The sequence below is a fragment of the Monodelphis domestica genome, chromosome 2 (genome assembly GCF_027887165.1).
Source record: "Monodelphis domestica isolate mMonDom1 chromosome 2, mMonDom1.pri, whole genome shotgun sequence".
NCBI lineage: Eukaryota > Metazoa > Chordata > Mammalia > Didelphimorphia > Didelphidae > Monodelphis > Monodelphis domestica.
Genome location: NC_077228.1, coordinates 531,162,456 through 531,232,334, shown reverse-complemented (window position 1 = coordinate 531,232,334; position 69,879 = coordinate 531,162,456). Strand labels below are relative to the sequence as shown.

The 69,879-nt window shown below is 53.6% G+C and overlaps 1 protein-coding gene and 1 long non-coding RNA gene across 2 annotated transcripts; one reads left to right on the top strand and one right to left on the bottom strand.

Annotated features, from left to right (window-relative positions):
- Window positions 1-14,064: 14,064 nt before the first annotated feature.
- LOC103102167 (uncharacterized) lies at window positions 14,065-25,257 on the bottom strand. The gene is made up of 4 exons (XR_001627402.2): window positions 23,078-25,257; window positions 22,028-22,146; window positions 21,562-21,743; window positions 14,065-14,363 (listed from the first exon to the last, which is right to left on the bottom strand). It is a non-coding gene; the product is annotated as an uncharacterized LOC103102167 (long non-coding RNA).
- On the top strand, window positions 14,888-17,068 carry TEX44 (testis expressed 44). The gene has a single exon (XM_007486079.3). It carries the CDS (start codon window positions 15,833-15,835, stop codon window positions 16,925-16,927), a length of 1,095 nt encoding a protein of 364 aa, XP_007486141.2. The 5' UTR covers window positions 14,888-15,832; the 3' UTR covers window positions 16,928-17,068.
- Window positions 25,258-69,879: the final 44,622 nt, after the last annotated feature.

The following is a 69,879-nucleotide window of genomic DNA, read 5'->3' as shown; positions in this document are numbered from 1 at the left end:
GCCGGAGCCCCTGTGCCCCATGCAGGCCTGTGGCTTGGGCTTCCCATACCTCTTAGGAGTGACTGCTCCACAGACACTCAGACATCTAAGCAGAGCTGAAAGAACTGCTCCAGGTGTAATACCTGCCAACATCACCAGAGGGCACTTTGAGCTTTCTGTTGATGCAGCTCCCTTGGCACACAGTGAAGGGGGGTGTCTCATGGCTCCTAGCCTTACCTTTAGGGACTTCGCACACCCTATTCTAGACAAGGCTGAAGGTATAAACGCTCCCTACAACAATCCATAACTTATTTAGCTTGGGTTTGCCCCCTTTTCAAAGAGATCTTAAGCTCCTTCCCAGTCACACAAACATGATTGCATTATTGAATGTCATGACTATATTATTGAATGAAACCAAAAGAGAAAGTTCCTGGACTAAAATTCTGGCTGATAGTAAGATCAGAAACGTCAACTTCCTTCTCCTAATCTCTGCCCTGGGGATGCCCAGCGCCCCAGAAATGACCCTCTGGGAGGATTGCTTGGAATGCTCTCCCTCCTTCCATGTAGAAATCGAGGCTCCAAACAGGAAGGAAGAGACCAGTCTCACTTCCTCTGCGGCCCCTGCTTGTGAGGGACCCGTTATAGCTGCTCTCAGCACCAGCCCCCCTGGGCAGCTGCTCTGGGGAGGCCTGGGGGCCTGGTTGCCCATTTCCCCCCATAGGTGTCTGGGTTTGTCCAGCATTCCGCCATTTAGGCTGCCAGGATTCTACTGGTAAATCGTCTTCTCGGCTCCAGTGTAGGCACCAGAGGAGTGAGTGTGTGTGTGTGTGTGTGTGTCTGCCTGTCTGTCTGTCTGCCTGTCTCTGTGTGTGATTCATGGGAAAGACAGACACAGAGAAAGACAGAGAAAACATCTAAGTCCTTGGGGTGACGCCATTACCCAAGTCAAGGCTGGGAGTGACTCTCATCACCTCCATGACAAACTACAAATTCCTCTGGCTTGGCATTCAGCCTCTCAGGACGGCAGAGCAGTCCAGCGGGCCCAGCTTCCCAGGCCAAGTCTTCAGCAGCTGCCTCGCACCCACGCAGCCCTCCAAGGTTATTGGAGCTGGCCGGCCGGCCGGCTCCTTTTCCTTATCACCTGCCCCAGGAAGGGTGATTCTCCCGAGATTCTGCCTCCCTCTAACCAGGGAGTCCATGAACTTGGAAAGCCAATTTTTTGATAACTTTATTTCAACATAATCCCTTTCCTTTGTCATCCTGGGCATTGAAGAGGGGTGTCTCAGCTTGGCCAGCCCACTGCTAGAGGGATGCATCGCCAGCTAGCACTGGAGTCAAAGTTTGAAGCCAGGTTTCTTCAATTCTCTCTCCCTCCCTCCCTCTCTCTTGCCCTTTCTCCCCCCTCTCTCTGTCTCCCTCTTTTTCTCCCTCTCTTCCCTGTCTCTCTCCCTCTTTTTCTCTCACCCTTTCTCTCTTTTCCCTCCCTCTCCCCTCCTTCCCTCCCTCTTTTTCTCTCACCCTTTCTCTTCCTTCCCTCTTTTTCCCCTCCTCTCTTCCCTCCCTCTCTCCCCTCCTCCTCTCTTCCCTCCCTCTCCCCCCTCTTTCTCTCTCCCTCTTTTTCTCTCACCCTCTCCCTCCCTCTCTTGCCCTCTTTCTTTCTCCCCCCTCTCTCTGTCTCTCTCCCTCTTTTTCTCCCTCTCTTCCCTCCTCCTTCCCTATCGCCCTCTTTTTCTCTCACCCTTTCTCTCTTTTCCCTCCCTCTCCCCTCCTTCCCTCCCTCTTTTTCTCTCACCCTTTCTCTTCCTTCCCTCTCTTTTTCCCCTCCTTCTCTCTTCCCTCCCTCTCCCCCCTCCTTCCCTTTCTTCCCTCCCTCTCCCCCTCCCCTCCTCCCCTCTCTTTCTTTCTCCCTCTTTTTCTCTCTCTTCTCTCTTTCTATCTCTCTCTCTCTCCCTTCCCCTCCTTTCTCCACCCTGTCTCTCCTCCTGCCCTCCTTTGCCATACCCTTGGGAATGTGATCTCTCCACCCATGCTTCCTGGTTTCCTGTACCCAACCTCAGGAGAATTGTCACAACAAGCAGGCTTCTCAGGTGCCCGCATGGCCCCAGGGACCGTCCTGTTCTGGTTGGCCCCCGACTCGGGGCACTTGCCAGAGCTAGAGCTCCGTGTGGCGGCTCTTGAGGCAAAGGTCTGAGCTGGCAATGCCAGCAGGACCAGTTCGACGGGCCGCCTGGCCCCCTGGGCTTTCTCCACCTCTGCTAAGGTTGGCTCCAGTTCCAGCCAAGATGAGATTAGGCAGCCCAGCGCCTCTCTCCCAGCCAAGAGCCTGGGTTCTAGGACGTCTGGCTGGGATTTCCAGGTTAGGGGGCTGGGGCTGGAAAGTCTCGGAGCCCTCTGGTCCAGCCTCCTTTACGGAAGAGAGCAGGGACCTTCCTTGAGATCACACAGCTAGCAAATAGGAGAGATAGAATTTGAACCCAGGCCCCCTGATTCCAAATAAAGAGCCCCAATGAATGTGTGCCCACAGCAGGCCCTGCTGTGGAAGCCAGGCCAGGGCCCAAAACAAAGACTGCTCCTCTGCTCAGTGTCCCCGCTCTGGCTTCCATGCCTTTGAGTGGGCTGGAATTCTCCTTCCAGGATCCAGGGTTCCGTGGAAGGCTCTATTCGAGGGTTATCTCCTACAGGCACCCTTTACCAAGAAGACAACAAGGAAATGGGACAGAGTGCTGGATGGTAGGTCCAGAAAAGCTGAGTTCAAATCCAGTCTCCTCTAGCTGTGTGACCCTGGGCAAGCCACTCAGCCCTGTCTGCCTCAGTTTCTTTATCTGTAAAATGAACTCAGGAGGAAATAGCAAACCTCTCCAGTTTCTTTGTCAAGAAAACCCCCAAAGGGGTCGTGAAGAGTCAGACACGACTGAAGACAGGTGACCGACGAGGACATCGGGGGAGATTTTGAGGAGGGAGACCCCGGGCTGCAGCTAGAGCAGAGCAGGAGCCTTCAAAGGTCACTCCATCCAACGCCTCTGAGATCACCCTAACAGGAACCCTTCATTGACACCTCATGCGTCCGTCGCCCCCATTTCTCAGGGTATCCCACCCTTCTCCCTCCTAATAACAAAGGATAAAAAGGGGAGGGGGAATCAGCGCAACAGAACTCCCCAGGATATCCCCAAAGCCCACCCTTCCTCAGACGGAGGTGTTCTACCCTACGAAGGAGAGGCTCAGCCTTTTAATTTTACAGATAAGGAAGATCGGAGCTGAGGACCAGGCAGTGACTGGTCCAAGGTCACTGAGGTTTAGAGAGAGAGCTGAGATAGACCTTGGATCTACTGGCTCCCAGGGCCCCAGTGGCCCTCTGCCTCCATTCTGTTTTCAAGTGGCATTTCCCACCCTTGCCCTCCTCTTTGCATCCTCAGCACCCAGCACTTGATCAGGGCTGCATCAGACGCCAGAAGGAGACTCGCAAGGGTCTCCCAAGGCTCCCGTCCTTCCTGGTTTCATCCACATTGAGCTCAGCGACTCTCACGACTTCTTTGGGCCTCACCAGGGAAGATGCTCAGATGTGGGTCTCCAGCCCTGCCTCCTTCTTGGCTCCGGTCCGACGCCCGTACTGCTGATGGCCGGGCAGCGTCCCCCCGTCGCCCCAAAGTCCACAGGTTTGGAACCGAACTTCTCCGGTCACGGTCCACGAACTCCCCCTTACCTTCGTGTCCCCTCCATCCTCTACACGCGGACAAGGCAGCAGATGACCTCCCACTGCCTACAAAGTCATGTCAACGTGAATGGGGGGCAGTTAGGGGGCTCCGTGGATAGAGAGCAGCCTAGAGACCGGATGTCCTGGGTTCAAATGTGGCCTCGGACCCTTCCCAGCTGGGTGACCCTGGACAAGTCACTTCACCCCCATTGCCTAGCCTTTACGGCTCTTCTGCCTTGGACCCATACACAGTGTTGATTCTAAGTCAGAAGGTAACGGCTAAAAAAAAAAAAGCAAAGGAGAAGAACTTGGCCCAGAAAAGCCCCCATAGCCTTCTCTGCAGAGGGGGTGGGGGGAGCCCAGGGGGGCAGACGAGGTACACGTGTGCTGTCAGACTCCCCTATGTTGGTCAGCTGGGGACCATTTTCTTCCTTGTTTCATTCTCTGATGCGGGAAGGCTGGAGGGATGCCTCCAGACAAACAAGTGCTGGCCAAAGTCCGGGGCCCTTGGATGCTGGCAGAGTATGCTCCACATTGTCTCCGGGAGGGAAAGCAAAAGATTGCCCTGAAAGGAGACCCGAAAGAGAGGAAAACGGGCTTCGGAGGATGCCTTAGAAGCACAGAACCTAACAGGACCTGCCATCGGGAGGCCACGGAGTGTCTGCTGTGGGATTTGAACTCAGACCTGAGCGACTCGGTTGGCCTTTTATCCTCTTTAACGCCAGAGCGGTTCCCTGGAGCTCTTGTAGCGAAGGCTGGATAACTCTCCATGCTGAGAGGGAATTTCTGGGAGAAGCAGCAGCAGGGACGGTGGAGATAGAGCTTTATACCTGGAGTCAGGCGTTCAAATCCTGCCTGGCGAGCTGTGTGACCTCGGGCACGTCGAGGTGCCTCGTTGGGTCTCAGTTTTCTCATCTGTAAAATGGCTTCATTTCCCCATCCGTCCTGCTCATCCCCGAGGGCAGACCTCGAGGCAAGGGACGCAGGCTGCTGAAAAGCCACCTGGGACTCGACATGGAGGACGTATGAAGCCCCTGCGTTTGCCGGCCGGGACGCGGTGCCAGCATAGACACAAAACCCGCCATTCCACTCGGAGGCAGACAGGATTTATGTACGTACAACGGAAGTGGCACAACACGGGCGCCAGAGAAACCCGAGATCATTGGAAGAGGAAAGGCGCAGGCGCAAGTTGAGGCTGGAAGGAGATGAGCCGCTCGAGCGCCCCCTGCAGGAGGTGGGGCTCTGCCTCCGCTCGAGCGCCCCCTGCAGGAGGTGGGGCTCTGTCTCCCTGGAGGTCTCGGGCAGAGGCTGGACGGCCACCATTGGGTGGGCTGTCGGCAGAGGCTCGTTTCCCATCAGGCTTGGGTTGGGTGAACCCCAGGCTGCTGCCATTTTGAAATTCCAGGGTTTGGTGAAGGGTGGGACTCTCCAGTCGTCTCAGGCCCTTCCCATCCTGGTTGCCTTCAGCTCAAGCCCGGCTCGGGGCCTCCCTGAATGGTGGCTCCCAGAATCCTGCGAGCTCGGAGTCCCTCACCAAGGAGCCCTCCCCGGGGCGTGGCGGGGCTCAGGCAGCCCCTGCCAACCCGTCACTCAGGCTACAAGCGTTGGAAGGGCCTACTGTGTGCCTAGCTCCGTGCTACGGGCTGGGGATACAGGGACGAACATTCAGCAGGCCTGGCCCCGGACGGCCCTTCAGCCCCTCCTGGGTGCCAGCTGCTGGGGAGAGAATGATGGGAAGGAAACGGGTCCTGCCTGCAGGGAGCTTCTGCCAAGCAGAGGGAGATCGGAGGGCTACAGAGAAGGCCCAGGAGGTGCTCTGGCATCTCGAGAGGCTTCGGGGGGAAGGAAAATGGGGGCTCCGGCTGGGCTTCGGGGGAAGTTAGGGAGCAGAGGTGAGACGAGGGCCCCAGGCATGACAAGGAGCCAGGACAAAGGTCCAGAGGTGGGAATTTGAGGCTCCAACCGCAAGAAAGCCAGATGGGTATGATGCTAGGGTGGGTATGACGAGGCTGGGCAGGGAAACTGGGCCAAATGATGAAGAGCGCTAAAGGCTGGAAAGGCCTGGGGACAGGCCGGTCACCAGGGACCAGACCGATCCAATTAGAGCGAGGTTCCGACCTGGATGTGTCTAAGGATCCACCCCCACCGGCACTACTACTACCACGAGCACCCATGTAGGGCTTTAAAGTTTACAAAGCACTTTAGCAAGGAGGTCCCAAAGTGGGGGTCTGAGTGTTAAATGGGGCTGTGAGGCAGAGGCTCTTCGGACCCCTTTTACGGATGAGGAAACTGAGGCTGAGGGAAACGAAGGGATTGGCCCAGGGTCACGGCAAATCAACCCTCTGGGGCGGCATCTGAACCTCGCCCACCGTGCCGCCCATCTTGCCAGCATAAACCCTATCCAGCCGCCATACACCTTAGTCAAAGTACCCACCGATGATCCCATGAAAACAGTAACAGGGGCAACCCCAGCCTGGAAGGAGCCGAGCCTGGGCCGGCCCTGCTGCCTCCCCTCCATCTGGGCCGGAAGCTCTCCTGCCAGGCCAGCCAAGGAGGGGCACCGAGCGCTTCTCCGCCTACAAAGGGCCGGAGGAGGGCCCGTTTCCTCCCTGAACCCTCCCGAAGGAAGAAATGGCAGCCCTGAGTTTTGTAGACCCCAAAGTGCGACAACAAAGACAACAACGGCTCGGTCATACCGACGGGCCACGCCTGGCACTGCCATTAGACAAGTTGGCACACAGTAGGTTGGTTTCAGGGAGCTGGTTTTCTTGCCCAGGTACACAGCTGGAGGTGGGAAGCTCCGAGGCCCAAAAAATGCCTACTATGTGTCAAGGAGCCCCCCAGGGGCAGGGCACTTTGGGCTCCAACAGCAGGTGGGTACCAAGCGCACCATATGCCAGCCGTGCTAGGCCCTGGGGCTCCAGAGGCCGAAAGGATTCGGTGGCTGCCGCTCCTCCTCCGGACACAGTCACTCTTGAAGAGTTGAGGGTTTGTTTCTGCGGAGCCTTTCCCGGGCGGGCACGCTTGGGTTGTCCCACCGCCCTTATTTCCCACAATCCACTGCTTACAAAATGTAAGCGCTGCGGAAACCCGAGCCTGTAGGCAGCATTCGGCCTCCGCAGGCCCCCACCTCGCACCAGAGAAGAGGCCCGGCCTCTCCCCACATCTGCTCCCACCTTCCCCTGTGGCAGCGGTCCGGTGCCTTTCCTCGGCCTCAGGCCAGTCCTGCACAGTTTCTCGGAATTTCTCTGATCTCTCATTTCCCAGCCAGACTCCATTCCCAGTCCCGGCAGCCCATTGGCCTCCCCGACCGGCGGCGCCAGGACGCTGCCGCTCTGAGGCTGTCTGGCCATGCCTCCCGGGGCACGCAGCCGTGGAGTAGCTGGCCCGGGTTCCTCTGCCTCAGTAGCTCTCGCTGTCCAGTCTCTTGGAGGTCATGTTAGAAGTCCTGGGTTCAAATGTGGCCTCCCGTCCTTCCTAGCGGCGTGACCCTGGGCAAGTCATTTAGCCCTCACTGCCTAGCCCTGGCCACTCTTCGGCCTCGAAGTCCACCCCCGAATCTCGGATCGGGGCCGGTTTTGCTTAACAGAAACCCGAAGTGGGTGTGTTGGGGGAGGGGAACGGCCGTTAGCCCTTCCACTCGGAGGGGGAGGGACACGCCCCCCTCGCGGCCGGCTGGCCAATGATTTGGCCCTCCCTTCGCCCCAGAGGAGTCTGGGTGGCTTCTTTTTCTCGGCGGGGTGTCTACACCACCTTCTCGTGAACTGGGCTAAGGGCGCCTTCGTGAGGTTCTAGACCGTTCCCCGGGCGGCTGCCCTCCCCTTCTCTGGCCAGCCCGCCACGTGTCGGAACCGCGCTGGGGGAAGTGGAGGGCTCACTGGGAAGGCCGCAGCCCCCAGAGGTGCAGGGAGCCCCGGCGCCTGCCCCGAGGGGTGGCCCCAGCGCTTCTAGCTTGGAGCCCTGACAGCGCCGGCCGGCCGGCCTCCCCGGGGTTTCTACGGGAGCCTTGGCGAGAGGCATGGGGGGAGGGGGCGGCATCCGGAAGATCCGGACCGGGAAGGGGGGAGTAAGCGGGGGCCCCGGGGACCGGCAGGGGTGCTGGGTCTGCGGGATCCAGAGACTAGGGGGGAGGGGAGGGAGGAGGAGGGGGGGGGAGCCGAGGACTGGCCGGGCCCTGTGTGACCGGTTGCCAGGAGATGCAGACAAAGCCAGCTGCGCCTCCCAGGCGGATGGAAAAGCTGAGCGGGAAGTGGCAGGAGTGGAAACCGCCTAGGAGACCGAAACACAGGAAGCCGGTCGCCATGGGGACGCGGCTGTTTCCGGAAGAGGAGCAGCCCGGCCCCAGGGGCTGAAGTCCCCAGCCTCGAGGCCACACCCTGCGGGAAGGTCTGGGCCAGCCCCGCCCCCGCCCCTCTCTAGTAAACACTCCTCTCCCCATTCGGGCCTAAGCGGGTGTCCCAGCCCCCTCCCCCTCCCCGAGTGCCGCTGCCTGGCCCCCCAGGTCCAGCTCCTGCCCGCGGAGTGCCCCTGGGCCCCGAAGGGGAAGGGGGGAGCCCTGGAGATGCTTCCTTCATCGTGGAGTGAGTGACGTGAGCCCCTGGCGCCGCCCAGGCTTCCCACTAGGCCTGGCTGTTTCTTCCCCGTTGCCTCAGGCCAACGCTGTCCCCCGGCCTGCCTCCAACCAGCCTCTGAGGGTCGGGCCCCTTGGCCGGGTGGACAGGGAGAGCACAAACCTGACCTTCCTCCTCAGAAGTCATATATTTAGTGGTTCCGGTGTACCTGGCATCCCTCCCTTTGGATGGCAAACTCCTGGTGGCCAGGCCTTTCGGACTGACCTCAGTGACCCATCTGTGGGCCAGGAAGAGCATAATAGGTGATTGATCGTCAGTACTAATTAATTGAATAAATGGATCCTTGGATGGATCCATAAGACAAATGGACCAATGGATGGAACTGGAATTCAGGTCCTCTTGAGTTTCCTTTATATCACACTCATTGTCTAGGTGGCTCAGTGGAGTCCAGAAGCCCAGAGTTCAACTCCAGCCTCAAGCAGTCTACCTAGATGACCTTAGGCAAGTCATTTAACCTTTGTTTGCTTTTAGTTTTCTCATCTGCAAAATGGGAATAATAATAGCACCTGCCTCCCAAGGAGAATCAGGTGGGATGAGTAAAATGCTTTGGAAGCCTCAAAGCAAACATCACTTAATGTTATTGGGGCAGCTAGGTAGCACAGAGAAGGAGCCACTGGAGTCAGGAAGACCTGAGTTCTAATAGAGCCTCAGACGCTATTAGCTGTGTGACCTTGGGCAAATCACTTTACCCTGTTTGCCTCAGTTTCCTTTCCTGTAAAGTGAGCTGGAAAAGGAAATGGCCAAGCTCTCCAGTGTCCCTGCCAAGAAAACCCCCAATGGGGTTGCAAGGAGTCAGGCATGACTGAAAGGACTGAATACCAACATATTAGCATTAGTGTTAGCATGTTTACCTAAGCTGGCTCTGGAGCCCCACAGAGTCACTCCTAGGCCAGGAGGGGCTGATGGCCCTTGGACTCCTCTGGAGAACAGCCAGCTTGGTCAGCACTGCCCTGGCAAACAGCTCCTGGATGGGGAGACCTAGGCTTTTCCCCCAGAAGGATGGAGAAGATGCCCCTCCTTCCCTTTTTCTTATGCCTAAGGGGGGGGTACTCTGGATGGCTCGCGGGGTGGGGGTGGGAGCAGGACTATCAGGAAACGAAGATGGCCTGAAGACCGAGACACTCATCAAGGGCAAATCCCGAATCAGGACGGGAGTTTAAGGGCAGAAGCTCCTCTTGTGTGCTTTCCTGGGGGGGACAGACTAGGTCCTGCAAAGTTGGCTTGAGGGTACATTCTGGGTTTGCAGCCCCTCCCACGATAGCCAGCTCCATCCAAGCCTGGGTGGCCCATCTGTTGGGGCCCCGCCCCCTTTCCCTGGTGGTCATTGCCTCCAGCAGAGCCTCTTCCCAGGTGGTTTCCCAGGAGGCTTTTCTCCACCCCCAAACAGACAGACAAAGAGCTCTGGGAGCTAATCATCTGGGTTCCAAATCTGACCGGAAGCCCAAGGGAAGTGCACAGACTCACCCAGGAGGAATCCAGGGAGAAAGGCTTGGGATCCCCCAACCCCCTCCCCTTAGGGTTTCCTGACTTTGGCCCCGGTGAATCTGCCACCTCAGGCTTCTGTAGCAAAAGGGCAGCCTCTCACAGATCACCCCAGGCAGAGACTGAGCATTCTGGGCTAATGACAATAGCCAGCCTTTAGACATGGGCAGCACACTGGGCTTGGCATCCAGCCGGACAGGTCCAAACCCCTCACTTGACAGGTAGGAAACTGAGGCACAGAAAAGCGGAAGTGAGCTATCCAGATCACAGGGTAGAAAGTGCCTTCTTGGTCTTGCACCCACTTTTCCTGGGTCAATCAACTCCTCCATAGTCATTAGGCACATACTGCTGTCGGTGGGGTGCCAGGCTCTGCCCACAAGGAGCCTCCTTCCCACTAGCCTGTCTACACACGAGCCCATGCCCCCAAATGCCTGACAAATATTTTGAGGACAGGATGGGGAGGGGCCGAGATGAGGAAAGACCTTGTAGGGTGATGGCACATGGAACTAGGAAAGAAACTGGAGACTGTAAGAGGCAAAGGGGAGAAGAGAGAGCACTCCAGGCACCGGCACAGCCAGTGCAAATGCATGGTCAGGATTTTATATTTATTTTGCCCTGGAGGTAATAACTGGGGAGCCAAAGAAATGGACTTGGTGCCTGAGGAACTGGGTTCAAAACCCTTCTCTACCATTCAACTGAGTTCTTAGCCTCAGTTTCCTACTCTGTAAAATGGGAACGACCTCCAAGTCCCAAGTCTGTGGTCCTAGGACTCTAAGCACAGATGTTATGAAAACTTAAGGATGCTTTGGAGACTTTGTAAATATCCCCAGCCAATGAGTGAATCCGTCAACAGACATTTATTAAGCACCTGCTATGGCTAGGCAGCTAGGCTGAGCAGAGGATAGGAAGTCTGATCTGGAGGCAGGAAGGCTCATCTTCATGAGTTCCAATGTGGCCTCAGACACTTCGTAGCTGTGTGACCCTAGGCAAGTCACTTCACCCTGTTGGCCTTGGTTTCCTCATCTGTGAAATGAATTGGAGAAGAAAATGACAAACCGCCCCAGTATCTTTGCCAAAAGAACCCCAAATAGAGTCATGGAGAGTCAAGTGTGACTGAACCAACTGGACAATCCGGTTCTCCAAATGTCCTTTAACCGCCGAAGGCCCCACCATCTTCCCAGGCTCATAAACCCAAAGTCAGTTTGGTTTTCTTGAGCCAGGGTCCCATCTCTCACCATATCTTGGCATCTCTCTCCCGTTCAGTTACCCCTGGAGCTAGCTAGCGCCCTTGTCTGGAAGGTGGGCACAGTCCCCTGAATGGGCTCCCCATCAATGGGAGACTGACTGGCACCATCATGAGAACCTTTGAATATCCTTTGGTTTCTCTCTCTTTCTCTTTTTAAAAACCCTTAAGTTCTGTCTCAAGGCAAAAGAGCCATAGGGGCCAGGCAATGGGAGTTAAGTGACTTACCCAGGGTCACCCAGCTAGAAAGTATCTGAGTTCAGATTTGAACCCAGGTCCTCTCAACTCCAGGTCTGGTACTCTATCCACCTAGCTGTCCCTGGTTTCTTTCTTGCACACAGTCCTGGGGCCCCAGCAGCAGAGATGATGGTCAAAGGAATCCCCACTCCAGATAGTTCTTTGAGAGCCTGGGTCTAAATATGCATTGTGGTATAATGGAAAGATTTCTAGTTCCTGAGTCAGAGGACCTGAGTTCAAATCCTAGAGCTACCACAAAATACTCGTGTGACCTTAGACCAGTCACTTCCCATTCCTATGCCTAAGTTTCTCCCTCAGTGAAATGAGGCTAGTTTCCATGGCTTCTAAGGACCCTTCTTGCTCTAGAGTACAAGGGTCCTGCTGACATTGAGGCTCCTGGCACCAACTGATTGGCATAATCATGACTGTGTAAAGCCTCTGCCTGTGCTTCCTGAGGGCTGGACATGGCATAGGAAGGCAGCTTCTCTCTGGCCATCAGAGGTAGCCCTCTTACTGGGAACCAGGACACCTGGGTTTTAGTCCTGACCACTTGTCTGACCTCCTTGGCTAAGTTCCTTCTCACTGGTATATAGCCCGTGGTTTCGAACCTATTTTTAACCTCTTCTTCTGCTTTCTATTCTTTCCTCTAGTCAGAGGAGAAAATTAAAGGATTATTCTGAATTATAACTAATATATTATTATGTATTCTATATACTATATGGTAACTACGTATACTATAAGGAAATGATGAACTTGAATGAATAGTTAGATGCTGCCACTGAAAGTAGCTTAGCTTAGTAGGTCTGCATGGCAAACAGCCACGACTAAACTTTTACTAAAAATCGGGAATTACAGCCCTCAAGGAATCAATAGTAGCAGGATCTCCAGGGTTCTTCCCTACAATCCCCCCTTGGGCTGAAGAAAGAGAAATGGCCCCATTCTTCCCAATCGCATGTAGACTTGAGGGTTCCTAATGGCTCTGTGGACTCCATGGTTTTAGGAACTAATGGGCGCAAAAGAGTTCCTTGGGAGTGGAACCCCAGGAGGGAGACTATGAAGTCTTTACCTTGTCATATTCCGACCTTCCAGAATGATCCAGAGCAAGTAGAGGAGGGTGACTCCACCTGGAAAATCAGTATCCAACTGCTGATCAAGCCGGCATGGCAGGAGGCTTTTAAAAATGGTGGAAACTCTTTACATGTAATTGAGGAAAAATAAAAATTAGCCCCCCAAATTATAGTTTTTGTGCATGTATAGGCATGTGCATATGTACATGTGGGTATATACTAGTACAGTACATACATGTGTGTGTATACGTGTGTATGATGTAAGTGACAAACTAGAGCACCATGATGACAGTCTGGGGCAAGAGCTTCCCAAATGGAAGGTTTCAAATGAAAGGGCAGAATGGAAGGCTCTCGTGCTTCTTCCACGTAGTAGGTGGAGTGGGCAGGCCATTGGGAGTTCTTCCTGTTGGCTTCTGATGGCTGAGGCATATTCCTAGATATTTCTGGGGGGATGAGGAGAGCCCAACAATTATTCCAGCCTGATGAGCACAATAACTCATGGATAAACCCATTGCCTGAGAAGAAATGAAAAGAGATTCTAGACCCCGTGGAATTTCCTGGACAGAATCCTAGTCATCATCTGGGTCACCATTTGGAGTCTTCGGAGAAGTATGTGGACAAGTGGTGTCATAGTCATTCTCTGGTGGCTATTGTATTAGTTAGAATGTTGTACCCAGGACTACGTTTCCCAAAATCCCCTTTTGCTGGAGTTACAACAAACCTAAATACAATAATGTGGAATTTTGGGAAATGTAGTCCTGAGTACAACATTCTAACTAATACACTGTCTAAATACCATCTTGGTCAAGTGGGAATGGTATTTGAGCAAAACTTAGTATGGGTTTGAATGGAGAGGGGTCCAAAAAGAGATGACAATCACAATGATAAAGACCCATCTTACTGTAGTAGAAAAGAAGTGGCTTCCCAGCAATCCAGGAAGTGAATCAAGAGATCCAGGATGATAGGGTTGTTCTACAGAAGAAAGCTTTATTATTTATTCCCTATGGCTGATGCATTGGGGAAATAGGAAACCAAGTCCTTTGTGGAATTCTGCTGATATGCAGGATGGATAAAAGGGTAAAAATTCTCATGCTAGGGAATTCTTTAAGCCTGTATTGTGATTGTAGCACTTTTTGGGGACAAGTAAGTCCTTCTAGATCAACTTCTCAGGAACCAAGAGCATGTGGGAACTTAATACTCACTTAAGAATGTCAGATTAGGAACACATAACTCAAAGAATTTTACCTGTTACAGGATAAAGGCCAAGTTGGAAAATGAGTCTTTCTATTAATATTGTCAAGGGAAAGCTAGGTAACAGAACAGTAGATGGAGCACAAAGCTTGGCATCAGACACTTCCTGGCACTTTGACCCCAATTGCCTAGCCCTTGACCTTCTCTCTTAGAGGTGTTACTAAGACAGAAAATAAGGGTTTTTCAAAGACAGATGCTTCAAATAGACAAATCATTTCACCCTCTTCACAATAATCAATGCAACTTGACATGTGAAATGCTTAATCCAATTTTGAAAACTGGGTGTCACATCTCCCACTAATTTCCCCCTTTATAAGGCTATTCTGTACTAGAAATAAGAACTGCCCTGAATTGAAGATGATTCCACGCCCCATTCAGACATCCCCAGAAGGGCTTAAATCTCTTATTAAAATGAAAAAATGAGGCATCACTGTACACTTGCTCTTACCAATGAAGTGTGCTATGCAAAGAGAGGAGAGACACTTCTTTATTAATATTAATTCTTTATTACGTTTACTCTTCATTAGTTCTGTTTGATTTCATGCAGGATCCAGAGGCAGCCAGTTGAATGACAGGAGGTCTCAGTCAGCTTCAGAATTAACAGGTAGGAAAGTGTCTTGTATGGGCAACTGGGTCATGGAGGTCCTACCTTAATCCTCCTAAGGTCGCTCCCTGATTATTGTCCAGGGAGAGATAGATATCTACTGGTAGGAGTTTCCTGATGCTTCAATGATGGCCTGGTGGCCTTATGAGAGGTGAGACACTAATGCCTGAAATGGAAACTGATGAAAAGAAGTAATATTTGCATTAACATAATATTCCACATTAATACATATATGCTCATTTATTAGCTTAATAAATGCTTTCTTCTTTCCACTCTATGATAGCTTTGAAATCTGCTCCCCTCGTTCTCCTTACGTGTCCATCACCCTAGTTCAGACCTTCATGACTTCGCATCCAGACTCTTGCAATGACCATTAAATTGACCTTTGTGGCCTCAAGGGTCACCTCCTTTCTTCCCATCTTTCACTGGACCCCCAAAATGGTTTTCCTTAATCATAATCCTTCCTCAATAAGCTCCACTTGTTCCCTAATTCCTCTAAGATAAAATACAAACCCTCTTTACCCTTCAAAGCCCTGCATCAACTGACCTTCAACCTTCCTTTCTGAGCTCATCATCCATTGTGACCTTTCTCACCATTTGTGGTCCAGCCAAATAGGCCTTTCTGCTACCCCCCACTCCAGCACTCATTCCTTCTTTGGCCTTGGCACTGGTTGCCCCCCTTCCCCATTCCTGGAACACACACTTCCTGCCCCCCTTTGGGACCCCCCACCCCTTGGAATACCCCACCCCCTTCCTTGGAATGCGCACCTTCCTCCCCTCCATCTCTTAGAATGTCTCACTTCCTTCACATCAATTCTGGGCCTCCCTGAAGCCCTTGCTTCAACGTGAAGCTTCTTTGCTGAGCCCTGAATGGCCTCCCATTTCTTCGGTATTTCTGCCTCTAGATACAGTACTTTTATTTGTCCATTGCCTCCCCCAATAGACTGGCAGCGTTTTGAAGGCAGGCATTCTTTTCTTAGGGTTTCCCTGGTGCCTGGTGCAGGGTAGGCCCTGAGTGGATGTTGGTTGGTTGGTTGATGGATCGAAGGCCCTCCTGGATGAGAGCTGGCTGGCAGGAGACCCTCTCCAACCCAAGGGCTCCAGGTAAAGCCCTCCCTCGCCTAGCCCAAGAGGTCCTGCAGGGCTCAGGAATACTGGTCACCATCCTTGTGGCCCTCCCTCCCAGAGGCCCATGGAGCAGCCCTGGCTTTCCAGAGACCCAGGAAGGGCAGCTGTGACTTTCTGCTGGTGAGGGCAGGGATTGACCCGGGACCTTTTCGGACAGACAGAGAATGAAACCTTGACTTCGGCTAACAAGTTTCTGGGAAGGTGCCCAGCCTGGATGGGAGCTGAAAGGCCCCCATCCCAGTTGTCAGCTCTGCCCCACCAGCCTCCCCCTTTTCTTGCTCTGGATCCCAATTTCAAGCAGCTAGCTTGCCTCAGGAGCCTGGGGATTCTCCCTGGGAAGGAAGCTCTCCAGACTCATCCCATGGACCAGGCTCCTGCTCCTAGTGCCTGTGACATCATCGGCTCTCTCCAGGCCCCTGTGACCTCACTGTCTGCAAGGCCCAGCCCAGTTGGGTTCCTGGGCCCCCACCAAGTCCATGGCCACTTGCCTCAGACCATCTACAAGAGGCAGAGGGGTAGATGTCCTCCCCCTTATCGTTAAATCCGGAAGCTGTGTCCAGCGCTGAAGATGGAAACTCGGAGACCGCCATAAGCAGTGATAATGACATAAACCAACCCAAAGACAGCGTCCTCTCCACAAGCAGTTCCGAAGGGTCCCAGGGAGCTTTGCTTTTCCCCAGAAAGTCCTATCCTGATTCCAAGGACTCTCTCAGTGAAGGCGGCTCTTCCGGGTCCCAGAATGACCCGCAGGATACGTCCGACATCCAGGTGCAGGACACAACATCGGAGAACCAGTTCCAGAGTTCGTCTTCGGAGACCCAGCTTGAGAGTCCATCATCGGAAGACCACTTCCACAGCCAAGCATCGGAGAACCAGGTCCAGAGTCCGTCTTCGGGGGGCCCTCTGCAGAGCAAGCTCTCGGAGAGCGAGCTCCAGAGTCCGCTGTCTGAGAACCAGTTTCACACCACATCCTCGGAGAACGAGCTGGAGGACGCGCCATCGGAGGCTGAGGCAGAGAGCCCAAGGCTAGCCCAGAGTTACACGGAGGAGCCCTCCCACGTCTCGCTGGAGGAGACCGTTACTTCTTCCTATAACATCCAAGTGTCGTTCACGGAGGAGAGGACCGAAGAGCTCCTTGCCCCTCGGCCCGGCCCCACTTTGCGCAACAGGAACAGCCAATTGGCTGTGCGATACCCCTCTGTCCCCCACTCCAGCTCTTGCCTAGTCAGTGAGGAGAATGTCAGCTACATGCGGTCCATCACCAGTCTCGTGGGGGGTGGCGAAGGGCCCATCCGTTCTCTGTCCGACATCTTGGTTTGGACGGAGACAGCCATAGGCACAGCCACCGGGTTTCTGGACTCCAGCCGGACATCTGTGTCTGATGTGCTTCATGGTACGGGGACTGCCCTCCGGTCAATGACCAGCCTGCTGGGTGGGGCACGCACCATCCTGACCACTGGGCTCTTGACCAGAACTAGTTCCGTGCTTCGGACGATGACCCATCTGATAGGAACCATTGAGAGAAGAACTGTGGAGGGCCTCCGCTCTGCCTTCCGCTTTATGACTAGCCATAGCTCCACAAGAAGGAACAACTCCAGGCCATGCCCTGAATAAGATCTACCAGGAGCAGTGGGGCCAAGGGGGCTGGCACCATGGCCCCCGCCAGCCCCCCGTCCACCCACTCCCCCCTCCAGATCCAGTACCTCTTTTTCTTAGACCAGGCAAATAAATCAGCAACGCCCGTTTATTTTTTAAGCCCCTGCCTTGTCCCTTGTCCCAGCGGTGGGGCTGAGGGGGCGGGAGCAGAGGTTATGGTTGCCTGGGGGAATGGGGATGGAGCAAGTGGCCCTACTCACATGGGAGGAAGGCCTGGCCAGCTGAGGGAAGTGAGTGAGGCACGAGACCACTCACTGGCAAAGCCTTGGACCAAGGCAAGAGCAAGACATCTCTAGGCCCTTTTTCTAGCTTGAACAGAGTAATTAGATGAAAAAAAAGAGACAGAGAGGGAGAGGGAGAGAGAGGGGGGAGAGAGAGGGAAAGGGGAGGGAGAGAGAGGGAGGGGGATGGAGAGAGGGGGGAGAAAGAGAGAAAGGTGGGGAGAGAGGGAAAGGGGGAAGGAGAGAGAGGGAAAGGGGAGGGAGAGAGAGGGAGAAAGAAAGGGGGAGAGAGAGGGAGGAGGATGGAGAGAGGGGGGAGAAAGAGAGAAAGGTGGGGAGAGAGGGAAAGGGGGAAGGAGAGAGAGGGAAAGGGGAGGGAGAGAGAGGGAGAAAGAAAGGGGGAGAGGGGGGGATGGAGAGAGAGGGGCGAGAAAGAGAGAAAGGTGGGGAGAGAGGGAAAGGGGGAAGGAGAGAGAGGGGGAGGGAGAGAAAGAGAGGGAGAAAGAAAGGGGGAGAGAGAGGGAGGAGGATGGAGAGAGGGGGGAGAAAGAGAGAAAGGTGGGGAGAGAGGGAAAGGGGGAAGGAGAGAGAGGGAAAGGGGAGGGAGAGAGAGGGAGAAAGAAAAGGGGAGAGGGGGGATGGAGAGAGAGGGGTGAGAAAGAGAGAAAGGTGGGGAGAGAGGGAAAGGGGGAAGGAGAGAGAGGGGGAGGGAGAGAAAGAGAGGGAGAAAGAAAGGGGGAGAGAGGGGGAGAGAGGGGGAGAGAGAGGGAGAAGGGGAGAAAGAAAGGGTGAGAGAGAGGAGGGGAAGAGAAAGAGAGAGAGAGAGAGAGAGAGTGGGGAGGGGGGAGAGACAGACAGACACAGAGGGTAGGGGTAAGCAGAAGGAAGCAGGAACAGTGGGGTTGAGAGAGGGCAGAGCCAGGTAAGGGCCGTCTAGAAATCTATTACTTTCAAGAAGCAGTCTACAGGAGACAAGATGGTGCCTGGCTGCTCTCAGGAAGCTTGGAGTAGGGCTGGCCAACCGGGATGGAGATAGATAGGCTGGGGACTCCGATCAACACCAACTGTGGGGCAAGCCTGGCGCGAGGGGCCGTCTCCTCTCCTCAAGAGCTCGGGCTCCAGCAGGCCTAGTAGATATGGGTGAACGGGGCCTGCCACCAATAGAGGGGAGGAGGAGGAGGAAGAGGAGGTGCCCTCCTGTGAAATGAGCTGACCCCTGGCCTAGCGGCAAGCCTCTCTCCCTCCTTTGCAGCCATCCGGGAGCCCCTTCCCTGTTCTGGGATCTCCTTGGCCCGATAGCAGCCAGCACTCCCTGGGCTTTAAAGATTCCTCTTCCCTGTAGCTGGGCATCCCCCAACTCCGTCCTCAGAGATGCCTCCCTTCTAGTACTGCCGGATCAGGCCGGGCCCCCATCTCAGCTTGCTCAGCCTGGCCTCCCACTCACCCAAATGTGAAATGAAGTCTCGGACAGCCTTGAACTGGATGCTTTGGGGGGATCAATTGAACAACATTTATTAAGCACCTACTATGTATGGGCCAGGCACTGGGCCAAGGGCTGGGGCTGCAAAAAGAGGCAAAAGGCATTCCCTGCCCTCCAGGAGCTCCCGGAGACAAATACATACCAAGCAATCTATAGCCAGGATTGTTGGTTAGTCATTTCCCAGGCTTGCCCAACTCTGTCTGAGCTCATTTGGGATTTGTGGGCAAAGAGAACTGCAGGGAAGTTGGCCATTTCCTTCTCCAGCTCATTTGACAGATGAGGAAGTGGAGGCAAGCTGGGCAAAGTGACTCGCTCAAGGTCGCCCAGCTAGGAAGCATTGCCAGACAGATGAGTCTCCCTGACTGTAGACCCAGCACTTTATCCATTGTGCCACCACGCTGCCCCATAGACAGCACAAATAGGCCATAATTAACAGAAGGAAGGCACTGGGGGAAGACTTCTGGCAAAGGCTGGGACTTCAAGGAAGCCACGAGGGACAATGCCTGGAGCTGAGAGCTGGAGGGTCTTTGTTATCCAAAGGCCAGAAGGCCTGGTGACCCCGGACCAAAGAGAATATGTTGGGGAAGAGGCATAAGAAGCGTGGCTGGGTTAGGAAGGCCTCGGCATGCCAGACTGAAGGTTCTGTATCCAATAGAGGTGAGAAGGAGCCACCAGGGTGGTTGACTCTAGGAGTGGCAGGTTTGGACCTGGGCTTTAGGGAAGAGGACCCTTTGGTGGCTAAAGGGAATTCTGACCACCTGGAGCGGGGAGAAGCTTCTCAAAGCAGGAAGACCCCCCAGTATCTGGCAGTCATCAAGGTGTGAGGTGATGAGGGTTGGTGCTAGAGTTGGCGCAGTCCAGTCATCCAAGGAGAGGAGAGGCCATCTGAGAGATGCCACAGAGGTGAAATCTCTAAGAGACGTCCTAAAGATGAATGGATGGCCATGGCGCCATCTTGGAGGTGGTGGTGGTGAGAGACAGTGAGACTGAGAAGACTCTGAGGAATTGGAAAGATGGGGGACCCTCTACATTGACAGAGGGGGGAAGAGGTGGGAAGAAGGGGGGGAAGCTTCAGAGGGAACGAGAATGAGTTTGGCTTGGGAGCTTTGTCCATCAAAGAAGCTCCAATTCTTTCAGAGCAGTATTTGCAAAGAGAGAGCCTGGCCTCCCATGATCTCCAATGGCCACTGCCTTTTCTAGAAGTCTATGAGTGGCAGCTAGGGGGCACAGTGGAAAGAGCACTTGGCCGGGAATCAGGAAGGCTCATCGTCCCGAGTTCAAATTCAGTGTCAGACAATTATTAGTTGGATGACCCTGGGCAAGTCACATAACTCTGTTGACCTCAGCTTCCTCGTCTGTCAAATGAGCAGGAGAAGTAAATGGCAAATCACCCAGGATCTCTGCCAAGAAAACCCCAGGTGGGCTCATGAAAAGTAGGACACAACTCAATGCTCTCATGAGTCAATCAAGTGTCCTTAGAACTGAACAGGGAGATGGCCTAATGCTACAGCACCGTGTGGGTCTCAGAGGAAGAAACTCATGTTTCAGCCACTTAATGATGAGCATTGGCCTCTTTAGCCACAAAACAGATGTACCACTACCTCACGTGGCTGTTGTAAGAGAGAAGAGGGAAAGGGTGGCAGCTACCTGGCTTAGTGGATGGAGAGCCAGGTCTAGAAATGGGAGGTCCTGGGTTCAAATCTGATCTCAGATACTTGCCTAGCCCTTACTACTCTTCTACCTTGAAACCAATACATAGTATTGATTCTAAGGTGGAAGGTAAGGGGTTTTTTTTTAAAGGAAGGAAGGAAGGAAGGAAGGAAGGAAGGAAGGAAGGAAGGAAGGAAGGAAGGAAGGAAGGAAGGAAGGAAGGAAGGAAGGAAGGAAGGAAGGAACAAAGGAAGGGAGGGAGGGAGGGAGGAAGGAAGGAAGGAACAAAGGAAGGAAGGAAGGAACAAAGGAAGGAACAAAGGAAGGGAGGGAGGAAGGAAGGAAGGAAGGAAGGAAGGAAGGAAGGAAGGAAGGAAGGAAGGAAGGGAGGGAGGGAGGGAGGGAGGGAGGAAGGAACAAAGGAAGGAAGGAAAGAAGGAAGGAAGGAAGGAACAAAGGAAGGAACAAAGGAAGGGAGGGAGGAAGGAAGGAAGGAAGGAAGGAAGGAAGGAAGGAAGGAAGGAAGGGAGGGAGGGAGGGAGGAAGGAAGGAAGGAAGGGAGGGAGGGAGGAAGGAAGGAACAAAGGAAGGAACAAATGAAGGAAAGAGAAAAGAAGGAAGGAAGGAGGGAGGGGGGAGGAAGAAAGTCAAGGCTTTGGGAAGCCTCACAAGCACTATGGAAGCATGAGTGATGACTGTTATTACCTCTTGGCACATCAGTTCTACTGTCCTCACCAAAGCCAAATTGGGCTGGTTGGGTGGATTGTTACCAAGGCCACGGGGCTTCATCTGGCTTGTCAGGACCTGCCAGGTCCTCTAGGCTGACTTGATCTTCCCCGTTTCCCTTTCCTCCCCACACATACACAGCAGATGCCCCTTCCTGCCCTCTTCTGGCATCTTGCTTCCTTCTCCTGCCCCTTAGCCTCCTCTCAAACTGCCTTCTCCGTCCTACCACTCTTCCATGCAGAAAGTCCAGAGTCCTGGGGCCAATCCACTGCCATGCCTGCCCCATTCTCACCCTGGGGCAGAAGATTCCCCCAATGGACTGCAAATAACTGTCCCAGCTTCACAGGCTTTGCCCACTGAGTTGGCCGTCCTAGGGCCTCCTCTCATCCCTAGGTCCTATTCCTGTCCAGCTCCTCCCGACTGTCCCTGTGTCTTGGCCAGTGGCCAGTAGCACCTTTCCAAGTCCAGCCCCCACCTTTCTGGACATGTTAGCAGCCCCCAGTGCACACGCCTACCATGGAGGAATGGCTTTGTTCTAGGGAGCTCATCCTTTCTCGCAACGTCAGCCTGGCCTCCTTCTGTCCTTGGAGGTCCTCCGTGGCCCTGTTGCAGGGACATCAGACAACAGGAAGGGTCTCAGCCTCAGGACCTTCTGCTCTCCTTGTGAGCCAATTCATCGGGCGCTGAATCTCGGCCCCTGGGAGACACAGACCCAGATGGCTGGGACTCTCTTTCCAGCAGGCTCTCTGGACATAGAGCAGCCCTTGGATGGGGACAGTAGAATTTCCAGAGAGGTAAAATGTGCCATTCTAACAGCCACCTGGTGCAGGCGAGACAGCGGAGCCTGGTAGGGCTCCCTGGCCATCGCCTGGCCCTGGAGGTTGGATTTCTGCTCCTGATGGGGACCCCCTGGGCCAGGGACGGCCTCCCTCAGTTTCTTAATTGCCTTATCTGTGAAGTGAAGATGGCGGAGTTGCCTACCTCCAGGGGCGGTGATGGCGGGCTCGCTTGGCCAGCCGGCTGGATTTGGACTCAGAAGATTCGGCTTCATCGGGTGACCTGGGTACGTCCTTCCTTCCTGCGGATCTCGCCTTCTTCCTCTGTAGAGCAATATCAAAGGATTATTAGCTGTGAACACAGTGAAGCAGGTGCAGAACTGTCCTTCCCTGATGGGTTTCCTGGGTAATCCCAGAGATTCTCGTTTCGGGTACGGAAGAACACGGGCCTCTGGGAAGAGCTCTGGAGGTTTCACTGTGGCCGAGGACCAGGACACAAGCAGGGTCCAGAACCTCGGGCTCAGAGGAGCCGCAGGGGCTCAGCCAGAAACAGGCCTGAAAACACCAGAAAGATGGGGTGCCTACCAGGGGCAGTGATGCACTGTCTCTGCCACACTGTGGTGTGTCCTTCAGAAACAGTGACAGAAGGCGGGAGGTTGGTACTTTGGCTGGTAGAGAAGACCCGAGTTCAAATTCAACCTTAGACACTCACTAGGTGTGTGACCCTGGGCAAGTCACTTAACCCTCATTGCCTAGCCCTTTCCTTGGAACCTGTATTTAGCATCAATTCTAAGGCAGAAGGAAAGGGTTCAGAAACAAACAACTGTGCCAGTCACCCCAGGGACAAGCTCCCTGCCAATGGGACAGCTGAAAGAGGACTGAGGAGGTTCACTCCTTTTTGCACCGGCCCATCAGACATGACTTGCCCAGGGTCCTACGGCAAGGACCGGAGCTGGACTGGGCACTCTGGGCATCTCTTGGTCCTCGCACTGGGCTCTGCCGCTAAGAACGGCTCAGGCTGCTCTCTGGGATCAGGCATCACGGCTGGCTGGTTTGAGAGGGGACGGGACCCCGGAGAGCCCTGCGGAGGCTGGCAAGGCATCCGGGCACCTGCCAGAGGGAGGCGTTCGTGCCCCGAAGATCCGCCTGGAAGGGTCCAATCTCGAGGACCTGCTGTACCAGGAAGAGGCTGGCGCCAAGGCCCCACTTGTTTCCTTGGGTTTGCAGGGTGGTAGAGAAAGAAGCTGCCACTCACCTGGCACCCGGGACAACGGGCTTGCCGCCTTGGCTCGGTCACTAGCTGCCTACGGGACCCCCGACTTAATCTTGAGTCCTCCAGAATAATCCCTTTCCAGGTCTAAAAGTTGGTTAGTGGTCAGACAGTAGCTCGCTGAGCTTGGAGTCAGGGTTCAAATCCATCCTCAGATCTACTACCCTAGCTGTGTGACCCTGGGTGAGTCACTGAACCTCTGCCTGCCTCAGTTTGCTCCTCTGTAAAATGGGGATGATAATAATAGCTCATCCCTCTTGGGGTTATGGAAAGGATCAAGTCATAAACCTATAGAGAACTTTGCACATTTAAAAATGCTAAATAAATGCTGTTGTTATCCTTAATGGAAGTCAGTAGTGGGGCAGCTGGGTGGCTCAGTGGACAGAGAGCCAGGCACAGAGACAGGAGGTCCTGGGTTCCAATCTGGCCTCAGACACTTCCCAGCTGGGTGACCCTGGTCAAGTCACTGCACCCCCATTGCCTGGTCCTGACTGCCCTTCTGCCTTAGAGCCAATACACAGGGCTGATTCTAAGACAGAAGGGAAGAGCTAAAAAGAGAAAGCAGTCTGGAGGGGGAAAAGGCTTCGCGCCACCAGACTAGATGAACAGCACACTTTGGGGTTTCCTCGAATTTTATTATTTCTAGTCCATCCGGGATCAATTGTTCATATGAGCAGAAGTCTGGCATGAAAGCTCGAGGTGACCCTGAGACTCAGCAGGAGTGGGTGCAAGTCCTCCCTTTGCCACATACCGGCTGTGTGACCCTGGGTTAGTCACTTCACTTCTCTCTGGGGAAAGTTCTCTCTAAGAGCAGCTGCAGACCAATGCAGGAGGAGGGAGTTTTCTGCCTGGGAGGTCCTTACACAGAGGGAGCTGCAGGTGGGAGAAGTTAACATGGAACTGGCAAAGGGTTTCCCAAAATAAAAATACAACAGAACATAGAGAATGGTCATTTGTGGTTTTCTAAGTCAATGAGGTGCACCATGGACGGAGTGCTAGGGCCTAGAGTCGGGAAGTCCTGAATTCAAATCTGACCTCAGACACTAGCTGAGTGACCCTGGACAAGTCACTTCCCCTGATGGCCTCAGTTTCCTCCTCTGTCAAATGAGCTAGAAAAGGAAATGGCAAACCATTCCAGACACTAGCTGGGTGACCCTGGACAAGTCACTTCCCCCTGTTTGCCTCAGTTTCCTCATCTATCAGAAGAGCTAGAGAAGGAAATGGCAGACCACGCAGAAGCTCTGCCAAGAAAACCCCAAATGGGGCCACAAAGAGCAGCCGCATGCAGCCTGTGGGACTTCTCTACAGGTTAGGGACTCCCTCTCTATTTGCCCTTGCTCCCACCGCCCCATGCAAGCTCGGGTGGGCTCCCCAGGCTGCTCTATGTGTGTAGGGGTCTATAGAGGAATTGTCTGTACAGCAAACAGATTTGTTTTTAGGAACGCAAATTCTTTTTCTCTAAAATATCTGGATGTCAACAGACCGATGACAGAGGCTGTTTCCTGCCTCTATATGCCCTCCTTGCGATCCCAGGACTTCAGGCTGGAAGGATCCTGAGAGATCCTAGAAGGATCTGGGTTTGAATCCTGCCTCACCTCAGAGCAATAATTAACCTTCCTGGACCAGAGAGTCCTCACGTGTAAACTGAGGGAAAGGAACTAGAAAATCTCTCCTTTTCTTCATGGGAATTTGAACTCAGATCCTGGGATGACAGACCCTGTTCCATATCCTCTTCTAAACAGGTTGGGGTTCAATTGACTTCCCCTTAGAGATGGTTCTATTGGGTCAGGGAAGGGACCTTCATTGTCCCTGGGGATAGGACTCTGCACTGCAGAGCTCTAGCTAGGAATTCTGGGGCCGGGGCACAGGCAGTTGTAGAGGGTGGGCAGAACTGGTTCTGAGAGCAAGCTGTCCTCTTAGAAGGAGTAGCTGCTTGGGGCAGCTGGACGACTTAGTGGCTAGAGAGCCAGACTTAGAGAGGGGAGGTCCTGGGTTCAAGCTGGGTGACCCTGGGCAAGTCACTTGACCCCCATTGCCTAGCCCTCACCTCTCTTGGTTCTGAGACAGAAGGGAGAGAAAGCAAGCAAGGAGGACCTCTGCTGCCTGGGTCCCTCTGGAGCCCCCTGGAGAAAGCAGCCTCAGGTATCCCAGAGTTCTTTACAGGAGCAGAGGTCAGCAGCCCCCCTCCCCAGGAGCAGCCCCCTCCCTCCCTCCCTCCCTCCCTCCTTCCCTCCATCCCCCCTCCTCAGGGCAGCCTCCCAGCCCCTACCTTCTCTCCCCTTCTCCTTCCCCCCAAGCAGCTGCTACAGGCTGGGCAGATCACCCTGGAGCCAGGACTCAAGGTCAGTGATGGAGGGGCTGGGGGGTGAGCTGGGGGGCCTCAAGGCCCTCCCCCCATCCGCAGCCCCCTTCCACACAGCCCAGGGAAGTGAAGGGGGATGTACAGGCTGAGGGGCTCCTGCCTGGCACTGGAGGGGAGCCCCTGGGGGGGACCAGCCAGCTCGGATGCCAGATGAAGGGATCAGAGACCTGGGGCCCCGCTCGTGCCGCCCAGGCCCTTCCTACCTACAGGGGAGAAGGGCCACAAACTCTGAGCTGGAAGGAGACTTCAGGGACCCCCTCAATCCAACCTGCTGGTTTACAGATGAGGAAACTGAGGCCCAGAGGGTCAGTGTCTGAGGTGGGATTTGAACCCAGTCTTCCTGATTTCACCCTGGCCGGGACACCTGGCTGCCTCTCGTTCAAAACCACCCACTGGACAGAGGAGGAAACTGAGGCGAATGAAGGGGATCACAAGCTCTTGTCAGGGGCAGGGTGGGATCTGAACACAGACCCTCTGACTCCAGAAGCAGCCAGCTCTCTCTCCACTGAACAAGTTGCCTCTGTCTGGTCTCCAGGCGATGCCTGGGCGACAGAGGGCAAGGGAGATGGAAGCTGTGCCCAGAGCCACGCCCGCCGCTGCCCCCCTGGGCCCTCCCTCCCAGGGCTGGCAGGAGCACTGGCCCAACCCCCCAAGTCTGAGCTCTGGGCTCAGCCCCCCCCCCATATCCATGGCAACAGTGACCTCACTCCCAGGCCCAGAGGGAGGGGAGAGGGCGGCCCTGGTAATCTGGGCTGGTTGCTGGGCAACCATTCAGTGACATCAAGGCATTGAGACTCTGTTCCCAAGGCAACTGGCCAGAGTTATTTATGTCTCTGGGAGAAGGACAGCTCTGGCGCCCCCACCCCAGGGAACAATGCGGGAAGGAGGGGGCAGGAGAATGGATGGCCAGCTGGCCAGGGGGACCGCCTCACCCAGGGCTGGCCCTGCTCTCTAGCTCTCTTCTCAGCCCTCCCCCCCGGCCCCATGCTAGCCCCCAGCCTCAGTTTCCAAGCTCACACCTCTGAGTTTCAGGGCTGAGTGGAAGATCTCAAGGCACCTGGGCCCTGGGGTCCTTGGCTTCCCAGCTCAGTCAGCTTGGGGGTGGTGGAGGCCTGCCTCAAGCCCAGTAGGCAGACCTTACTGCCTACCTAACAGGGCCTCAGGAAGCCTAGTGTGATTTGGTTCTAGACTCTGACCTGTGCTGGGCTTGGTGCCAGCCCCTGAGAGTAAGGGGACAAACCCCCAACCAGCCACGCCTTCCAGGGGGAGCCCTTGGGTAAGTCACCTAGCCAGAGTCCAGACCACTGGCAGAGAGTCTGGTGGAGCTCGCCACCCCTTCTCACTATCCCAGTCTCAAATGCCCAAAATAAACTACACAAAAGAAATCAATGGTTAGTGAAAAGACAGTTGCCATCTTTTCCATCCAAGTTCACAGATCCCCTGAAATCCATCCACAGACCCCTTAGGGGAAGAGTCCTTGGAGCCAGGGCAAGACCTCCTGATCTAGCCCAATCCTCCCATTTTGCACATGAGAAGACTGAGGCCCAGAGAAGGGAAGGGCCCAAGTTCCAGCTCAGGCCTTCAGGAAGAACTCCTTTTTCGGTATCTGCTCAGCAGAGGGCTTGGGGTAGAAGCCATCCTTCTGAGACATCGTCCCCGGTGTCTGGAAGGAGGAATCAGACAGTCAGGAGAGGCCCCAAGTTGTTTCTCATTCAGACAGGAATTGGAGAGCAAAGGGCTCAGCCAGAGGGCCAGAGAGGGATTCCAAGGCCCAAGGAGTCAGACCTGGGAGCATAAACCAAGGAGCGAGCCCCAGAAAGGAGGACATAAACATAAACCATCATGGAACCAGCAGGGAATACAGCAAAGAAAGACTCTTTGCCTGATTGCTAGTCCAAAGGGTAGGTGAGGGGAGAATAAGCATTTATATAGCACCTACTAGGTGCTAGGAATTGTGCCAAGTGCTTTACAAATATTCTTTCCCAATAGGGGTGCTATTATTATCCCCAGGATACAACTGAGAGATATGAGGCAGAGAGACCTTAAGTAACTTGCCCAAAGACACACAACTACCAAGTATTTGAGGTTGGATTTGAACAGAGATCTTCCCCATTTCAGCCCCAGTTCTCCATCCACTGCCCCACCCAGCTGCCTCCCAAAGGCCTGTCATCTCTGTTTCTCTGCTCCCATTTCAGGTAGAGACTGTAAACATGCTTAATTAAATGACAGTGGCTAGAGAGCTGGCCTCTTGAATCAGAGACCCGGGTTCAAATCCTACTTCTGACACCTATTGGTTGTAGGCAGATCTCTTTGCCTCTTAATTACCCCCTTTGACCAGTCTCTTAGGTATAAATCACAAAGGAGGAGGGAGTTTTCTGCTCCATGTATGGGATCACACATAAGAGCCCAGGTCCAGAACACACTGGCATACGCTTCAAGGATGGTTGGGAGAAGGGACATCCCAAAAGTCAGTGCAGTAAGATTTCAGGGCACCCTGGACCTCACAAAAGATCGAAGCTGGGAAGATCCTTAGAGGCCATGCAGCAGCCAGAGTGCCCCTCTCATTGTACAGATGGGGAAACTGAAGTCTCTAGAGGGAAGTATCAGAGGTCTCACAGGCAATAGATAGGAGGGGAGAGGGGAACCCCACCCCTCTAACTTCAAAGGCTTCCCGTCTAGCCGCCTCTCCCCTCTTTATCAGCATTGGGACTCAAAGATTCATTCCCCCTTTTAGCCATCCCAGAATTGTAGGCTCTCAGATTTGGGGATCTCAACACTCACCCAGCCATTTGATGAGGGGATCACAGGAAGAAGAGCCTCAGAGGACCATAGACTGAGACTTCCAAGGGACCTTAGAGGGTCATCTGGTCCAACTCCCTCATTTTACAGATGAGGAAACTGAGGCCCTGGGAAGAGGTGGTTACTATCTCAAGGGCACAGGGCGGGGGGGGGGGGATGATGAATATCCACCTTAAGTGAGGCCAGTCCTTGGGGACTGGTCCCTATGCTAGAAGCCATCCCACCTTTGACGAGGGGTACAGTGTTCAGCATAGCCTGACCCTCAGGGCATCTGGCCAAGATTTCAGCAAACAGGCAAGCACCGACTGAAGTGCCTACTCCGTGGGCTGCCCCAATGGAAGGGGCCTCCAAAGACAATGACGGTGTAGCCCTGCCTGTAGGAAGCTTGCTGTTTTTTTAGGTGATTTTCTTTTTCATAATCATAAACTTGACTGGGCCATCCAGCCAAACTTGGGAAAAGAATGAAATCCCAAGAGAACTGGAGTGGATGAGAGCACAAGGCTCAGAGCCTGAGGGCAGCTCGACTGGGAGGGCACCAGCCCACTGGCCAAGGAGGACAGCTTTGGTGGCAAAGCTAAACTCACACTCAAAATCCTCCTCAGAACGCTTTCCACATCCAGAGGAAGAACCGTGGGAGCAGAAACACAGAAGAAAAACAACTGCTTGATCACATGGGTCGATGGGGATGTGACTGGGGATGTAGAGTCCAAATGAACATCCTAGTGTAGATATCAATAATATGGAAATAAGTTTTGATCAATGACACATGTAAAACCCAGTGGAATTGCACATTGGCTATGGGAGGGGAGGGAAAGAACATGAATCATGGAACCATGGGAAAAAAATCTTCTAAATTAATTAATTAAATAAACAATTTCAATTAAAAAAACCTCCTCCTCAGAGTTCACCAGACCAGACAGACACATGCTGGACGTCCATCCATCAGGGGCCAGGTCCAGGCTCTCATCAGGCAACCACTCCTAGAAATGCCCCATGGATTTACCCCTAGGGCCATGATGCCCTGTGGTGACACACAGAGGAATGTTTCTGGGAGGACGACATCCCTGGAGTGAAACCCCTTCTCTCTGATGCTCAGAGCAAGTCCATCTTATCAGCAAATAACTGGAAAGAGACTCAGCCCTGGGGCCATGGTTATCCATGATGGAGCTGGAGACAAAGCCTCAATGCAATGGGGGCCACCATGTCTAAGTCCCAGCATTCCCAAGGAATGGCGACCCCTTGAAGGGAAGGCTTCCTATCTCCCACACCTAGCCGGAGTCTCCCATATGAAATGGAAGCTGAACAGGTTAGAATTCCATGGGCCAATCTGGGACCATAGAGAAGGAAATGTCTTTCTCCGTCACTAACCATCTCTTGTCCATTCATGTGAAAGGTGGAGGACTATGGGAAGGAATGTCTTCCTCCATGGCTCTGTTGATTGGTTCCACTTCATTATTTTTGGTCTCATTACAAAGTAAGGCTCATGTGGGGGAGTCGGGGTGGGCGATGGACTATATCCAGAAACCACTGGGAACAGGAAACCACAAAGGCATCAACAAACCTTTGGAAAATGTGCTTGATTATTAGATTTTACATGGGAGGAGCCTGAGGGCCAGAAGATGGAATCCTGGGTCACACAGTTAAGCTGCTCCTGGACAGACCCCTAGGGAAACCGAGGAGAGGCCACCTGGTTTCTCACAGAAGGATTTTCCCATGGGCCCAAAAGAAATGGAGTGTTCCTGCTGACTCTGTTTCTGTAGTGTGGCAAAGAGCTCCCTCTTCTCACTGAAGTAGTTTGTACTTGGAGAGAGGTAGACTCTTCCTTGGGTCAGAATGACTCATCAATTGACTGTAAGAAACCTGCCGATAAATAAATGGAAACTGAAGACCGTGAAGAGAATCCAAAGTAAAGGAGATACTTCAGGACCCATTTGTTGTACCTGCTTCCTCTTTCTCCTGTCCCCATTCATCTCTTCCTACTCTTAATCCCTTGGAACTCCTTGTCCTCAGAACATGTCATAGTCACATCCCTATTTCTATCCACCAGTCTGCCTAGAATGCCCTCCTCCTCTTGGGAACTTCTCTGAAGTTTCTCCAAAGCTCTCATACTATTTCTTACATGAAGCCCTCCCTGATAGCCTTTCTCCTTTTCCTGTGACCTAGAACTCTGGTCCCTCTCCAGTCATACCTTGCCTATACTGTCCTGGGGAAGAGGCATTTGATTAGCCCTACCTGGGCCCTGAAGGCAGAACTAGGGGGAAATTGTCAAGAGGCCAACTTGGGCTCAAGGCCCAAAAGACTTCCTTAACAGCAAGACCTGTCCCAAAGGGTTTGGGATACCCTTGGGAGAAGAGCTCCAAGTTATTCTTATTGGGAACCTGGTAAAAAGAATTCTTGACCAGGCATTGCTTCATTTGATGTCTTCTGATGTCCCTAGTCAATTTGTGATTACTTGACTTAAACGCCTACTGTGTGCAGTGAACTATACTAGACATTAGCTATATAATAACAGAGCTACAACTAGGGCAGGGTGACTAGAGCTTTGACTCCAGATGACAAATTTAGAGAATAATGACAGTCCTTGCAGTCCCTCAACATCATTATCTTACAACAGAAATGCCTTTACTTTGAACTGTCTTCTGGCTCATTAGTAAAAGGAAGCACATTGGTGGGGGCTCCTGGGTTATGATTTTGAGGAGATGGAAACCCCCACAGAATATCTTGAACTCAGTGCAGCTTTTCTAGAAGTCCCAAGTGGTAGAGGGCGCCTTGGCTGCTGTAATGTCCTTTGTAGATTAGAGGCAAATAACAGAGCTTACTTAGCAGCACCTGGTTAACTAGACTGAGACATGAAAATAGGATCCCACTAGATGGCTACTGGGGTGAGCTCTTCCCTCCTTCCTTCTCCTCCCTTTCTTTTGGCTTGTTCAAGGGTCTCTGTCTCCCTGCCCCCATGCTCTGATGCCAAGGCTCATTTTGGGGTGCTCATTCCATCCCCCCATTAAAAAAAGTCCCTGTTCCAGATAATAATGCCAAGATCTCACCTCGTGGACTGGACTCGGTTCCCTGAGGGCAAGGAGAGGTTCCTGTCACATAGTAGGTATTCACCAAAGTGGACTGAAGAGATCCAGCAGTTTGGAGGGGGGAAGGCTCCCCAGAAGAGCAGCTGGCATCAGGGATGGCCATGAGTGCCCAGCCCAGTGAGGGGGAGCATCAGCCACCAGATGGCGCCACAACTTAATGCTGCGGCACAGGGGACCAGGGCTGGCCAGAGGAGGCTTCTCAGGGGTTGGTGTTTTCTTGGCTGTTCCTGCAGGGAAGGCCACCCCCTCCCACGAGACTGGGAAGCAGGAGAAGTGGCCTGGGGACCAGGCTTCCTGCTCAGCCTCCACCACCAAGGCCTGGCCAGAGAGTCGCCAAAGGCTGCCGATGAAATGCTGCAATAGAAGAACCAGAGACCCTGGCGGGAATGGTTGGGATGGGGGCTCTGAATTTCTCATGGGAAGTCTGGCCCAGCCTCTATATTTGACAGATAAGGAAACTGAGGCCCATGAGCAGTGACAGACTTGCTGTTCCATCCTGACCAAGACTGGTTCTTGGACAACAGTTCAGAAAGCCAACTGTGCTGGGGCAGTCTGGGATAAATTTCATCCTCCTTTACTAGTGTGTCAAGTGAAGGAGTTGGGTCTCATGTCTCCTAAGGTCCTTTTTAGATCTGTGATTCTCTCAGGGTGAGGGAAGGCAATGACCAAAGGAAGATGCGGAAGAGGCAAGGGAAGCTGGAGGATCAGGGAAGGCTTGGCGAGTCCCTTATTTGTTTCTAGTCCTACCTCTGACCCTTAGGCTAGTCACCTGAATTTCTCTTTGCCCCCTTAACCCCCCTTTCAGAGGATTAGAGTGAGAGGTACTTAGCCTCTCTTGGCCTCAGTCTACCTATCTGTAAGATGGCAGGCTCAGACTAGATAATATCTCAAGTTCCTCCCTCTCTAGAACAATAATTCTGGGTACATTGCCAGTACATACCAGTAAAGGGAATTTCCACCTCTGGAATTCCCTATTTTGATATAGCTCAGGTCTGCTCCTCTTCACCCTCCCAAATTATTGGGGTAAGTCAGCAAACAATAAAACGCCTACTATGCGCAGGCCCAGATTGATGGAAACCTCTTCCTTAAAAGGAAAATGGCAGCAGATGGTAGCATGGAAAAGTGGGAGGAACACTAGATCTGTTGACCCAGGACCAGGCTTCAAACTCTGATCCTACCACTTGCTCTCTGGGTAACTTGGACATTATTTCAGTTTCCTCATCTGTAAAATTTGGAAGATTGGACTGGATGATGTCCAAGATTCCTTCCCAAACCACTTCCTGATACTAAGGCCAGGGAGCACAAGGAGGCTTCTTCCTCTTCCTGTGTCTGGACTCCCCAAGAAAGCAGATCTTTTGATTGCCCCACATTGCTTAGTTAGGCCTCTCCCAGGTATCCATGTGGCCCCAGCCCTGGGAAGTCCCTTCCAACAGCACCCACATCCCTGAAAGTGAGACAGCCCTTCCCAGAGGCAAGTCACTTGTGGATATCTCACACCCTGTGGGCATCTCTTCTCTGCCACTGCCCTCAGCCAAACCACCCTCCTATTGGCATTAACTAAGAAACCCCAAGGCCCCTGGAACAGGACAGCCCCTTTCATACCCCAACAAAGAGAAGAATTCTTTCCTGGACAGCCAGCCACTCAAGAATTTGATGGCTCCTGGGATGAGTCTCTTCTTAGAATTCCAGTTTGCAGAGCTATCACTAGGCCTGTAATCAGTAAGATCTGAGTTCAAATTGGGTCCCTCAAACAATAACTTTGTGACCCTAGGCAAGTCACTTGAACTCTAGTTATCTCAGTTTGCTCCACTGTAAAATGGGGATAATAATAGCACCTACCCTGCAGGGTTGTCAAATGAGAAAATATTTGTACCTGGCACATAGTAGGTACTTAATAAATGCTTATTTATTGATGAGTCATGTAACAGCACATCTTCCTTCCCTCTCCCAATAGTCTGTAAACTCTTGGAAGTTAAGGGCGATTTTGATCAGCAGTCAGCACACAGGGAGAAGAACTGGACCTGTAATTTAATTAGCATGGGGAACTTCCAGATGTGGAAACTTCTTTTACCAATGCAGATCAGACCTTCTCTGTAGCTTATGGCTTTAAGTTATCTGTACAGGTAGCTCAGTGGATTGAGAGTCAGGCCTGAAGATGAGAGGTCCTGGGTTCAAATCTAGCCTCTGACACTTCCAAGCTGTATGACTCTAGACAATTCACTTAATTCCCATTGACTATCCCTTATAGCTCTTCTGCCTTGGAGGCAATATTTAGTATCAGTTCTAAGACAGAAGGTATTAAGGATATAATAAGGATATTAACATTGTTTAAAAATTACCTTAAGCACAGTAAGTGGTATGCCTGGGGAAATGTGGGGTCAGATTTCAGTTGGCCCTGAATGCCAGGACAAGGCATTTCTTATCTGGTAAGTGATGGGGATCTATTGAAGATTTTTTAGCACAGACCAAATGAGAACAAGTGACAGTGACCTCCCTGGTGAGGTTGAGACCAGTAAGAGAAGGTTTACTGCTTCTTGCCTCCATTGAAGCCTGTGCTTACAGGCACATGGTAGGATAGGTGCTTCTTGCCTCCAATGAAGCCTGTGCTTATAGGCACATGGTAGGATAGGCCTGCTCATAGGCGCACAGTAGGATGGGTGGATAGCTGGTTTTGTCCCCATGTAGGCGGATTGAATGCAGCTGTTTGGTGGACTGGGTGTGGCTGGGGCTGGGCCAGGGTGTTTCCCCCAAGAACAGAGGAGGCCTGTGCTCAGAGCCTGGACAATCCCTTGGTGGAAATACCATAGAGACAGGTCCTGCTGGGTGTAAGGCCAGCTTCAGTCTTGCCTTCTGGTCCTCCCTCTGCCACCAAGGATCTGGGTATGACCCTAAAGAATTCATTTAACTTGAGCCTCCATTCTTCACCTGTGAAGTGAGGCTAATTCATCCCTTAATGGAGAGGACAGGAGAAATGATTGGAGGCTGGAAGCACTTTGGGCGGGTTTGGCCACAGCTGCCCTCTGGTCACTTTCAGCTCTGAGGTTCCAGGTTCATGGCCAGCTCTGATATCTCCTAACTATGTGAGGGGCTGGGGCTGGTGGAGACTTTGGAGGCTGTTATTTTACAGATGGGGAAACTGAGGTCCAGATGGGGTCTAGTGACTAGTTGGAGGTCACAGAGACTGAAAGAAGCAGGGTAGCACCTGAACCCAGAGGACTGAAGAGGGAGGGAGGGGAAGGAGTTCCATTCCAGCCCCATCTCTGTCCACCGCCAGCCTTCTCCTCCCACTGGTATCTGCTATAACCAGGGGGAGGGACAGCATCCAGTCCCCTCCCATCCCAGGGAGAAGGCCCGCCCTCCCCAGACTTCCCCAGGCCACACCTCCCCTTCTCCCCCCTGGGCCAGGCTGGCTTTTTCCATGACTCCATTGATCTCTGGGGCTGCCTTTGTTCCTGCTTGGGCCGCCCCCACTCTGCCCCACCCCAGGCTGGCCCCCTTGGGCCCTGCTTTCCTTTGGTGTCAGGCCCGGTGCTTGCCTGCCTTCCACAACCACTGGGCTCCCTACCCCTTCTGCACACTGGGACCCACTAGCATTCACAGGAGGCGCCTGGCATGGTCTGGGCTGAACCTCAGGAGCTCCTGGCCTCCCACCCAGACCTGAAGCTGCGGGCAGGCGGGGCCAGTGCTCTAGAGCCTGGCTTCCAGTGGCTGAGGAGTCCCTGGCACTTGGCACAGACCTGCCCAGCACAGACGCTCAACAAATGCTCTGAGATTTGGCCTGCGCCCCTTGGTCACTTTATTGACTAAGGGCTCCTTCCCCCTGGCATTTGGTACTCTCAGAGCTGTCCCCCAGGTGGGTCGTTCCATAGCTCCCCTTCCCCCAACAGTAGTTTCCCTTGGTCCACACCGGCAGGCAGGCACAGGCTGGGGGGGGGGCACCTCCCAGTCCCTCTCTCCTCTGAGCCAAAGAGCTTGGCACCCAACCTCCCTGGCCCTGGCCTACCCCAGGAGGGGGCTCCACTGGTCTGTGGAGTCATACTGGGGAGAGCAGCCACTGGTAGCCCTGGGTGAGTGTGTGAGTGTGTGTGTGTGTGTGTGTGTGTGCTGGACCCCAGAGCTGGAGAACCTGTGCCCTGAGGCGTCTCTCTTGCATGTCCCCACTGTGGGTGCAGGAGTGGGGACTGGGCCAGGATCACTACTATGGGATCTGGGGAGGGAGGCAAGGAGGGTCTGGGCTAGGGAGCCTGAGGCTAGAGGCAGCCCAACCAAATGGCAGAAACAGGATTCAAACCCAGGACCTCTGACCCGAACCTATGCTCCAGGGGAGCCTAGGACCAAACTCTAGGGGCAGGCAGGAGGAGATCATAGAGGAAAGGCACAGATCCTCAGGGCTGGGACATTCTTTGCACCTCCAGCCCCAGTGCCCTCCCTGCAGGGGCCCCCAGGACTGGCAGCAGGTGCCTAATCAATGCTGGAAATGAAGCTTGGTGGGCTCCCTGGGGAGAGGAGGCCGCCCAGCGCAGCCCCAGGCCTTTCCCCTGGACATGGGTTCCTCTGAGAAGCCTTTTCTTCCTGGGCTGGAGGGGGAAGGCAGGCTGGCTGCCCCTGCCCATGAGTCACCCTTCCTGCCCCACTGTGTGCCCCAGCTCTGGATTTTTGAAAAGGATTTTCAGGGCCTGCTCTGGCCTTCCTCTGGGGCCCAGCTGCTGCCAGCTGATCCCTGTGCCTCCCCACCCTCATGGCTGGGCATCAGAACTTTCTTTTTTGTCATTCATTGGATTTAGACGATGAGTTGAGCCCCCCAGTCCCCCTTGAGCCCCCTGTCATGGGCCCAGCTCTCCCCAGGGTGCCTCTAGCCCAGCAGCAGATTCTTCAGCCATTAAAGGTCTTCCTGGCAGCCAGGCCAGGCTGGCACTGCTGCCGCCCAGCTATCCCCCAGCCTCTCCTGTTTCTGTCACCTCAGGTTTATTGTAGTTCCTCAGAATGCCTGGCCTGGCTCTGCCGGCTGAAAAGGGCTTTGAATTCTTCTTTGTTTAAGGTGGGGAGAGGGCCTGAAAGTGGAGCACTGGGAGGAAGTGGGAAGGCTGCCGGGCCTTCATGGGGCCTGCTGGGCCATGCCCCCAGGAAATGACAGGAAGTGAGTGACCAGATCCAGACCTCACCAGAGCCTGAGACACCTCAGGTCCTGGCCCTGGCAGCTACCCACCCAGTTTGAATCAGAAAGGAGTCAGGGTGAGCCACTGGAGTCCTCCTAGGCCACTAGAACCCTTGAAGGAGCAGGGAAGGCAAATGGTCACTGGGGGAAGTTTTCCCTTCCAGAGAACAATCATTCATCTTCTTACAGTCATTCAGCTCATTCAGCCAGCATGTGAAGGCCTCAGATATTCTATACCAGTGCTATTTGGGTCCTGTGCCTCAGTTTACTCACCTGCCTTCTAGATGTGTTTTATAGCTAAAGGATCCCAGGCACTGAGGCCATGATGTCTTTCTCTCACACATTTTGAAGCTCAAGGTTCAATTTTCCTTTATCCTTAATACCTCAGGGGTGTAGGAAGAGACTTGGAAGTTGAGGCAGCTGGGCCTGGGGGCTGGGGGAAGAAGTAGGATAGAACATACTGAGAAAGAAGGGGGCATGAGCTTTGCAAAGGTCTGAGAACAAAACTAAAATTCCTGGAGGCTTTGAGATCCCTTACTTGCCCCAGCTCCCTGAAGTGGCCTCTGGCTAAGGTTACCAGGATCTCCTACTCACTAGATCCGGGCCTTTCCTCAGTCCTGCTTCCTGCACTTTTGAACTCTGTGACCTTCCTCCCTCCCTCCCTTCCTCCTGTATACTCTGTCCTCTATGGATATCTTGGGACTTTGCTCTGTCCCAATTCTCCTCCCACCTTCATTGGACCATAGCCATGGACTTACCCAAGGCTCTGGCTTCTCCTTCTGTATGATCTCCCTTTGGTGGCCACCCTGGCTCCCCGGGGCTCCATCTCTCCAAGCAGATCCCAGATCCCCAGGTCAGTCCTCAGCTTTTCCCTGAATTTGAGGCCCTAATCCCCAGTTACCTACTGGGCATCTATCTTGTAGGCATCCCCCACTTAACCTGGTCCAAAAGAGAACCAGGATCTTTCTTCCAACCTTTCTTCCAGAAGAGAAGACAAGAAAAAGGCAAAAGAAGACAAGAGAAGTCAAGAGAAGATAAGAGAATGCAAGAGAAGACAACAGAAGACAACAGAAGATAAGAGAAGGCAAGAGAAGGCAAGAGAAGACAAGAGAAGACAAGAGAAGGCAAGAGAAGATAAGAGAATGCAAGAGAAGACAACAGAAGATAAGAGAAGGCAAGAGAAGACAAGAGAATGCAAGAGAAGACAACAGAAGACAACAGAAGATAAGAGAAGGCAAGAGAAGACAAGAGAAGGCAAAAAAGCAAAATAGAATAGAACAAAAGAGGATAGGAATAGAATAGAATAGAACAGAACAGGAATCTCCTATGTCTATTGGGGATATAAATGTCCCTCCATCACCCAGACCCACAGATGTTCCCTAAACTCCCCCTTTCTCCTAAAATCCATCTTAGACTTCCCTATTTTTGGCAGAGGTGCTACGATCATTCTAATGGAACCCCACTTCACCACCTCCAAGTCATCCTTGATGCTTCACTTTCCCTGCCTTGCCACCCCAGATCTAAGCAGTCAGGAAGTCTCAGTGGCTTCACCTTTGTCACAATTCTGTTCTTTGTTCCCTTCTTTCTACTTCATCACCTTCCCTGGCCCAGTCCTCACTTCTTCCCTGGATTATTGCCTCCAGGCTCTTCTCTCTTTTCTCCAATCCATCCTTCACAGAGCTTCCAAATGGTATGCTTGAAGGGCATGTCTGGTCATGTCACTCCTCAGCTCAAGAACTGTGAATGACTCCCTGTTGCCTCCAGGACAAAATACATTTTTTTTTCCATTTAAAGCACCCATTACCCCATCCTTGTGGATTGATTCTCATGACTCCACTTCCTAGCTCTGTGTTCCAAACTGGCCCTCCAGCTGTTTCCTGTGCTTGTCATTCCACCTGTCACCCCTCATCTGTGAACTTTGTACAGGTCTGGAATGCCCTCTCCTGTGGGAAGCTTCTAGTAATCCCCAGCTCCCTCAAGGCTCAGCTCGGATGCCCCCTTCACTGCACTGCCTCTTCCCCTCCTCTGCAAGATTTCCATTTCCTCCTCTGGATATAAGTATCCCTGGGAGAACAGCAGCTCCCTGTGGGCAGGAAATGTTTCCATGTAGTCCTTGGTTTCCCAGTGCCTAGTACAGAGTACAGGCACTTAAGAACTGCTTTTTGAGGGGGCAGCTGGGTGGCTCAGTGGATTGAGAGCCAGGCCTGGAGACAAGAGGTCCCGGATTCAAATATGACCTCAGACTCTTCCTAGCTGTGTGACCCTGGGCAAGTCACTTCACCCTCATTACTTAGCCCTTACCACTCTTCTGCCTTGGGAGGGATACCCAGATGGAAGGGGGCGGGGAGGAGAGGAGAGGAGAGAAAGAAAAGAAAAGGTGAACTTTTTAACCTGAGTTCATCTATATTCAGCCCCTCCCAGGTCCTCCGGTCCTGGGGGGCTGCAGTTGGCCCAGGAACTTAGGAAACTAAGCCAGGATGAACTTCTGATCTCAACAAGCATCTGTGAAGCGCCTGCTGTGTGCCTGACACTGTGCTCGGCTCTCGCCCTCGGGGGCCCATGGGAGACAACACGCAGACCACAGCCCCTGGGCCACGACCTCTGGTGGGCATCTGTTTGCCCAACTCTGGTGAAAGTCCGAATACAGCACACATTTATCGTGCCGCCTGTGCACAGATGGGGCAGCTCGCTGCACAGCACATAGAGCCCAGGACCTGGAGTCAGGAAGGCTCGTCTCCCCGCATTCAAATCTAGTCTCAGACACTTCCTGGCTATGTGACCCTGTGTGAGTCTCTTCCCCCTGTTTGCCTCAGTTTTCTCATCTGTAAAATGGGCTGGAGAAGGAAATGGTCAGCCCCTCCGGTGTCTTCCAGGCAAACCCCAAATGAGGTCACAGAGATTAGGACACCCCTGGCAAGCCGCAGAACAAGGGGGTCGAACACCACGCTGAGCCTGGGGGCCGACAGGACGCAGACTTCTAAGAGCCTGGGTCTAGGCTGGGTGTGAGCTCAGCCCAGTCTAGCTGGCTTGGTGCCAGCAGGCTGGGGCGCTCCACCCGCCCTCTCGTTTGCGCCTTCGATCCAGGCACCCCTTTCAGATCTCTGGGCTGTTTGTGCCTTGAGTCCTCTCTGGCTCCAGCATCGGGGTCCCAGCCTGCTCTTGGGCCAGAGAGCAAGCCCCGAAGCCTAGGAGGCCTGGCCATTCCAAGCCCCAGTGACATGGGCAGGAATGACCCAGATCCAGGCGTTGAGCAATGGTCTGGGTTTGTTTGACAAGTTACAAAGTGTGTGTTGGGAGTAGGGGGAGAAGAGACCATTCATTCATTTATTCCTAGCTTCAGAGGGAGGAAATCAGGGAGAGCTTCCTGGAAGAGGGGGCAGTGGAGTGGGGCTCACAGCCGCCTTACTTCAGGCTCCCAGACCCCCTTCCCCTGTCATTTGGCCAGTCTTGTCATTCTGACCTTCACACCCTCTCTCATCCAGCCTCCTCTTCCTCCATCAGCCACCTGCCTCATTCAAGCCCTTATCATCCTAGCCTCCTTGCCTCCCCCACCCACTTGGAGCTCTCCCTGTGGGGCCCCTTTGGGACTTTCCAGGCTCCTGGCAGGCTTACCTCCTCTACAATCCAGCCACACCTGCCTTCTTTGCTGTTCCCAACCCACAGCCCATCCTCTTGTCTCCCACCGCCATGCTCTTGCACTGCCTGTGACCCACACCATGGCTCGTTCTCCCTTTTCATCTCAGTTTTTGGTATCGTTCCTTTCCTTCAGGATTCAGTCAGGCCCTTCCTTCGGCCCTTCAGCGGCTTAGAGGTTACCTTAAACCTCTTTGGCACGTATTTCCTTTCTTTACATTTCATTTCATTTCCCCCCACTTATATGGAAAAGCAGCTCCCAACACTCTGCCCTCCTTGTCCCCATTGCAACGTGACCTCTCCAGGAGGGCGCACGGACTCCAGCTCTGCTGCTCTGGCCAGTGGACCAGCTTGCTGCAAGACGAGTCTAGGATCAGCCAACCTGAAAGAAAGACTTCCGGAGCTTCCGGGTGACACGCAGTGGGGGGGGGGGGGGGTCCCTGCAGAAACCTGCAGTCCCAGAGCTCGCGGGATTCGTGCTCCTTCGATCCATCGTCCAAAGCTGGCCTCGGGCACTTGTTTAGTGGCTGTGTGACCCTGGGCAAGTCACTTCCGCTCTGTCCTCCTCAGCTTCCTCCTGCGGAAATGGGGGTAACAATGCCGCCTCCCTTCCAGGGTGGCGGTGAGGATCCAGGGGCCCCGCAGGCTGCCCAGTGCTCCATAAAGGCAGTTCTTCCCTCGCCTTCTCCTCCTGTGGGACTCCCGTCTCCGTGGATGGCCTCCCTTTGGACCTGGAGCTCGGTGCCAGCTCATTTTCCTGCCCAAGCCAGAGTCTTCCCCAGCCCTCCCTCGCTGGGCTCTCCGTCCTGCCAGCTCTGGTCGGAGCATCCGCCTTTGCTCGCCCACGCCGGGGGGTCTCGCTCTGGAGAGGGGATTCGCTGCTCAGGGCGGCCCTGCTGAGTTGGTTGCTGGGAGAATCTCTGTTCAAAGGAAGGATGCTCCTGCTGGGAGGCGGCCTGGGCTCCTGGAGCGCCCCGCGGGACTGCGGCCGCCTCGCTTCTCCCATCCCATCCCGGGCCGGGGCTCGTGCCTGTCCATCACTGGCATGCCCTGGACGGCCCTGCGTGCTCTCTGGAGCCCCCCGGAGCCCTCGGATCTTCCTGTTGGCTCGCGGGGCGGCACCTCCCCTGGGGAGTCATCCGTGAACGGGAGCCGCTGCCCACCCAGCCGCCAGGAAGTCCGGGGGGTCGGCCCGCGGGATGGGGCGCAGCAGAGCCTGCTAAAGACTTCCCTGTTGGTTGACGACAGACAGGATAGACTCCTGGACCTTCGATAGGAAGCAAAGAGAAAGCAGGGGAGCGCCGGGCTCCGTGCTCCGGCTCCACAGCAATCGGCCGCTTCTGTCCCGAGGATGGACTCCCACTCGGGGCTCCTCTCTGCGCCCAAGACCTCTGGCCCGCAGGCCGACGCACTTTCCAGAGCCTCCCTTTCCTCGGCGATCTCAGTGCCCGCGAGGGCCGCAGGGCAGCAAGTAAAGGCGGAGAGGTTGCCGTGGCCACGGGCTCTGGAGAAGACTTCCTGGAGGCACCGGCCAAGGAGGAAGGGGCGAGAGGCCTGGCTTCCGGGGAGCCGAGTGCCGGGGCCGGAGCACTCCCAGCCCCTTCCTCCCGGCAGAGCCTGTCCCTGGGCCACAGGACACGGCCCCGCCGGCTCTCCCGGCCGCCATGAGGCTGCCTTCGAGCGTGGCCGAGGGCGGCCGGGCTCCCCCGTGCGCTCAGCGACTCCTCCCAGCTGTGGTCCGGGAGGTGGCCCGGCTCAGCCGGCCCCGCAGCCCTGTCCGCAGAGGGTTCCCCAGAGGCGAGGCGGGAGGCTGGCCAGGACCCAGCTGGTTCAGAGTGGACTCCTTCCTGGCAATATCTGCAGGATGTTCCCTTCCTGGATCTAGTCTTGGCCTGCCCAGGCTGGGCCTGGAGGCAGAGATGGGAACCACGAGAGGATTTCGCTTCTTCTCTGTCGCTGACCTTTCAGCGAGTCTCCAGAGCGGAGGCCTGAGCGGAGGCTCCAGAAGGCTGGGGAGCCTCTCCAGCCCGCTGAGCCCAAGCCGGGCTCGTCTCGGAGAGCGCAGGGCCGGGAAGAGCTGCTTCACCACAAGGGGATCCAACCGGGCCGGGAGCCCAGGACGTGTTTGGACATACAGGCGGGTGGCCTTCCGCTGGAAGGCTTGGACAGGCTCCGGGGGAAGGGGGAGAGCCAGCTTGGAGCCCGGGCGGGGGACCGATGAATCTGTCCGCAGAGGAGGCCAGAACGTGGCTCCCCAGAAGGCCGCACCAGACCCAGAGTTCTAGTCCGAGCCCTGCCGGGACCCTGTCTTTACGGGTGCGGCCCTTCCCTCCGGGAGTCAGCACTGCCTATTGGCTCCAAGGGCTGGCCCAGGGTCACCCGGCTCCCACGTGTCTGAGGCCACACTTGAACCCGGGACCGCCCGGCTCTCCATCCCCGGAGCCGCCTGGCCGTCCTCTGCCAGGAGCCTGTACAAGGTTGGCTCCTCGGTGAGAAGAAGAGACGGTGGGGGCGACTCCCGCCAAGACCCCCTCTAGCTACAAAGCGCTCCGGCGCTCGCCGCTGGGAGGTCCAGACGGGCTCTATTCTGAGCCGCAGAGCCTGTCCACCCTCCCAGGACAGAGCCCTGGGCAGAGGTGCCAGTCAGAGAGCCGGCCGAGCCGGGGGGCCCAGGCCCAAGTGGACACTCCAGAGTGGGAGCTTTGGGAGCCGGACGGACTGCAATGGGTTCTGACGGCCTCCCCTCGCCCAGAGGCCGAGTCACTCTCTCTTAGCCGCGGCCTCCCCGTCTATAACACGGGCATAATGATATTCGTGATGAGGGGCAGCGAGGTGGACAGAGGTCCTGGGTTCAAATCTAGCCTTGGACACGTCTCGTTATGTGAGCCTGGGCAAGTCACTTACCCCCATTTACTGCTCAGAAGACACGCAGTATTGATTCCAAGAAGGAAGGTGAGGGTTAAAATAGTGATGACAATGATGATGATGATGATGATGATGATGATGATGATGATGATGATGATGAGACGACAATGATGACGACGATGACGACGATGACGACGATGATGAAGATGATGATGATGATGATGAGAGGACAATGATGACGACGACGACGACGACGACGACGACGATGATGAGACGACAATGATGATGACGATGATGATGAGACGACAATGATGATGACGATGACGATGATGATGATGACGACAACGATGATGATATGGCGATGATAATAATAACAACAACAATAACAACAACACTGCTCGCACTGTGGCCCTGCTTCTGCACACAAGAATGGCCCACCAGTAAGTGTTCTGCTTACCAGACTCACCGACCTCCCCCTCTCCTTGGAGCTCGGGCACCATTTTCTTTTTCTCTCTTCGGAGGCCCTTCCATGCATTTCCCGTTAGATTTGCTTGCTCCGCTCCACAGACATTTCTGACACGTTGGAGGTGGACGAGGCTCTGTGCCAGGCCATTAGGCTGAAGAGACTGACAAGTCACTAGTTCCTGCCCTCCACAAGCGTCCGGCCGGCTCTCTCTCTCTCTCTGTCGGCACTTCTTCCTCCCGCCCAGTTCTCCCTTGGGCAGGGGAGGGTCTTCTTCGTCTCACCACCCCTCCCCCAGGATCTATGCGGGGCAGACAGGGCCGACAGGGAGGACCGGCCCCTCCTCCTTCACCTTTGGGGTCTCCCAAGAAGCCGGAATGCGCTCGGCAGCCTCACACCGGAAAGTCCATCTGACTTGGGGCATGTGAAGACTTCCCTGGGCAGAGGGCGCAGGAGAAGGGTCTGTCTGGGAGCTGGGAGTGCCAAGAGCTTGGTCAGGCATGGAAGATGCCGTGGTCACCCCCTCATCCAGGGCCATCTCCAGTCGTCCTGACTGTGCAGCTGCTGGACTGGGACGCTTCCGGTGACTTTGCGCCTCTCCTCAGTCCAAGTCATCCCCCAGAGGCTGCTTGGTACCACAGTGGATACAGATAGGCCAGGAACGGGGAGGTCTTGGGTTCAAATCTCAACCTTGGGGTCCTGGAGGCCTCCTTCTGACCTCCTACACTAGCTGCCAGCTGGAAATTTCAGATAGAGTATCCCAGGATGTCTGGGGCTCCCCATGACCAAAAGAGAGCCCATTCTCTTTCCCCACAAACTGATTCTTCTTTCAAATTCCTTCCGGACTCACTTGTAGTGCCTCTTTCCAAAGGAAGCCTTTCCCGGCCCCCCTTTTCCAGCCCCCTCCCCGCCACCGAGAGGCCGGTGCTTCCCCTCCAAGATTAGCCTGGGTCTCCTTTGGCTTTCCCTCTCACCAGGCATGTTTCCCAAGGATGGGGCCTGCTCTGGCTTTGTCTTTTGAGGCCCACAGCATGGCACGGGGGGGGGGGGGGGGGAATGGAGAGACCATCCTGCTTTTCGGCAGGCAGATGTTTGGACTCGGAAGCCTTGAAGGCCTTTCCTGGCTCTAAGTCAAGGATCCTCCATCCGAATGTTGCATCTCTGGAAGCTCAGCACCGATGTGTCTCCTGATGGTCCCCCGGGGAACCTCCGTCCATTTCTCTTTTTTCTTCCTTTGTTTGACTCCTCACCTTGTCTTAGAATCATAACAAAGTGTGGATCCCCAGAGGGAGAGCACTAAGGGCTCGGCCATGGGGGTTAGGTGACTTGGCCAGGGTCACCCAGCTAGGAAGCCAGGACCTCCCGATTCCAGACTCGGCTCTCCATCCGCCCCTCCTTGTTCTCGATACGTGTGCCTCCCCCCACGCACAAGTGCCTTCTGTCCGATGGACCTTAGAGGGCTGGAGACCGGCAGAGGGCAATGGTCAGCGCGGGGATGGGAACTCACAGTCCTCAGTTCCCAGACTTCCAGGCCCCAGGATGCCCCTCCGGGCTTGCTTAGAGTTTCAGCAATCCCATAGGAAGCAGAGCCAAGGCGGCCAGCCCTGGGAGAGGAGAAGCTGAGGCTGCTGAATTGTCCTGAGCTTATTGCAGAGCCATCCGGGAATTCCCAAGGGAATAGCAGGAAGGGCACGGGGGGGGGGGGGGGGGGACCGAGGGGGGAGGCAGAGATAGCAAGAGGAGGCGAGAGGGACAGACCGAGGCCCAGAGAGAGGCCGAAGCAGGGCCCAACAGTGCCGGCCTTCCACAATGAGCTGGTTCTGCAGAGAGGCCGGCACGAATCTCCAGGAAGCAGCAGCCCGTCTCATCCCACACCACCTCTGCTCAGGGCTCCTGGGATGGCCCAGCTTGGGAGTTGGGGGATTTGCTGGCTCGGTGGCCACAGGCGAGCTTCTCCAGACCTCGGTTTACACAACAGTAAACGGAGAGACGGGAATTTAGCGGTTTCTTGGGTCCCTTCCTGCCCCCAAACCTGTGAGCCTCTCGGGGAGCCCACAAGGCAGGAGGCTCAGAGCAGGGATCCCAGCCCTGCCCGGGGAGGGGGCTGTGGGGAGCGCCCCCCAGGAGCCACCTGGGCCCCTTCTCCTCCTCCATGGGCAACCTAGCCCAGGCTTCATTATTCAGGGCACGAGCTAACAAGGGGGCATCAGGGGGGCCCCGGGGAAGGGCTGGCCAGCACTGGGCCACACTGGCCAAAAGGGTTCAGGGGAGACCGAAGAACACAAGTGTGGACCGACCAGGGGACTGGCCCAAGGCGACTAAGCAAAGGAGGCCGCTCTCAGGCCTTTCATCTTGTTGGGGCGCATTCCTAAAGCTCCTCTCCTCCTCCTGCACTTAGGGAACACCCAGGAGCGGAGAAACCTGATCTTCCTCATGCTCTTAAGTGGCCTCTGGGTCCATGGGGGGCGCCCCTGCTGGGGGCCCAGCTGAAGGCAGTCACAAGTCAGGGCTGACCCTGGAACCCCGGCCAAATCCAGGGTCACCGAGCTAGGAGGATCTGAGGGCAGACTGGAACCCAGGTCCTGCCCATTCCGAGCCTGGCCTGGCGCTCCCTCCACTGGGCCTCCTCACTGCCCAGGAAGGTCTTCACAGCATCTCCTCCAACTCCATCATGTTACCGAGAGAAGAGCTGAAGAGCGGCCCCTGCCCTGGCCAGGTCTGGGGAGCCCCCATGAGCACTTATTAGGCGCCTGGTGGGTGCCCCGGAAGTGGTGGCCAGGCAGGAAGGTCCAGCCTTTTCCCGCCCCTCCCTGACAAACTTCCGGAGCAGCAGCCCCCTGCCCCATGGACACCCCGGAAGTCCCAGCTTTGGACCCTAAACCAAAGGCAGCCCATCCCTGGAGACACCCAGAGGAAGAGCCAAGGGCTGGGGCGGACACAGACAAGCTTCCGGCCTCATGGAGAGCGGGCGGCGGGGCTCCCTGAACTCAACTAGGAGGAATGTGGGCGCCAAAGGCGAGGCGGACCCCCGCGCTCAGGCCCGGCCGGCCTCGGACCCAGGGCACGCTGGCACTTAGAATGACAGGAAGAAAGAGCGAAGGGCTTCCGCTGCGACCCGGGCTGGGGGGGGGGGCAGGAGTGCCCGCGGCCCCCCCCAGGGTGCCCCGGATCCAGGCATGCGCAGCCCCCAGACCCGGGTGCCGGCTCGCTCCTGTCCACTGGGTGACTCAGTGAGCAGGGCGGGGGCGCCCGCCTGAAGGTCCCCGGGGAGGCGGGTTTGTTTATTTGTGAGTCTCCGGGTGCGGCTCTGTGTATGGGGGGGGAGACTCGGAGAGACAGAGAAGAGAGCACAAGAGACAACGGGGAGAGGGGGAGGGAGGGGCCGACAGAGCGCGCATGCGCACTGAGACGCCGTCCGAGGCTGGGCATGTTTGTACCTAGAAGCACTTGGGTGTGGCCGCGGCCTGTCGGACCCCGCGGGTCTGGAAGCGTGTGTGAAAGCGAGATTGTGGCGGGCTGTGTCTGTGTCTCCACGGCCTCGGGTGCGAGGGGGAAGTTTTGGCAGCCTCTAGGTGGGAACGTGCGCCTCGGACCCCCAGCACACGAGCGGGGGGAGGGGGGAGGGGGCGTGGCCGGCTCGCCCGAGGCGGAGCCTGGCTGGTCCGCGGCTCTGGGCGGGGCCCCTCCCGCGCCCGGGTCGGACCGGACGGACATTTCCCAGCCCGGCAGTGACAGATCTTGGTTCGTTCTCAGAGGCAGGTCCGGCTTCTTCCAAGCCTCGGAGGAGCTCTTCGGAGCGGGTTCCGGTGACTAAGGAGGGCGGGCGATGAGTCAGTCGACAACCCTCGGGAAGTGCCTCTCGCTGTGCGGGCCACAATCACCAGCGCGCGCGCACCCGCCGCAAAACGTCCCTGTTCGGTGGTGGAATAGATGACCCCAAACCAGAGAGGCTAAGACTATCCTGAGCAGGGGCAGCTGCTGGCTCCGGGGCTCCCGGGTTCAAACGTGACCTCAGCCACTTCCCAGCTGGGTGACCCTGGACAAGTCACTTACCCCCCCCCCCTTCCCTAGCCTTACCCTGCCTCGAAACAGAAACTGCATCAATTCTGAGTGTAAGAGCTAAAAAGAGAGACAGACAGACAGAGGCAAAGACAGACAGAATGACAAAGAGAGACAGACAGACAGAGAGACAGACAGAGTCAGACGGACAGAGACAGAGCCCGGGAGGGCCACAAAAGCATCATTTCAAGAAGAGACTCCCCCATCCTCCCCCCCCCCCCATTCCTCAGTGGGGGGGTTCCCGGCCTCAGCCCCCCCCCAGCTCTGAGTCAGGGACAGGAATCTCTTGAGCCTCTGCCTGTACCAGGCCGGGTGCCAAGGCCTGCAGAGCCAAAGACAGCCTGAAAGAAAACCTGCCCTCAAGGAGCTCCCGTTCCGGTCCGATGGGCGTGAAGCAGGCCGCCGCACTGGCCCGCCCGCCCGAGGAGGTGGCAGGGGAGGCCCTGGCAGGAGCCCAGAAGAGCCGCGAGCCGCCTCGGCCTCTTGCACAAGCCGGGCTGCGAATGGCGGACAAAGTTCCCAGAGTCCCCCCAGCTGCTGTCGGGGTGTTTTCTCAGCCACAGCAGCCTCCCAAGACCTCTGCCCAGACTCGGCTTCTGTGCCCTGGGACAGGCTCTCACCCAGACGGAACCCCTCAAGCTGAGGCCTCGAGTCCGTCTAAAAGGGCGGCCGTTTGCTTAGAGGCTCAGCCGGAGGTTCAAGAAGCCCCATCGTAGCCCTGACTGCGGAACTGGAAGAGACCTTCGAGGTTCCTGCCTCTGACTCCCTGCCAGAGGCCTCCAGTCTCCACTTAAATACCTCTTGCCACGGGGAGCTCACTAGCTGACGGGCGGCTCCTTCCATTTCCCCTTAGTAATGCTGGGAAGTTCTTTGTCCTGGGCAAAGCCTGCCTTCCACGGGTTCTAGTTCTCCCTTCTGGAGCCGAGCAGAGGGAACCTGGTCCCTGGCCAAAGCAGCCTCCCCAGGAGGCTTTCTCCTCTCCACACACTGTCATCTCTGACCTCAAGAAGCTTCTCGTCCAGTGTCTGTGCTGAGTTCAATAATAGTTTCCCCTTTTAAAAGGGCAGCTCAGATGTGGGCCAACCAGGCAACAAACGAGCAAGAAGAGAAGGCTAAGTGGCTCAGTGGATAGAGAACCAGGTCTAGAGATGGGAGGGCCTGGGTTCAAATTTGGCCTCAGACATCCTTTTGCCTTGAAACAGATACACCTTATCAATTCCAAGAGTTAAAAGAGAGACAGAAACAGAGACAAAGACAGAGAGAATAGAAAAGAGACAGAGAAGAAGAAAGAGAAACAAAGGGAGCGAGACAGAGAGAAAAGGAGAGAGAGAGAAGAAGAGAGAAAGGGAGAGAGACAGAGAGAAAAGGAGAAATAGAGAAGAAAGAAACAAAGGGAGAGAGACAGAGAAGAAAGGGAGAGAGACAGAGAAAAGGAGAGACAGAGAAGAAGAGAGAGAGAGACAGAGAAGAAAGAGAGAAAGGGAGAGACAGAGAAAAGGAGAGAGAGAGAAAGGGAGAGAGACAGAGAGAAAAGGAGAAATAGAGAAGAAAGAAACAAAGGGAGAGAGAGAAGAAAGAGAGAAAAGGAGAGAGACAGAAAAGGAGAGAGAGAAAGGGAGAGAGAGAGAGAAAAGGAGAAATAGAGAAGAAAGAAACAAAGGGAGAGAGAGAAGAAAGAGAGAAAGGGAGAGAGACAGAAAAGGAGAGAGAGAGGGAGAGAGACAGAGAGAAAAGGAGAAATAGAGAAGAAAGAAACAAAGGGAGAGAGACAGAGAAAAGGAGAGAGAGAGAAGAAGAAAGAGAGAGAAAGGGAGAAAGCCAGGGAAAAGTAGAGACAGAGAAGAAGAGAGAGAAAGGGAGAGAGACAGAGAAAAGGAGAGACTGTTTGGGATTCTTAGTGTGTACGTTGCTGTCCCTTCCTCTGCCATGTGGATGAGGGTGCCAGTCGGAGGCGCTGATGAAAAGGCTGGGCACGAGAGGCCTGTGGCACACCCCTCCGAGTTTCCCTGTCAGTCTCGTCCCCACCCTCAGCCCCCTGCCTTCCATTCCATCACCTTCAAGCCAACAAGCACCGCAAAGGGCTCCAAGGCCAGCCCTCTGTTAGGCAAGGGAATACAAGCCAAAAACAGCGCCTTTCCTCAACAATTCTGCATTCTATGGGGGAACAATCTACACACAGATGAGTCAATATAAACTATTTATAAAGTTACTCAAGGGTGAAGGATCCCTGAGGCTGGAGGAATCAGGAAAAAGGCCCCTCGTCAGAGAGGCTAAAACAGCACAGACGGAGCCTCCAGTCCAAACAGGTCAGAGGTCAGCCAGTGGGCACAGAGAGCCTGAGAGACTTGTGCATTGGGCAGGCAGTGACTTTGATCTTGACCCAGCCAACGGCCTTCCAGAAGGGATAGAGAGAGAGACAGAGACAGAGAGGGAGAGATGGGATAGACAGAGACCGAGAGAAACAGAGAGAGAGAGAGAGAGAGAGGGAAAGAGAGAGGGAGAGAGACAGAGAGAGAGAGAGATGGGCCATGGACCAGCTTCAAGACAGAGGAGGCTTTGGGCCAAATCAGGGTTTGTCCGGAGTCACGGGCGAGGGAGCAGGTGACGTTTGGAGAACAAGATCAGGAGGCAGGATCTCAGGGTCAGTAACTGGCTGTTCCAGTCAGGCTCTCCTTTGAGTGGGAGGATGAGGCCTGGGTCCTATTGCAGGCCCCACTGACCCCAGCTCCTACGCTCAGCAGTTCAGATCTGCACTCATTTCTAGCCCACATCTTTCCATCTGGGTCAAAGGAGAACAGGAGAAACATGGTCAAGCAGGTCACTAAAATCCAGACAAATTGTGTCTCTTACATTCCCCACAATGACGGGCTGCATAGTCCCTTTCAAGAAAGGAAGTGAGTGGATGGCTCAGTGGATTGAGAGCCAGACCTAGAGACAGGAGATCCTGGGTTCAAATGTGGCCTCAGACACTTCCTGGCTGGGTGACCCTAGGTAAGTCACTTGACCCCCTTTGCCTAGCCCTTATCACTTTTCTGCCTTGAAACCAATCCATAGTATTGATTTTAAGGCAGAAGATAGGGGTATAAGGAAGGAAGGAAGGAAGGAAGGAAGGAAGGAAGGAAGGAAGGAAGGAAGGAAGGAAGGAAGGAAAGGCCTCAATCCGGCTTGACATCTTGGTCAGCTCATGCTGGCTCCTAAAGAGTGGATCCCGTTCCTTTGTAAGGACTCCCAAAGCTACTTTTTAATAAGCTACTCCAGTGGTTCTGGGCCTCATTGATATGTGCCTTCCCTCCAGGAGGGCAGATCGCAACCCATCCCTTAATGAGCTACTTTCGTCTGTCTAACCACACCTCATCCAGAGATCTCCCTCTGGGGACAAATGAATCTACTCCAACATGCCTCTCTGTGTGCCTCTATGAGTCTGAACATGCTTCAGCATTTTTTTAAAACTTCTCTGGTGGATTTCCCCATGTTGGAACTTCTGAATGGTCCTGTGGTGTTTTCCTCTCTCTCCCACAGGGAAACTCCAGTGGGACAAGAGCCCACCTTTGTTCAGTCCCAGACTCGATTTCCTTCTGCTGAAACGGGTTCACAGCCAAACCCCCAACAGTTTCCAGTGTATTCAGGAGAGCTGGAAGGGCAGCTTGAGGAGGTGTGTCCAAGCACTCTCCACAGAAGCTAAGACTCCAGGGGATCCGCCCAGATACGAGAGCCCAGGCCCCTGGTTCCCTGCAGCCTGCAGACAAACAGAGTTTAATTTTAGACCTTCTATTTTGGGCTCTTTCTGCTTCTGCCTCACCCTTTACATATCGCCTCAGCTAGGCTCCCCTCCTAGGCTGCCCCCCCCCCCCAGCCTATCCTCTGGTGAGTAAGTAGATCAGGGGAGTCTACTCCCTGAGGATCTATGCCACACACACACATACACATACACACACATCCCTGAGGATTATGGGCAACTCATATTAACCTTTTCCTAGTGTGTATACAAATCCTACTCGAATACTGGAAGACATGGCTGGCAGCAGAAATGGAAGAGAGATCAAAGCCCGGACTCTCCAGCCCACTTCAGATCTTTGGTGATCCCATTCCCTGCCCTCCCCCCCACCCCAGCTCAGATTTCTGAAGCCCCAAATCCCCCGCCTGAAAGCTCCGTGCTGGTCTTGAAGCTTTAAACACTCTTTCATCCCTAAAAGGGCCAGTCTGGCAAAGGACACTCCAAACAAATAAACTTCCTGGAAAGTTCTATAAATGTTACAGGCCTCCTTCACAACAAGTTGGGAGAACAGTACTGAGCTGTGGGAAGACCAGAGGAAGTTAGGTCATGGGGAACAGACCAGAGAACTAGGAGAAGGGCCTCATGCCTCCACCAGGAGTCCCAGTGGGCGGTGACTGTAATAAGTCCATCTTACTGACACCCAGAACATCCAGGAGAGACCAGAACCAAAGAGACGGAGGAGGCCAGCCGTCGACTGCAGGGGAAGAAGCAGGGAGACTTGAAATGTGTGTCAGTAATGATCCGGAGCCCCCCTGGGATAAGCATTTCCAGTCTGCCCCATCCCTGAGGAGTGGGATAGGATGGTCTTTCAGCTCCTTTCAGTTTCCAGAAATGGATGGGCTAGAGGCTGCTAGATGCCAGACTCTCAGAGCTGGGGGGAGGCAGGGGGAAGGTCAGGGACTTGGGGAAAAAGCAGAGATCACATATTTGACCATCCAAGGGTTAGTGGAGCAATCTTGGACTCATTCTTGGTATTGGGCCCTCTCTGCCAATCTGTCCATGCTTCCTAGCTCTCCGTGAAGTGCCTTCAAGTATAGTAATGGCGAAAAAGACAAGCCCATGGCTTGGCCTCCTCCCTCTCTCTTCCAGTCCTCTCCATCAAGGATGGCACTCCTTCCCCCTCCTCGGGTTCCTTTCATGGGAGGCAGAGCCTCTGGCAGTCCCCCTGGTTCAAGTTCATTCCCCAGAGCCTCCAAAACTGGCCCCAAACCCTTTGGGACCAGGGAGGAGGCAGATAGCCTACCAGCCATTCATTTGCCAGCCCGAGTGACCCGTCAAGGAGGAGAAAGCAATGTGACGTCCTTGATAGACAAGGACGACACTCCCGAGTCCATAGCTGTGTCACCGGTAACAGTGATCGAGTGATGATGGGCAAGTTCTGCCTCCCAGCTGGCTCCCCAGGGTCACCCTTTGGGCCAATGCAATGCATCTGGGGAAAGCTGCTCAGCTGAGAGGAGGCCCGTGATACCAGGAGGAGTGCAAAGAAGGGCGATGGCCTGGGATGGGAAGGAGGGAAACAGGAAGCCCAAAGGCAGAGAATCATCCCTAGAGAAAAGGGGGCCTGGCCTTCCACCAAGCCCAATGCCAAGGAGGACGTCGAGAAGGGGGTTGTGGGAACTCATCTGGGGCTGCATGGCAGGGGCCTAGGTACAACGGGGTTTCTGTAATCCTAAAGGAGCTGGTACTCCAAGGAGACATGAAGATAGAAGTCCTGGGCTCTTCAGCCTGCCACTCTTGGGGGAAGAGCTTCTAGGGGTTCCCTAGAAAACTCCAGGAACCCCGTAAAAGGAAGCAAAGGGTCCCCCGGAAGCAGGAAAGACTAAGCCTGGCCCAAGCTGGCCTCTGTCTCTCCTCCTCTCTGGTCCTCTCCTAATCACAACTCTGGCTCAGCGAAGGTTCCCTCACTTCATCTATGGGCATCTCATTTTTTCCTCATGTCTGCCAGGAAAGGGCTGGCTGGGCTCAGCAGCCTTCTGGGCCCTCCCAGCTTCAGGGGTGACGTCCGACGTTCTAAGTGCCCGTTCCGGGCTGGAGAGACCCTCACACTGACATCCTCGCTTGGTTCCCTGGCTGTGAGAGGGGGAGTCTATATCCCCAAAGAGGAATTTGTTGACTCAAATTCTTTTCCAAATGGCAGAAAGCTGAGAGGCTTTTGAGGAAGGGTCAGCGGGTGGCCGTGGCCTCCTCCCGAGAGCTGCGGTAACCCCTGTCCCCCAAACTGTGGCACCCTGAAAGTAGAAATGCCCAGATTTCGGATTCCTCCCTGTCCCGCAGTCACAGCCCAGGAAGAGGCAACTCAAGCAGCGTTCCGCCCCAAGATGTGAGTGATGTCTAGGGAGACGGGGATAACGACCAGACTGCAATGTCATTGGCATCCAACATCTTCTCTGCTACTTCAAGAGCCCAGGACGTCTCAGGGGTGAAGGGACTGGCCTAAGGTCACACAGGCAGGCTGCCAGGGGCCTCGGCATAGGAAGATTGGAGAGAAGCCACGAAGGTTGCAGAAACCACCTCATGTTAATGGTGTGCCCGGGTGGTCCTTGTCGTCTAGGCAGGAAAGAGAGCCTCGCAGTGAGGATCGCTCAAATCCCACATACACACGCCCTGCTGGAGACCCTGGGCAAGTCACTTGCTGTGTCTCAGCCTCAGTGTCCCCATCATAAAAGGGGGCTCAGACAAAATCCTACCAAGCCCTCACTATTCTATTGGGATTAGGTGGGTGCAGAGCCCTACGCCGGTGCCCATTCGCTACGGTACAAAAGTGCCTGTGTTTGGGGCGGCCGTCCTGGCAGGGCCACGCTGTGGGCGGCTGTGGCTGACAGGGCCAAGTCAGCGTCACTGCCGGGTAGAGGCGGAAGGAGGGCAGAGAAGCAGGCAGCCCAGGGGCACTGCCCGAGTGCAATTCCGGCCAAAGGCAGCAGATGGCAATGTCTAGTTGCATTTGGTGCCAAGCTTCTAGGGGCCGCCTGGCAGCCTCTTCTGTGCTGGTGCGCCTGGGCACCAAGAGGGGGCAGGCGCTGGGGCTGGGATCCCTGTGCCCAGCCTCGGGCGGGGAGCCAGGCCCACCTGCAGTTTCCCAAGGCAGCTTTCAGCCTTGGGGCGCAGCTCAAGCACCAGAGAGGAGCCAGGCCCCATCTTGGCCCGCTTCGGGGAGGTACACTGGGAAGGGCTTTCAGTCGGACACTGTGCCTGTGACCTTGGCCAAACCATGTAGAACAAGAGGGCCGGACGACAACCATCTCCACTCTGGTTCCTTCTCTACTGCCCACACACATGGCCGTGTCTCTCCCATCTTTAAAACAATCTTAACTTGGGGGCATCTGGGTGGTTCAGTGAATAGAGGACCAGGCCTGGAGACCGGAGGTCCTGGGTTCAAATCTGACCTCAGACTCTTCCTTGCTGGGTGACCCTGGGCAAGTCACTTAACCGCTATCCCCTAGCCCTGACCACTCTTCTGCCTTGAAGCCAATACAAAGTATTAATTCCAAGATGGAAGGGGAGGGTTTAGAAGAAAATCTTCACTCAACTTGCCCATCTCCTCAAACGCCCATCTGCTATTTCTCTTCTTTCTCAGCCAAACTTCGAGAAAAAGCTGCCCGTCGATCCTCCTGGCCTCCATTCTTCTCTCTTCCTCCTCTGGCTTCTGACCTCATCTCTCCTTTGCCCAGCTGGATGATCTTTTGGGGGTCCTGGGCCTTGACCCTCTCCGGCTTGTGAGCCTGCTGACCCGCAGGCCTCCCAGCCCCTCGCTCACTCCTCCCGGGGTTTTGTGACCTTACGGCTCTCCCTCGGTTCTCCTTCTCCGCCTCTCTTCCTTGATCTCCTGCCTCTACCCTCCGCGTTCCCCAGGGCTCTGTGGGCTCTATTTTGGGCCCTCCTCTCTCTCTCCGCTCTCTCGGTGACCTTAGTGGCTCCCCTGGGTTTAATTATCATCTTTCTGCAGATGACTCCTGGATATGCATCTCCAGCTTCTTTCCCGAGCATCACCGATTGCTGGCTGAGAACTCCACCCTGGAGATGCCATAGATACCTCGAATTCAGCACACCCAAGCAGGACCTCTTAGCTTTTCCCCAGATCCACCCCAATTCCCCGTTTCCGTGAAGGGCACGGCCAGCCTTCTAGCCACTTAGGCTGGCAACCTTCCCGTCATTCCAACTCGCCCCACAGAAAGGGTCGTTCACCAAGTCCTGTGTGTCCAGCTCTGCCTCCGTCCGTCTGTCCACTTCTCGTTGCTCACATAGCCTCCTCGTTCGTGCAGGCCCTCCTCACCGTGTCTCTTGCTTGGACCATTTCACTAGCTTCCAAACGGGTGCCTCTGCCTCAGATCTCACCCTCTCCAAGACAAGGGATGTTGCCTCTGCAGCTCAATAATTTCCTGTGGCTCCCTAGTCCTGCTCCGAGTCAACAGAAGTTCCTCTGACTTTTAGAGCTCTGGACAAGTGGGCCCAAACCCCTCCTTTCCAGCCTCATTATATGTGTGTCTACTTCTACAGACTCATTAGTCACCCATGGCCCTTCCTCTCCCATCTCCATGCCTTTGTACTGGCTGTGCCCTAGGTCGGGAGTGCTCTCCTTCCCTCCCTCCCTCATAGGATCCCTTTGAGGTTCAGTTCAAGCACTCTCTGAAGCCTTTCCTGCCCCCTGCCCTGCCCCCCCACCAGTGGCTCCTTTATATGTAGAGGTACATGCTCTCTCTCCCTACAGAACATAAACTCCTTGAGGGCAGGGACTATTTCTTTTTTGTCTCAGACCTGAGCACGGATGCCGACACTTAATCATTCAGTGCTGAATAATGTTCATGGGATGATTGCTTGGTAGATGGTCCCTTCCAGCCACACCACCTGATCCTAGACATTCCAAGTTGGGGAGAATTCCCAGGTTTTCATAGAAGGGAGGGCGGGAGAAGCTGGCAGGCTGGTGTGGACGCTGCAGCCTGGAAACCCATGAGAGATAACCCAGAGATGTGTATTTATCCCATTCTGCCTCCTCACTGCCAATTAATTGAAGGCCAGCCCCCAACACGCACACGCAAACACACACGCACACACACACGCGCACGCACACACACCAGTGCCACATACTGCCAGCCCCAGACTTCTCCACCTTCCCACCCTGACCCATTCTGTTCCATTAGAGATGAAAAGTATCTGGGCTATTTTGAGGGAAACCAAGTGATGCTCTCCAGGTTCCCATGATCCTCTGCCTTCAGGTCAGTAAGGAGCGGGCCACGGCCATCATGAGGGGGCGCGTGAGACCAAGGCATGAGTAACGGAGAATAAACGTTCAAGCTCCGAGATGATTCGGGCTTGGCTCCCTCAGGTTAACTGGCTCAAAGCACTTACCAAAACTTGGACTACACTCTTGGGTCTAAGAGCTCCAGCGCGGCTTCCCGTTCCGAGTTTCAGCCACCCGTTTACACGGATTCTTTTCCCTGTTATTCTCTCTAATCTGAACCACGTCGTCCCGCTCCTACTCCCCATAGGGTAAGGGTAAGGGGCCCGGCTTCACTCACATCCATACACAAGCACACACACGCACAAGTATGGCGTTGGCATGGCTAGCTATGCTGAAACGGAACTCAAATGCTTACGGTCAGACTTTTGCCAATCATGTGCACATCAACAGTCCACACCCCCCACAGGTACCTGGTCCATAAGTTAGGGACATATATACACTGCAGCGTTCCACGTGGGGGCTCACGGAACCACAGTTGCCCATTCAAGCCCCTGATTAAGGAGTGGTTCTCTTCCCCCAAATACTCCGAGTTTCTTATTCGAGAGTTCCACTTACCCAGCCCACCTGCCAAGGAGAGTCCAGACTAGAACTCATTGGATCCCTGTCAATGTCTCACATCTGGAGTCTACTGGCAGGGGGTTCAGGCCGTTAGAACTTTGAATCTCGGTGGGACCTCCAAATGCCAACCTGGAAAAACCCAGAACAACTGAAGCAGTCATCAAAACCAAAGCAAGAAAGAGATGGATCCATAATAATCACTCGCTTCACAGGGCCAAGTGCCAAATACTAGACAGTCGAAACCCTGAGACTCTGGGGACATTATCTCTGAGAGGATCACTGCACTAGATGATTCTTTCAGCCCCCTCGTTTTATAGAGGTACAGAGAAGGGAAGTGATTTAGCCAAGGTCACAGAGAGGAAAGGGACAGAGTCAGAATTGGAACCCAAGTCCTCTGCCCCCACAGTCACGTGTTTGTGCATTATATCCCAAAGGGAAATGTAGCTTTCACTCTCTCTCTGTATTCCCTCTGCAGCCAGTGCTCTCATTCTGTTGCAGTGAACCCCAAACTCTTCCAAATCCTTCTTCAGCTCTCTCTTGGCTGCTACTCCAACACACTGGCCTCTGCCCTTTGGGTCCCCATCTACCACCTGCTCTAAGTCCCAAGGTAGCACCTGGTCTACACTTGGTCACAAATACAGTTGCTATTAAATACTAAATACTCACAAACAACATTGTAGACAAAGATGATGCTGAGGATACTATGTGCCCTTCCTCCTAATTTCCCTGTCGTGGTACTACCATCATCCCTCCAGTCATTTTTGCTTCCTCCTCCTTTACTATGGAGATGCCAAATCCTATGGAATCTCCTGAATAACCACTCTAATCCTAGTTTTTTCCCCCTTTACTCTTATAGCCTATACTTTAATATTTGCCAATCTAGGAAAGAGGACTAAGAGAGGTTAACTGGGTAAAAGTGTCAATCAATGAACGCATAGTTACTATCTAAGCAGGCCCTCCAAGGTTTGATTGATGGATGAATTCATCAATGAGCATTTTTTTAAACCCTTACCTTCTGTCTTAGAATCAATACTATGTATTTGTTTCAAGATAGAACAGTGGTAAGGGCTAGGCAATAGGGGTTGAGTGACTTGCCCAGGATCACACAGCTAGGAAGTATCTGAGGCCAGATTTGAACTCAGGACCTCCTGTCTCTAGGCCTGACTCTCAATCCACTGAGCCACACAGCTGCCCCCTCAATGCGCATTTATTAAGCACTGGCTATGTTCCAAACTCAGTTCCATGCACTGGGGATATAAAGACAAGAATGAAATCGTCCCTGCCCTCAAGAAGCTTATATTCTATGATAGTGCGAGGTGTCATGTACACATAAAAATGCCTAAAATATAAGCACAAGCAAAATAAATATTAGGTGATGTCTGGGTGGGAGGAAGTACTAGCAGTTCTGTGGGAAGGATCAGGAAAGGAAGGAAGCCAAACTAAGGGACCCCAAAATAGCTGGGTTTTCCCCAGAGAGAGATTGTCCATGTCATACACTGAGTCTGCCTGCCTTAGGCCCAGTGGCGAGTCAGACTGACCCAATCCCTGCAGCTGTTTAGTGATCCATCCTCCAGCTTCCCTTTGTGTCATTCTTGTGCCTGGGGGACAAGGGCTTTATTCATTGGTCCAGGATGGGGTTGTCCCATCTGTGTTCCCCAGGATTTCACTGCAGAGCCTTGCTAGTCTGTATGCAGCGTGGGGGTGGGGAGGGGAAGGGGACATCAGCTTGGAGTGTTCCTTATGAATGGATCCACTTAGTACTTTGGGGGCCTCAGTGATGGCTATTTTAGAGCTGGAGCTCATCTGAGGCCTCACCTTAGGAGAAGAGAAGAGGAAGCTAGCCTATAAGAAACACAAGAGTTGAATGTGCAGAAGGGGCCTCTGGGATGTTTTCCTGAGATGGCCAGACGTTGGCTTGTGGTTTGCCAGACAGAAAATGGAATGGTTGAGGGAGTCCTCACAGCTGGCCATCCAGAAATTGAGGCCACCATCTCCTTCCTTGATAGAGGAGACACGGGAAGCCCAGAGTGCCTCTCTCAGGCGAGAGAAGCATCAACCTGGTTCCAGGACATTGTCCTCAGCAGTCACTCTCCCTGGTAACCGACCCATCTTCCCACTGCAGCCTCCAGCCTCCTTCTGGCCACCCACAGATAAACACAATCTAGGGTTCCCCACCTCCGTCGCCAGCACCCCTGTTCTAGACAAAACACATCTCTTTTCTGCTCTGACCCAGGGAGGGATGCCCAACTCCCATAAAGTGCCAACTGAAGGTGGAATCCCAGCCACCCAAAGAATGGAACTCCTCAGTCCTCCGCTGAAGAGTTGGTCTCCCCTTTTTAAACCTGGTCCCTCAGCAAACTGAAAAACCAGGGAATGGGAGAGAGCAGGCTCCAGCAGCCCTGGGCAGTGGTGGACCTCCCTTGGGCAGGTGAACAAAGATCACTTCCTTCTGGCACAGTTCTAATAAGCATTACTGGTCCAGCTGGTCAATTGGGCCCCAGAGGAATGAACTTCTATGCTGTTTTATGCCTGGACTCTTGCTTCTCAACCAATGGCAGGATCCAATCTGTTGCTGGTTAATGGAAATGGCTCCAGCCCTCTGTGGTTTTACATTCAGTCCAATCCAACAAGCATTTATTAAGTACCTACTGTGTGCACTAGACATTAGGTTAAAAACAAACAAAAAATAGTCTCTGCCTTCAGTGTGACAACATGTAGACAAATAGTCATGATTTTATACAAGAATGATGGGTCAAACAGAAAGGAGGATCAGTGGAATAGACTTGGGGTAAGTGACCTCAGCAAGACAGTCTAGATAAGCCCAAAGATCGCAGCTTTTGGGACAAAACCCACTATTTGATTTAAAAAAAAAAAACTGCTGAGAAAATTGGAAGACAATGTGAGAGAGATTAGGTTTGGATCGACATCTCATGCCCTACACCAAGATAAACACAGAATGGGTGAATGACTTGAATATAAAGAAGGAAACTATAAGTAAATTAGGGGAACACAGAATAATACATGTCAGATCTTTGGGAAAGATTTAAAAACCAAGCAAGAGCTAGGAAAAAATCACAGACTATAAGATAAATAATTTTAATTACATAAAATTAAAAAGGTTTTGTACAAACAAAACCAATGCAACCAAAATTAAAAGGGAAGCAACAAATTGGGGAACAATCTTCATTACAAAAACCTCTGACAAAGGTCTAATTATTCAAATTTATAAAGAGCTAAATCAATTGTACAAAAATATCAAGCTATTCTCCAATTGACAAATGGGCAAGGGACATGAATAGGCAATTTTCATATAAAGAAATCAAAACTATTAATAAGCACATGAAAAAGTGTTCTAAATCTCTTATCATCAGAGAGATGCAAATCAAAACAACTCTAAGGTATCACCTTACACCTAGCAGATTGGCTAACATGACAACAATGTAAAGTAATGAATGCTGGAGGGGATGTGGCAAAGTAGGGACATTAATGCATTGCTGGTGGAGTTGTGAATTGATTCAACCATTTTGGAGGGCAATTTGGAACTCTGCCCAAAGGGCAACAAAAGAATGTCTACCCTTTGATCCAGCCATAGCACTGCTGGATTTGTACCCCAAAGAGATAAGGAAAAAGATTTGTACAAGAATATTTATAGTTGTGCTCTTTGTGGTGGCAAAAAATTGGAAATTGAGGGGATGCCCTTCAATTGGGGAATAGCTGAACACATTGTGGTATCTGTTGGTGATGGAATACTATTGTGCTAAAAGGAATAATAATGTGTAGGGATTCCATGTGAACGGGAACAACCTCCAGGAATGGATGCAGAGCGAAAGGAGCAGAACCAGGAGAACATTGTACACAGAGACTGATACACTGTGGCACAATCTAATGTAACAGACTTCTCCATTAGTGGCAATGCAGTGATCCTGAACAACTCAGAGGGATTTACAAGAAAGAACACTATCCACATTCAGAGGAAAAACTGTGGGAGTGGAAACACAGAAGAAAAACAACTGCTTGATTACAAGGGTCGAGGGGATATGGTTGGGGACGTAGACTCTAAATGAACATCCTAGTGCAAACACCAACAACATGGAAATAGGTTCTGATCAAGGACACATATAATACTCAGTGGAATTGCATGTTAGGTACAGGAAGGGTGGGAAGAGGGGAAAGAGGGAAAGAATATGATTCTTGTAACCAATGAATAATGTTCTAAATTGACTAAAAAAAAAAGAATGATGGGGCAAGTACTGGCTATGGGGATCAGGAAAGACTTCCCAGAAGAATCCAGGGAATTTAAGAGTCAAAGGAGGGGCAACTAGGTGGCTCAGTGGATTGAGAGCCAGGCCTAGAGACAGGGAGGTCCTGGAATCAAATCTGGCCTCAGATACTTCCTAGCTGTGTGACCCTAGGCAAGTCATTTAACCCCAATTTCCTAGCCCTTACCATTTTGCCTTGGTATCAATAGAAAGTATTGATTCTAAGATAGAACAGAAAGGCTTCAAAAAAAGAAAGAAAATGGTCCCATAGTTAGGGTGAGAGGTGAAAGCCAGGGGAGGGAGTTATAAGAGATATATAGGTGGGATCATCAGCTGATGATGGCAACTGATCAGATAGGAGGGGGGTGGAAGTGAAGGAAGAGGTGATGATGACTCAGAGATGGAGGACACAGGTGAAAGGGTTAAAGAGTCCTCCATAGAAACAGAGTGGCTTGGGGGGAAGATAAATTCTGTGGTCTACAATGCTGAGTGTGCGATGTCTACAGGACATCCACTGTAGGTGTCAAATGGGCAGCTGGCAATACAGGACTAGAATTCAAATCAGAAAGTAAGACTAGGTAAAGATGCATGTGGGAATCTTGGGCAGGGAATGAAGCCCACGGGAAATGGTTAGATCACCAAGAGGGTACAAGGAGAAAAGAGGAAAGGGCCCCCGATAAAGCCTCCAAGAAGATCCAACGGTAGAAGGAGGGACATGGATGGTGATCCAACAAAAGAGAATGAGAAGTCAGACAGGGAGGAGGAGATCCCAGAGAGAGCAGGGAGGAAGGGGAGAGTGTCTAGGAAGAGTTGGTCTTCATTGCTGAGAAGAGAGAAGCAAAGGGATTTGGCAGCTGAGAGGATGCTGATGGGTAACTGAGAGAATTGTGCAAGAACCCTGAGCTTTCAAGGCCAGGCCCCTACAAAGAGTGGCACAGACAAGAGAGATGGGGCGATTGGGCGGGAGGGCAAATAGGAAAGAGGGGAGCAAAAGGAGTTCAGTTCTGATTATGTCGAGTCTGGGGATCTGCGAGGACATTCAGGCACAGATGTCGGGTAGGTAGCTGGAGATTCAGACTTGCCACTCAGGGGTCCTGGTCCCTTGGATCGACATGAGAAGAGAGGGATGAGCTTCCTCATGGAAAGGATGAGCAGCCCCTCTGGCACATAACTCCAGATTGGTTCCCAGTAACTGGAGATGCCTCCAAGATGACTGACTGGCTGGTCGCTTGAAGGCTGGACCCTGTCCGTGGTCTTGAAAACTGAACAGAAGAACCAACTCTCTTCTGGACACCCTTTTCACCTCCAATTCAGAAGACAAATCGGCAGGGTTGGAGGGGGCCTGCTGGGTCTTGGGGAGAGAATACAAACTAGTAAAGGGAAGCAGGAGGTGGCGGTTGGCGCCCGATGTTGCCAAGTGTTTGCCAATGAAGATGAGTGTTCAGAAGAAGTAGTGAGAAGAAAGCTGTCCCAGTGGAGAGGTGGGAGGCAAGCAAGAATGCCGGGGCAGGGAAGGAAATAAAACAGGAAGTGGAGATGGCTCTTTCTAGGAGCTTGACAGAGGAGGGATACATAGGAAACCAGGAATGTGCGTATATTTAGTTGAAAGATCCTTGTGAAAGTTAGGGGGAGCGGGGAGTAGAAAGGGCAAGGGCGAGGCCTTGGGATGTCATTACTTTTCTGAGAGTGGAAGTCCATGTTTGTCTGGCAAAGGGGAGAAGCGGGTCAAGGGAGAGGGGGAGGTTGATGGAAGGAGTTTACAAATAATGGGCATTGCCATCCTACTGGAAAGGAAAGGCTGCCTCCTGTGCTCCCGCTCATGTTTGGGAAGCATAGCCTTAGCATTTCCCAGGCCTCCAAGCATGGCCAATCTGGATCCTGGCCAGGAGAATGTAAATGCCTTAGAGGCAGGCACTGCTTTCTTCCTTGTTTTTGAATCCCCGGCCCTTTGCACAATACCTGGCACATGGTGGGTGTTTAATGAGTGTTTGTGGAATTGAATTTAACATTCCCGGACTCCAAAGGCAGGAGGATGGGAGAATCCTTCCCAATCTAAGAAACCGAGGCAGAAATCTCATCCGGGCTCTACTTCTCAGCAATCCAGGTTGGAATCCTGGCCACGAGCCCAGAAGGCAGTCCGCACCAGGCCCTGGGCATCTCCCTCCTTTCCTTGGAGAGGGGCAGAGGATGTGGCACATCCGTTCAGCAGGGGTTCCTCTGGCCCTCGGTTCTGTTGTAAAGCAGAGGAGAGCAGAGGAGAATGTATGACGGAAAACGAGGGGCATCAGGGAAGCTTTCTCTGTCCTCCATCCTAGCTGTCCACGCAGCGCCCTGGTTAGAAGCGTTTCCCACGAGCCTGCTGGAAAACCAGGCCAGAATTTGAAAAGCTAAAGCAGAGGGTGTGGGTGAGGCAAGGCAGGCCAGAGGTGGAGGGGAGGCCAAGGAGGGCCAGGGCAGCCAGGGAGGGCAGGGTGGGTGTCTCCATAGTGGGCACTGGAAGCCCAGGGTGGGCTGGAGGGGCCTGGAAGGATACGATTCAGGGCTCGGCCCCAGGGAGACCAGCACAGAGCCCAGTTCAAGGCTGGTCATGAGCAAACGGGCTGGGAATGGAGTCCAGACTTAGAGAGTCTCTCCTCAGGCACGAGCGAGCACTCGGCTCCACAATGACCCCAACTCGGGCCCTGCTGGGGACCCCCAACAAGGGCCAGAGGCGTTCCCTCCTCCATTTAAGAACGGAGCAAGAGGGGCCACCAAAGGTAGATGAGAAATTGTCCCGGCCCTCAACGCAGGTAGGTCTAGTGGGGGAAACGGGGGACCCAAAGCCCCTTCAGAAATGCAGGAGAGGGGAAAGCCCTGGAGCCGTGGGTCGAGTACGGGCTGCTCTCCAGCTTGGAGAGCACCAGGGAAAGGAGGCCCCCCAGGTGTGCTCCGTCCAGGACCCATCTAAGCCCTGGAGAAGGCGGGCTCACCCGAGCGCCACGTCTTTAAGAAGGAGACTGAGGAGCCGAAACATGGCGCCAGAGTCACCAGGAATGGGACGGGGGAAGTGAGGCTTCCAGAGCTCCTCCTCCCCGGCCACTGTGTCTTACCAATAGGATCTCCAACGTCTCTCAATAATCCAGAGACAGAGGCTCTTGCTGACCCATAAGCAACCAGTAAGTGTCTAAGGTGGGATTTGAACTTGGTCTTCCCAACTCCAAGCCGGCGCTTCAGAGACTTGGAATCCTGCCAGGTGACCGAGGGTTCTCCAGGGTTTGCCTGGAGAAAAGAGAGGGGATTCCCCTCCACTCGGGAATATCCACGGAGGGCCCCCGGGTCTAGGTAGGGCAAGGAGTGTGGACAGAGGCTGGATGTGGCCAGACCAGTGTTGCCCCGTCATTTCACATGCGTCCGACTCTTTGGGACGCCATTTGAGGTTTTCTTGGAGTGTTTGCCATTTCCTCCTCCGGCTCATTGTACAGATGAGCAAACTGAGGCCAACAAGGTAAAATGACTTCCCCAAGGTCACGTGGCTAATACGGTCAGACTAGATTTGAACTCGGGAAGAGGAGTCTTGGCTTCGAGCTTGGCACTCCGCTCACTGTGCGACGATAACTATCACGATACCTTGTCTAAGGGGGAAAGCCACTACTGCCTGGTGCTTCCTGAAGGAGGCGGCCTTGGACCCGGGTTCTAAACAGGAGCCCAACTGCAGGGATGGGGGTGAGAAGAGGACACTCCTGGCCCGGGAACAAGCAGAGATGGGGGGGGGGGGGCGATCCAAGGGCGGCCCAGGGGCAGCTGGAGTAGAGCACACTGACTGCCCCAGGGGTGCCTCCCACCTCAAACCTCCCTCTCTCCTTAGCCAAGAGCAGGCAGCCTGCCATCCCTTCGGCCCTCCCCCTTCTAGCTTAGGGAATACTAATCAATTCAACATTGGCAGTTGACTGCCCAAGACGGCCCTGGGGAGCCCTGGGGCTGTGAATCCCAGCACTCCCTTCCCAGGCCAGCAGGGCCTCCTTCCGGTCCTCCAGGCCATCCGCAGTCCTCATTAGTGTTTTTTTAAACCCTCACCTTCATCTTGGAATCAACACTGTGGATTGCTTAAGGGCCCGGCAAGGGGGATCAAGTGACTTGCTCAGGGTCACACAGCCAGGAAATGTCTGAGGCCACATTTGAACCCAGGACCTCCTATCTCTGGGCCTGGCTCTCCATCCCCTGAGCCACCCAGGTACTCTTCTTTGTATTATTTGTAACCTGTCTTTCCTATCGGACCTGTTCTTTTCACACCGTCGAGTCCCAGAAACCTGCCTCACCCTAGGCAGATCCTGTCCAGGGGCGCTTCTCCAGTTGGGGTGGGCGTCCCTTCTCTCAGGTTCCCCACCCAACCCCAAGCCGCAGAGCCCAGGCCAAGGGGGACAGGAGGGCTGCTCCTCGGTGATCCTTCCAGGGTCTCCATCCCACTCCAAGACCATGGAAGTGGTCCAGCCCCCCAGGTCACTCACTCCCATGTCTCACCTCCTCAGCTCTCCTGATCCACCACCTTCGCTCATCACTCACCAATGCACCACCTCCACGGCCGGAACCTCCCGTCCTTCCAGATCTCCCTGCTCCTCCCCCTCCCAGAGCCCTTCTCTATCGCCACCCCAACCCAAGTCCCTCAGCCCTCCCTGCACTGCCAGGCGTCCCCTTCTGTGCTCTGGCCTCCCTCTCCTCCCTTTTGTTTAGCCAGTTCAACTCTACACAGTCCTTGACCCTTAAATCCCTCATCCAATGGTCTTTGGAACGGGTGGGTGGGTGGATTGACTCATTGGATCTCTAGACCACCGACTGTGGATCGCCCCCAATCTGCCTTCTCCCATCTTGCTCAAGGCCTGATGAAGATCACTGGAAAAAGTCACCTTGACTTAGTCTACTCCAAATTTCACCCAACCCTCACCTCCTCAAGCCAATCCTTGTACTCTTTTCTCCAGAACAGCTCTGTCACCCCCCCCCCAGCCACAGATCCAAAACTTTTCTCAAGCTACAGCGCATTTTCCCTTTCTTTCTTTTCTTTCTTTCTTTCTTTCTTTGTTTCTTTCTTTGTTTCTTTCTTTTTCTTTCTTTGTTTCTTTTCTTTCTTTCTTTCTTTTCTTTCTTTCTTTCTTTCTCTTTCTTTCTTTCTTTCTTTCTTTCTTTCTTTCTTTCTTTCTTTCTTTCTTTCTTTCCTTCCTTCTTTTTCTTTCCTTCCTTCTTGTTCTTTCCTTCCTTTCTTTTTCTTTCCTTCCTTCCTTCTTTATTTTTCTTTCTTTTCTTCCTTCCTTCCTCCCTTTCTCTTTCTTTCTTCTTCTCTTTTTCTTTCTCCCTTACCTGCCATCTTAGAATCAATACTTTATATTGGTTCCAAGGCAGAAGAGCAGTAAGGGCTAGGCAATGGGGATTACATGGTTTGCCCAGGGTCACCCAACTAGGAAGTATCTGATGTCACATTTGAACCCAGAACCTCCTATCTCCAGGCCTGGCTCTCTAGCCACTGAGCCACCTAGTTTCCCCCTCATATTTTCCTTTAAACATTGAAGCCGGTCTATCACAATCTCCTTCTCTTCTCTAGTTCTACACCTAAGATCACTTCAGCAGCTCTTCTCCTTGGCTCCAGGCTGGAGGATAGGAGTCCCTTTTGGCAGCTGGCCAGTGTCAAATCCCTCCTTGTGTTTTGACCTGCTGTCCTCCTGCGTCTTCCAAGAGCTTGTCGCTTCAAACATGCCTTCCCTACTTAATTTTTAACCACTCCTTATCCACTGGTTTCTCCCCAACTCCTACAACAGAGCCATTAAAACAAACCTTTCTTAGCACCCCAGCAAGCTCGCACTCTTCCTCCTCTTCCTCACCCAGCCTAACACCCAGAAGAGCTGTCTCCTCTCCTTCACTTGGCTCTCTCATCTCCCCCTAATGTCTCATCCCTTCGAAATCTGGCTTCTTTCCCACCACTCTGCTGAAATTGCTCTTTCCAAGGTCTTCCATGTTCTCTTTATTGCTAAACCCAAAGACCTTTTCCCAGTATTCATTGTTTTTGACCTCCCTGCGACATCTGACAACATAATGTCAGCAATTCCTTCCTCCTGGACACTCACTTCCCTATTTTCATGGTTCTCTTTCTATTAGATGAATTCTCCTCAGTCTCCTTTGAAGGCTAATCATCTGAGATAGCCAGGCCTGAAGACAGGAGGTCCTGGGTTTAAATCTGGCCTCCCAGCTGTGTGACCCTGGGCAAGTCACTTAACCCCCATTGCCTAGCCCTTACCACTCTTCTGCCTTGGAGCCAATACACAGTATTGATTCTAAGGCTGAAAGTAAGGGTTTAAAGAAAAAGTAAAGGCTAATCCTCCAGGTTCTAACCTGATGTCTCCCCCCCCCCCAGGTATATCCCAGGGTTCCATCTTGCACCCTCTCTTCTCCATCTAAAATCTCTCCGTGATTGCAGCAGCTCCTGGGCCTTCAGTGATCACCTTTTTGGAAACGATTCCCCAGTCTAACTATTCACCTCACATCTCCCAGTAGACTTCTGCCCCCAGGGTTCTAACTGCTTGCTTGCTATCCCCCACTTGGAAGTTACATCAGGCATCTCAGCTTCAGCATGTCCAGATTGAACTCGTCTTTTGCCTACGTCTTCCCTCTATCTTTTCCATTTTTGTCAAGGGCATCCCTTTGACAGATCACTGACATTCTTCCAGTTGTCCGGATTCATGACTTAGGAGGAATCTTGGGTCCTTGCTCTCTCTTACCCCCTGGAGCCAAAGAGTTGCCACATCTTGTGATTTTCCCTTCTCAGCCTCAGTGGTCTCCATCCTCTTCTGCATCACATGCACCCAGGTCCAGGCCCTCATCCTCTCTGGCCTGGGTCACTGCAATGGTGTCCTGAATGGGTCTCTTCTTCTAGTCTCTCCTTTTCAAAATTATCCCTGATGGAGCTGGAGAAGGATCATCCTACAACTCAGGTCTGATCTTTTCATTGTTCTGCTCATGAAGCTTCAGTGGCTCCCTATTGCCTTCAGGATAAAACACAAATTCTTGTTTGGCATTTAAAGCCCTTTAAAATTTGGCTTTAGGCCACCTTTCCAGGCTCAAGGCCATGAGAATTGACCTACTTGCTGTTCCCCTCAAAGGACCTTTCCCCTCCTGCCTTTGCACAAGCTGGACCTCCTCCTATTTGCCTCTTAAAATGAGTTTCTAGCTTTCTTCCAGGCTTAGTTCACACACTTTTTCTTCCTTTTCAGATTCCCCACAATTGCAGTGTCTCCAGCACTGTGTATTTATTTGGGATCTATCCTATATTGAGTTTTCTCTGAATATGTTCTGTCCCTAAGGTAGAAGGCAAGCTCCTTGAGAGCAGGGGCCAGGTGGCTTTTGGATTTGTACGCCTCATCCCTGGCACAATGACAGGCACATAGAAGGTGCACGTTGAGTGGCTAACAACAGGAGATAAATGCCACGCTGAAGAACTTGCACTTTGACTCCGTGGGAAATGGGGAGTCATAAAGGAATTTTGAGAGGAGGAAAAGCATGATCAGATACATACCTAAGGAAGGGAAGCCTAGAGCGTCTGTAGGAAGGGTGGTCTAGGGAGAGGAGAGGTAGGAAAAGTAGGATAATTAATATGGGCAGCCATGAGGGCCTCTACCAGCATGGCGACAGTGGGGAAAGGGAAGGGGGAGGAATGGGAAGAATAAGAGGGAGACAAAATTAGCAGGATTTGGTCACAGACTCCAAGATGATGCCTAGAATTTGAACACAGGAGAATGATGGTGCCCCTTGCAGACGCAGTGAAGAAACCAAGAAGCAAGGGCTGATTTGGCCACCGTCAGGGTTGGGGTAAAAAGGTAGGTTGGCAGGAAGTCGTCCTGTGTGCGACAGGTCAAGTTTGACGTCCCTCTAGGTAGAGGTGGCCCTTAGGGGTAGAGATTCCCAATGTTGTATTTTAAAAGCTAAAGGTTGGGGATGGCTGGGCATCTTGGCACAGGAAGTAGGACTACTTGTAGAAATGGGTGAATCGAATGACTGCTCAGCAGAAAGGAGGACTTCCGAGTAGTTGGAATGCCGTTTTTAAAAACGAGTTAACTTGTTAGGTAATGAGTTTCCTGCCTCTGAGGTAGGGAAGTCATGAGGGAGTATTCATGTCTTAGAGGAGGGCCTGGCCACTAGGATCCTTTCTGGGATTTTGATGAACGACCAGATAATTCTCTGCCCTGGTTTTGTTAAGCCGTCTTCTTGGAATGGGTAGAGGGAGTAGGTGTGGACTGTCCTGGAGAGTGGCCCAGATGGCATCCAAAGGTGAAGACATCTAACTAGTCCTCGCTGTTCAGGCACCTTGTTCAACCTCTTCCCAGCAGTCCAACAGGTCCACCTACCTGAAATCTTCAAAGCCAGGCCGAGTCCTGCTTTCTCCATGAGGCTGTCCCCCATCCCCCTAGTTAGAAGAACGCCTTCCCATTCCCAAACATTTGGTATAACATTTGTTGACTCGAGTCTTGAGACGCGTCTGCTCCCCAGAATTCTCAGTGAGTGAGTCATTGCAGGAACCTCGG

Bases quoted from the DNA above. Each gene is read 5' to 3' on its own strand.
- TEX44 (XM_007486079.3), top strand. From the start codon at position 15,833: ATGTCCTCCCCCTTATCGTTAAATCCGGAAGCTGTGTCCAGCGCTGAA.